Below are 61,968 nucleotides of genomic sequence, written 5' to 3'. Positions count from 1 at the left end.
AAATATAATGCAATCCAATACAGAAACACTGTATCGGACATTATAGGCTTCAGACAGGTAGTATTTATTCTATATCCATTGTACTGGATTGCATCAATTGCAATGTACAGGTGTTCCTTGTATTGTGTCCACCTACTGTTTGTTTGTATTTCGTTGTTTATCAGTGGTATTAGAGTAAGTTGATTCTGGTCTCAACAGAATCACAGCGTTCATCATCATCATCACCACTTATTTTGGTGATGAAGAGGGAGCTAAAGTTTTATCACAAAATCATATGATGAAAATCAAATGTAAGAGGTAGTAACATATGTTTATCATCTTTATAAACTGAATGACCACAGAGAATATAATTAAAAACAAATGTTCAGTGTAAATAACTTTTCTCAAAAGAGGAAGATGTATTTTGTGTTACATGTATTTGGCTTCTGACTAGATTTGCAATGGTGCTTTGATTTGTTGTGGAGAAATGTAAAGAATTCTAAACCATTAAAAATGTTAAGTGAAATTGTGTTTCTGTTCTTTTTTTCCCACATTTACATTTTTAAAATAGGAATTTGCTGAGAAAGTCCAAACAGATTTCTTATGTTCCCTGAAATATGATGATGAACGTAGTCTTGTATTACCAGACCTATCTCCACAAGGTCTGGCTGCACCACACATACATTCTGGGATAGTTCTTCAAACCAATCACAATCGTCTTGGGCAGCGCTAAACTCCGGACGCAGCGACGGTGGCTCTGCGTAATGGTCTGGAAGAAACTTGTTTAAAGAAGAATTCCGGCCAATTTTTACGTTAATCTTGATCACTATTAATATGCGAGTACAGTCAATAGAAAAAAAAACGAGCCGAATCGGTGCGGTCAACACGGAGTAGCTGTAGCTACGTCTACGAGCTTCCACTGAGCTAAAACGGCAGTTGTCGGGGCAAGTTTTAGAGTGCCATTGTGCCTCTTAACAGACACAAAATGCAATTAAAATGTCTGTGCAACAAGAACAGGGCCCTTACGTGACAACAAGATGCTGTGTGTTCAGCCAGGCTTCTGTGATAATCATCACGCAGCAGTTCCGTGTGTATTTGTAGCTAATCCATTTTGTGTGTGATCGATGTGTGTGTTGGTGAGTAGGAGGCTTGGCAGTGGCGATTTGTGTGGTAGTTCCCTTAGCCGGACTAGCAGGCCCGACCGGCATCCTTACTTCTCGGAGCAATCTGCACACTGTTTACCTTTTCCTGCTACAATGGGACTTCAGCGCGAGACTAGAGCTAGCCTTCTCTAATGCTATCACTGTGCAAGCCACAGACATCATTTGGCTCGTTTCCATGTAGTTACATAGTCTGATATGGTCATAACCACTACAGTGCTCAATTACCTATTTTTGAGGGGGAATAAACTTCAAGTTTTCGTCGCGAAGGCATGACCTGTCCTCTGGAGGACATAGCCAGAACAGCGGGCGCTCGGTGGATTGTTGTGGGGAGCGGGAGGTGAAGAAGGCAGGGAGGAAGCAGAAGCAAGGATGCCGATCGGGCCTGCTAGTCCGGCTAAGGGAACTACCACACCGATCGCCACTGCCAAGCCTCCTACTCAGGTCTTAATTTGAGCCGGAACACGCCGGAACATGTTCCGGCACCTCCGATGTTGGATCCGGAACCTTTTTTATTGGATCCGGTACCTCAAATTAATGACAAATTGACACTTCGCTAAGCCCCGTCCTCCTTAGTTACTGTTGCTACGCCTGTCAAGCTTTCGTGCCTGGCACGTCCATTACAGTATGTATTAGGGATGAGCGAGTACAGCATTATCAGTATCTGTATCTGTATCTGTATCTGTTAACCATATGAATTATCTGTATCTGTATCTGTACTCGGACTGGGCGGGGCCTAACCCGGAAGTGGACAGGATTTAACCCTGAAGTGGACAGGATTTAACCCGGAAGTGTTATGGTTTGGGACATTTCTGTTACCTGTTTGGACTTTTCTGTTGCCTGTATTTTCATTTCTGTATGTTCCCTGTGTTTGTATATTTATTCTGTATATTTCTCTTCCCTGTTGTGTTGATGTATCCTGTTTTGTGTATTTCGGTTTCCTGTTTTATTTTGATAGTCCTGTTTTCTGTCTTGTCTGGTCTAGTTTTACTTTCTGTTTTCCCGCCTTGGTTGATTGTCCTGCCCCGCCCTGATGTGTTTCACCTGCTGTATCACCTGTCCCTCATTTGTTCATTACCTCATGTATTTAACCTCTGTGTTCCCTTTGTCTCTTGTTAGATCATTTTGTGTCCGTTTTGAGTCCTTGCCCTGCTAGTCTGTGTCAGTTTGTATGTGTCTGCATCAGCTCCTGTTAGTTTCAGTGTTTCCTGTTTTTGTACTTCCTTGGTTTTTTGGATTCCTTTGGATTTTTCTGGACTTTGTATTTTTGCCTGTTTAGCCTCAGGTCTCCCTTGGTTTGTTTTTGTTCAATAAATCCCTGAGCTCCAACCTTCTGCCTGCCTGCCTGCCCTCTCCTTGCATTTGGGTCCACTATCTTCCCTGCAACGTAACAGGAAGTGGGTCGGGTTGAAATGGGCGGGGCTTTAACCGGTATGTTATTTTAAGCATGCAATTGATATGGGTTGATCAGAAATTGTTATATTTATTGCTGATTAGAAAACTATTTACATGACAGCATCAGCATTGAGCTTCAGATCAATGGTTTTGATCACGATAAACTATATACAGAACAAGTTTTGCAACAATGAATACAACACATGCGGTTGCAATTATGAAGTAAAATGTAATGAACAAGAGTTTTCATATTCAACATAACTTTCTTTTTTTAACTGAATTTTTTTATGATCAGTGATTTTTTTTTTTTTTTTTTTTGATTCTTTTTTATTTTTTTATTTTCACACCAGGTATGTGTGTGTGTGAGTGAGTAAGAGAGAGAGAGAGAGGGGGGCGGGGGGGGACTGTGTTCTATGGATCAAATAGTCCGACGCTGTTTAAAAAAAAAATCTCCGACAGGCAGAGACGCAACGCGAGTCGCATTCTACCAAGCACCACGTCTGAACAAACCCCATGTTTACCAGAACTCTACTGGTTAATAAGTAAGTACTACAAACCGAAGTAAAAAACAAACCTGAAGCTGAAGAAATCCTAAACGTTAACGGAAAAGACCCGCGAACCTGAGTGACTGAGAGAGAGAGAGAGAGAGAGAGAGAGAGAGAGAGAGAGAGAGAGAGAGAGAGAGAGAGAGATGTTCTCTTCTCAGTGTTCTGTGTGTGAGTGAACAGAGCAGTCAGCTACCCAATGAGGATTTTTATTCAATCCGAGCACAGATATTGATAATACTCGTACTCGGCAAAAGTGCTTTATCCGTACCGGATACTCGTTTCAGCCGAGTATCCGGCTCAACTCTAGTATGTATGCACCGGTGTCAGACATTCCCAAGGAGATAATTAGTAATTTTTGGCGAACAGGTGAAATATGTGAGAGAGCAAGACAAAAGGGACTGCAGTATGCATTCAAGGGATATATCCACGACATAATATGCAACCGATGAGAGAATAAATTCATCAAAATTGAAGTTAAAGCATGCAATAATGTGAGCCGCCTCATACACTGACCATTCAAATGGGAAACACACAAATTGAGGAACAGCTATGTTCATGCACAGCAGGGTAAGTGACATTTGAAAATAATCTAATAATTATAAATCAAACAGCTTATCCATAAATCTTGTGGAATAAACACAAGACATTAGCTTGAACACTTTGCAATGATAACATTCTCCTGCTTATATTTAACAAATGCTGAAATATATTTTAAAGTATGTCAGTGAGCCTCCGTCTTGCCTTTAATAATCTTAAGGATGGGTTAATAACAGATGTGTACCCACTCAATCGCTCGGCACTTCAAGTGACACATGCGCTTGTGCTGGTTGAAATTGCTGTTAGCCTTGTTTCACTCAGGGGAAAAATGTCAAAAAGACAACAAAGTTTGCTTAACTTTTTCAAATACGCTGGCCAGTCGGATCCCAAACAAGCAAAAATCGTTTCCGCCGATCAAGAATGTGGAGACATTACATTTTGTACCCATGCAGTGCATGTTCTGAAATTAAAATAAACATTGCCCTACATTTTTTTTTTGTTCCGTTACCTCCAACCCCCGTTTTGAGTCGCTGGATCTACCCCCCCCTGCGCTCCGGGACCTCCCACTTTACAAATTAAGCACTTCTCCTACTCACCAACACCAGATCGATCACACACAAAATGGATGAGCTACAAATACACACGGAACTGCTGCGTGATTTTCACAGAAGCCTGGCTGAAGACACGGCAGATAGCAGCTAGCAGGGCGAGCTAGCTACCGGCAGGATCAAGACAGAGTAGGTGAATTTAAACAATGTCTTAGTTGAAAACGCATCTTGTTGTCACGTAAGGGCCCTGTTCATGTTGCACAGACATTTTAATTGCATTTTGTGTCTGTTAAGAGGCACAAAGGCACTCTAAAACTTGCCCCGACAACTGCCGTTTTAGCTCAGTGGAAGCTCGTAGACGTAGCTGCAGCTACTCCGTGTTGACCGCACCGATTCGGCTCTTTTTTTTTCTTCTATCGACTGTACTCGCATATTAATAGCGATCAAGATTAACGTAAAAATTGGGCCGAAGTGGAACATTTGCACCCCGCAAATTAAAAACAGCGAACAAAGTAAAACATTGTTTACTATTACCAGTGTATCGCCGTGTGTACTCGGCGATACACTCCCCATGTACTGAAGGCTCAGTCCTTACCACAGCGGCAAGGGTTTGATTCCGACCCGTGGCACTTTCCTGCATGTGTAGTGGGAAAATTATATTTAGGCATGATTCTTTATATTCTTGTCTTATTTCTGTTTTACTTTGTCTCATAATGCTAAAAGTGAGTCTTCTCTTATTCTCACATGTTGAAAGTAAGAGCCACAGAGTCTGGGAACGTAATGTGTACGCTGAACAGCTAGGGACTACAAGGTCACCCTAAACTGTCTGTTATTTCTGCCTGAATAGTTGAGACTTCTCACATAGTTGAGATAAACGGGATGTCTAAACTTTGGGGTAGAAAGTGGTACAGAGGGGAAGAAGTGAGGTGGCTCCTGAATGTCTGACTATGTTTGATTGTAAGAAATGTGTGAGTCATGTTTAGAAAGAGGGGCATGCTCTTTTTTTATCTCACTGGAGATGCATATATACTGTGTGCTTTTTGTTATTCGTGGAAGAGACCTTTCACACCAGAGCTGCGTGCCTTTTGTGAACCGTGTGCTTCCTGCATTTGCAAATGTAAATAAATACTCAAAGACCAAACTTTGGTTTAATCCTCAAATCGTCCTTATTTGTTTCATCTGGTGTTTTTGAAACGCACTCCTGCTGCTAACAAGAAAAACTTCCACTACAAGAAAAACTTCCACTACACGTCATCCACCTTTCCTTCTCTAATTCTATGAGGCAGCCCCATCACTCTGACATCTCACACAAAATGCATGTGTATAGGTCCTGCATGTGTGTGTATTTCAGGCCTGTGATAGAGAAAAACCAAAGAAATACCAACAGAGTGAAACAAAATAGAATTTCCCCTTGAGGGATTAATAAAGTACTTCCTCTTTCTAACCCAGTTGTCATGGTTGTGGTTTTTCCTGTTTTATTTTGTCAAGTCATTCCCTGTGTGTCACTGTTTCCTTTTATGAACAAATAAAAAGGCTTGTTGACGCTCGAGAAACAGCAGCAACTTCATTAGGATTATTTCAGAATGTAAAGGTCTAGTTCTGTTTCCTCTGTCCAGTTTATAACTACAGTTAGTTTTGCTGCTTAAATATCCGACGATATCAGCTGCAGTGACATTTCTGCGCGCATGGAAACGTTTACAAGCAGCATCTCTAATCATTAAAGTAAGCTAAATCGTAATAGAAAACACTCATCATACAATCCAATAGACCTTTTTCACGGCAGACATGTTGACATGTCATAGTAGGAAAAGCACAGGTGTATTCAAAACCATTAATGATGGCTGCATTCCACTTAGGAGAGGTCCTGGTATTGTACATGCTGACTCACTGAAATAACTTACTGGGACACTTGATGGAACTGAGCCATCGTTAAGGTTATCAATTTCAGCTGTGCTTTTCCTACTACGACAAGTCAAAATGTCTGCTGTGAAAAAGGTCCATAGCCTACATCATTTTAAAAGCAACGGAGCCTGCAAGGACTGCCGAAGGGCCAGTTAAACGTCCATGTGGGTTTCTAAATCAGAGAAAATAATTCATTCAGGTGGTTGGAAGGTGGAAGGTGTTAAGCTTACAGGCAGATTCGGATAAAGAGCTGATCCACGCATTAATAATAGATATTGTGCGTTTGTGTTTGTGTGTGTATAATATAGGCCTAGCCTTTATATTTGTATAGTTCTTTTCATACAAACATTTGTAGTGTTTTACACTAAAATAGCCTTTAAAGGCTATAGCCATTGCGTATGTAGGCTATAGGCTATTATAAATATATAGGCCTGTGTGTGTGTGTGTGTGTGTGTGTGTGTGTGTGTGTGTGTGTGTGTGTGTGTGTGTGTTACAACAAATGTACAACCCCCGTACATTCTTATCACATTTTGCCACATTGTGAATTGAACTCAAAGTACATATATAGAAGTTGTCATGAACACGGTTCTGCTCCTTTGACAGAGATCATAAAATGCAGCGCATGACAAAATGATAGACAGCTGATGCAGTGGTGCTGCACGTCATATTTCATTGACGTGGCTTTTAATGACGGCTCCGAGGCAGAGATGTCTCGTGTTTGTTAAATGCCTCGATTCCTTGACTCCTCTCTCCTCAAATCTCCTGTGGGCGGGACTAAGACGCGAGGAGAGGAATCGAGGAATTGGGATGCACAAAGTGGGAATTGAGAAAGGACTCATGTTTCTCCTGTCATGTCTTGTTTTACTTCCTGCCTTGTGTGTTTTTCCCACCTTTGTGATTGTCTGTCCTGCCCTGATGTGTTCCACCTGTTCATCAGCCCTCTTGTCACCTGTCCCTCGTTACTACCCTCATTACCTTGTGCATTTAGTCTCTGTTTTCTTCGTCTGTTGTCCGATCGGTTTCATTACATGTGTCTTTTTCTGCTTCCCTCCCTGCGTAGTTTTGTTCCTAGGGTTTTTGGATATTCCTGCTTGCTTCAGGACACTTTTTGTTGTGGCCGTTTTAATTTAATAAACCTTGAAAACCTTACGCTGCCTCCTCGTCTTAACTCTGCATTTTTGAGTCCAAGCCTGCACAAATCCTGACACCAGATACAGTAAAACCTCACATACAGATGACCTACAGTACTTTAACTACACTATAATGATGTTGTGGAGGTGACAAGGATGGATGAGAAAAGTTTAAGAATTATTTTAAAAAAATAGCCTCATAAAAACCTATAAAGTTTTAGAATTATAACTCAGCTTTAGTTTTTTTGCTGACTGACTGTCACAGCCTGGTGGCAAATGTTTTAAGGCCCAGTACTGGTCCATGGCGGGAACCTCTGCCTTAATGGAGTGCTCACATCACTAGCACTCCTGTGAGAGTAAATGCTGAACAATAACTTGGTGTGAAATGGCTAAATAAAACATGAAGCATCTCATAAAATTGTGAAAATCTCTAACCCTGTTATTATTTCAGGTTTAAAATACATATCCCAAAATGCTACGGTTTGCTACCCTGGAAATCCTATAGACAGTATATAAGAGTGGACCAACAGATCCCGTTGCTCTGGACGGAGACCAGTGAAGGATATTAGAAGATCTTTCCCGGTGATGGCTGAGCGTTACTGAGCAGCCTCCAACTGAGAGAGACGACGTAGATGTGACGTGAGCAACCTGTCTGAAAGTTGAAGTCTTCTGGTAGCTGTGCCAAGAGAAATCTCAATCATTCCCAATCTAGCAGAGACGGAGAGCGTAGGTATATGTAAGGAGATAACATAGACACAGGCTAATTATTGATCACTAAAATGCTAGTTAACATTAGTAATTAAACTTAAACAGCTAATGGAAGTCCAAACTGTCTGCGAGCTTCTCCTGTACTGTACGGTAATTCCTCTACTATGAGACAGTAAGTCTCGTGGTTATGACACAATCGTTAGCCTATTTTTATAAAAACGTCTGCTACGGAGCCATAACGTGAGGTACAAGGTAATGGAGCCTTTTATACATTGTCGTGTTTCTTTAGAAATAAACAATGGACAAATAGAGTCTTTAAACTCTTCAGATGTAAAGTTATTCTCTGTCAAAGTGACGTCAAAATGAATGGCAGTCAATGGGATGCTAACGGGGGGTGAGTGCTTATTAGCAACAAAATGGCGCCATAGGAGGTTCGGGTTGTGAGGAGACGCTTACCCCCTTGGGAAATCCAGAGTTCTCGCGAGAGCACAATTCGAATTTGCTCAGCGAGTCACTCTAGAGTAATGATGCTCATTAACTATGCCCTTGTAGCCGAGCTGCACCAATCACATCGCTGTATCTGATATAGGTGGGCCAGAGGCGAACTAAACAGATGACGACAGTTTAATCTACCAGTTAGCTCCGCTGGTAGCTAAGAGTTTAATCTACCAGTTAGCTCCTCTGGTAGCTAAGAGTTTAATCAACCAGTTAGCTCCTCTGGTAGCTAAGAGTTTAATCTACCAGTTAGCTCCTCTGGTAGCTAAGAGTTTAATGTACCAGTTAGCTCCACTGGTAGCTAAGAGTTTAATCTACCAGTTAGCTCCGCTGGTAGCTAAGAGATTAATCTACCAGTTAGCTCCTCTGGTAGCTAAGAGTTTAATCTACCAGTTAGCTCCTCTGGTAGCTAAGAGATTAATCTACCAGTTAGCTCCTCTGGTAGCTAAGAGATTAATCTACCAGTTAGCTCCGCTGGTAGCTAAGAGATTAATCTACCAGTTAGCTCCGCTGGTAGCTAAGAGTTTAATCTACCAGTTAGCTCCTCTGGTAGCTAAGCGTATGGGGCTCTGGATACATCACCTCGTGTATCGTTGTGATTGGTCGTAGTGTTATCCAATTGCGTGCAGTGAGATTTTCAAATGCATGCTTGGTGCCGCCCCTCGAGTTGGGTCATTTACTTATTACATTACATTACTCAATGCCAGACCCTTAATCTTTGGGATTTAGGTCTGGATTTCCAGGCTAACGGTTTGCGTGACTCCTCACTGTAATATAATTCAAATATTTCTTCTTTACACATTAGCATATTGGCAAACACAGACTGACTGACCAAACCATTGCTGACACAGAGGGTAATGTCTGATTTAGTTTAAAGCTTTAGTGCGTAACTTTTTGATATTAATAAACGTCTGTTACATTCAAGCCATTGCCAAATGAGTTGCTACAAAGCTAAGACTATTAGCTCCACACAACTCTCTCTGGATTTCTCAGTATGACTATGGTCAGAAGATTGTGTCGTCCGGTGACTTTCCCGTGCAGAAACTCAAGTGAAGATAATTACCTCTTCTGAAGAGTCCATCATGTTTTTTTAATCCTCCGTGTCCACCTTGGCTACTAGCAGCTGTGTGGAGGAGGAGGAGGGGGGGGCGCGTGCGCGATCACGGAAGGCTTGTATCATGTGGACGCGGTGACAGTGTTGTTGTCATTACTTAGAATTCCTCATGGGGGAGACAGAAACTACACACTATAGCTTTAAATTGTGTGTATATATGCTGTGTTTGGATAGCTAAAGGATTCTGATATTATGGTCACTGTGTCTCTGACACAGGTCATTCTCCTTGAGAGAAAGAACCATCTCATCGTGATTGAGAGAGAGAATGTGGCCATGTTAATGGGCTGCAGATGATGAATGAAAGGGTTGAGGAAGCAGCCAGCGGCCTTGCATCACTATTATACCCGGAGGCTCCTGCTGGGCTTCTTAACTAGTCTAATAATCTAAGACCATATTCAGGAAACATTTTCAGGCTGAGAATAGATCTGAAATGGTGAGAGTAGGCTTGCTTATTTAATATGTCCATATTTCAGACCGAACCATCAATTTGAAAGGCCCTTTAAAAGATGAGTGTGAGTCTCGTTCCACGTGGACTGAGATGCAGTTGCCTTTCTTTTGTATCTATGATATATGAAGACCATTTGCAGTCATTGTTGATACAGACAATCAGCTGTTTCCTATATGTGTTGTGTTTACGTAATACATACAGTGTACATATATACAGTTCTAGTCCTGTTATTCAGGATGCCTGTTTTACGTTGCAAATTTTTGACACTGAAAGGCCACCGTAGGTGTGCGCTGTTTTGGTTTTGTTTCCGGAAATAAACGAGTGAGTTGATGCATTGAAAGTTGAGACTAGTCGTTATTTTAGCAACACAACATTGGCGACGAGGATGGCTGATGCCCCGGCTTTCTCTCTGCCACCTCCAGACTATTTTCTTCCCTTCCCTGGCGAACCTGTCGTTCCTTGGAATCAGTGGAAAACGTCTTTTGAACTGTACCTTTTAGCCATTGGATTGGATAATGCCGCTAGCGCGAGGAAGCGCGCTATCCTACTGCACTTGCTGGGAGCGGAGGGGAACAGGATCTTCAACACGCTCGATGGTACTCTGGACACTTACAATGCTGTCATTATGGCTTTGACTGGACATTTTGTGAAGTCACAGAACATCCTCTTTCGGCGGCTGGAGTTCAGACAAAGATGTCAGCGCCCTGGTGAGTCTGCTAGGCAGTTTGTAGCAGATTTAAAAGCCTTAGCACAGCGCTGTAATTTCGGCGTCATGAGGGATGAACTTATTCGAGACCAGCTCATTGAAAAAACGTCTAATCCCAGAGTTCAAGAGGAGTTGTTACTCAAAGATGCAACACTGTGACTTGATGATGCACTAACACTCGCCTTACAAGTGGAGGCGGCAACTCAATGTGCTGCTAAAATAGCAGAAAACAAGTCTCATACTGCCGTTATGGAACAGCCAGTGCAACAGCTATCAAGCTCAGACAACCTGGCCGACCCTGCTGCTATACAGGTTGCGCGCCCCCAGCACACACGCCAGCAGAGACGTTGTGGGAATTGTGGCTCCGCCCGTCATGCCACAAGGGCTCAGGACTGCCCTGCTAGGGGCCAAACATGCAGACGCTGTCAGAAACCTAACCACTTTGCTAAATGGTGCCGGTCTGCTCCGGCTGACTACCCTGAACAGTCACATGACCCGGCGGTGTCAGTGCGCACCATAGGCCCCCACCCAGGGACCTTCTCCAGGTGCCCCGTATACCTGGATGGCTGCTGTGTCCCTTCCCTCCTCGACACTGGGGCCAAGGTGTCACTGCTGAATGTTGACACCTGTAACCTACTCTTCCCAAACAGATAGCTGCAGCCCCCATCCACTGCTCTCTGTGGCTACGGCCGCAGCAAAATCGACGTTGTCGGTCTACTTTACCTCCCAGTTCGCTACACCTCTACAACTGTGGACCGCTTCCCATTCCACATTACGCTCCGCGGCGAGAACATCATGGGCCTTGACCTCTTTCTCAGCCTTGGCTTTACCCTACAGGACAACAACGGAACACAAATACTACAAGTGGGTTCCCCTTGGCAACAAAGCCGGCCTGAACTGTTCAATGGCCTTGGGTGCCTCACCTCATTCACACACAAACCGCTCCTGGACCACAGCATGCCTCCCGTGGTCCAGCCCCTTCGGCGTATTCCCCTGGCTCTGCGGGACAGCGTTACACAGGAGCTCCAGCGCCTCCAGGCTGATGGCATCATAGAACCCACTGATGCCTCTCCGTGGGTGTCCAACCTCGTCATCGCCAGGAGGAAGTCAGGTGGACTGAGAGTCTGTGTCGACCTTCGCCAGGTCAACAAGGCAGTGGTGCCTGACAAGTACCCTCTCCCGACGACAGAAGAACTCACGACCCACTTCTACGGCTCCCGGGTCTTTTCTAAGTTGGACTTACGTCAGGGCTACCTACAAATTCCTCTGCACCCGGAGAGTCGGAACCTGACAGCTTTTATCACCCATACTGGCCTGTACCGCTATACGAGGATGCCTTTTGAGCTCAGTTCAGCGCCAAGCTGTTTCCAGAAGATCATGTCCACAATCCTCGCCAGCTGCCCCAGTACCGTGGCCTATTTGGACGACATTGTGGTACACGGACCAGATGTTGACACGCATAACGCCCGCCTGGAACAGGTTTTTGACTCCCTCAGCCGCCACCATGTCACCTTGAACACTGAGAAGTGTACGTTCTCCGCACCGGCCATTGATTTTGTCGGGTTCCGTGTGTCCGCAGATGGCATCTCCCCTCTCCAGTCGAATGTGGCAGCCATCAGCGCAGTCCCCACCCCCACGACAGCCTCGCAGCTGGCTTCGTTCTTGGGGATGACAGCCTACTACATGCGTTTCCTACCTCAGTACTCCTCCGTCACGGCCCCGCTGAGGATGCTGCTCAGGCAGGATGTTTCCTGGATCTGGACTCCTGAATGCCAGGCAGGTTTTGACGAACTGAAGCGTCTCCTCACCACATCTCCGATCCTGGCACACTTCCAGCTGGACTGCCCCACATTCGTGACCTGTGATGCGTCTGCTGTGGCTTTGGGCGCCGTTCTGTCACAGCTCCATGACGGCGTGGAGAGGCCCGTAGCCTTCGCCTCCCGGGCGCTCAGCCCCACTGAGCAGAAATACTCAGTGGGTGAGAGGGAGGCCCTCGCCTGCATTTGGGCATGCGAGAGGTGGCATTTGTACCTGTATGGACGGTCTTTTACCCTACGGACACAGGCCCCTTCGCCTCTACAGATGGTCAGACCGCCTGCAGCAGTATGACTTTCAGCTACAATTCATGCCTGGCAAGACTAATGTTGTAGCAGATTTTCTATCCCGCCCTGCCGCCACCCAGTGCTCGGCTGTCTCTCCAGAGGATGAGGAGGAGGTAGTGCACCTGGTCCACTCACCACTGAAGGACACAGTCTCCCTCCATGATCTGGAGTCCGCCTCAGCAGGCGAGCCTGTCCTCAGCATGCTTTGTGACTACATCAGACATGGTTGGCCTGCCCGCGTCCCACCAGAACTGGAGCCATACTATCGAGTGAAGCACGAACTGTCATGCTGGGGTGAGGCCTGCATCGCCCGTGGCCTCTGTGCTGTCATCCCAGTGACCCTCAGAGGGTGTGTCTTGCAAATGGCACATCAGGGACACCTCGGCATTGTCAAAGCCAAACAAAGGTGCCGTGACGTCATGTGGTGGCCTGCCATGGACCATGACCTGGAGGGACTCGTCCGCTCCTGTGCAGCGTGCCTCACCAGTGGGAAGACTGGGCCCGCTTCAACTCCACTACAGCCAGTAGACTGGCCGTCTGCACCATGGGACCACTTGCAGCTTGATATCTGTGGTGAGCTGCACAATGTGCCACACCACCAGAGGTTCCTCGTGGTGGTCTACGACTTGCACTCCAAGTGGCCTGAGGTGGCTCCCATGGGTACAGTTACCTCTGCTGCTGTGGTCAACTTCCTCGACCAGCTGTTTTCCCGCTGGGGCTTGCCTCGTGCAATTACCACGGACAATGGTCCTCAGTTCCTGTCCTTGGAGTTCACCACCTTCCTCGCCAACAAGGGTGTTACCCATATCCGGACCTCCGTCTATCACCCCCAAGCCAACGGGGGGGTGGAACGATTCAACCAATCCCTGAAAAACGGACTGCGTGCTCACATGTCTGAGGGATACTCCCTGATGGCCGCACTGTCACAGACCCTCCTCCACTACAGAGCAACTGCCCACTCTACAACAGGGGTCTCCCCTGCCGCACTCATGCTGAAAAGGGAGCTTGTGCTTCCCCTGTCAAGACTCCGTCCACCAATGGCCACGGGCCCACGGCCATGCCCAGCAGCAGTCAATTCTCACGTCAAGAGACAACAGAGTTCCATGAAACGGAGGTTCGATGAGAAGCACAAGGCTAAGTGGCCTGCTATCAGAGTGTCAGACTGGGTCAGAACCCGCCGGCCCCACAGAGCTAACAAGCTGTCATCATTCTGGTCGGCTCCGTACCAGGTCAGTCGGCAGCTCGGCCCAGCTTCATTTCAGCTGACTGATGGTTCCCGTTGGCACGCCAGCTGCTTGTGCAGAGTGCCCTCCCCTCTTCACCAACCTCAACTGACAGGGGTGGAGCAGAGCAACCCAGCAACTGGACCAGTGGAGCAGAGCAACCCAGCAACTGGGCTGGCGGAGCAGAACAACCCAGCAACTGGGCTGGCCCCTCATGTGCCGGATCTCATTGCGGCACCTCTCGCCCAAGCTGTACCGACTGCTCAGTGCCCCGCTCTGGCTTCAGCCCCGCTGCCGGCCCCCCTTGTTCCTGAGCCCCGCCCTGTCAGGGTCCGTACGCGCCCTGGGCACTTCGAAGACTTTGTTGCTACGTTTCACGTTTGAACATTCGGAAGGGGGGGGGGGGGGAATGTTGTGTTCACGTAATACATACAGTATACATATACAGTTCTAGTCCTGTTATTCAGGATGCCTGTTTTACGTTGCACATTTTTGACACTGAAAGGCCACCGTAGATGTGCGCTGTTTTGTTTTTGTTTCCGGAAATAAACGAGTGAGTTGATGCATTGAAAGTTGAGACTAGTCGTTATTTTAGCAACACAACAATATGGACAGGTGAGTATTGTATTAAAGTAGACTTGACCTATCCTTTAACACTCAGGCCTTTGTGCAGCTTCACATGGAGACACACATATTGAAAAACATGTTGTTTGTTTGACCCCTTATGGAAAATGGGTCATCATGAAATCAGCCATTTTTTTTTAATACCATGATTGCCCCTGTAGTATAAGAGCTTTATGGACTTGCATGCCAACTGCCAAGTGGCTTCAACGCATACGCACACGCGCACACACACACACACACACACACACACACACACACACACACACACACACACACCTAATCATACATGGAATTGAATTGTGTGTGTATGTGTGTGTGTTGATGAGGGGCTGTGTGGGTTTATCCTCATAGCCCCTGCTGTCATTTTAATCTCCCCTTTGTGTTGCTTGCCTGACACACACACACACACACACACACACACACACACACACACACACACATTACTGTGTCAGTGTGCCACATGAGAGGATTAAAACCTCATGTCAGAGACAGTTTATGTGCCAACCATGCGACAATAACATGTATTATTAAGGCGTTATTATCTATTGCACTCAGTCAACAAGCCCCGGACTGTGTTTTGCTATGCTGGCGAATACATTTAATCACGATTTAGTGCAATCATGACGTTTATGGCTGGAGAAGTAGAAGCCATAGAATAACGTTACGCCTGCAGCTTGATTGACACCCCTGTCGTCCAATCAGTGCTATTTTTATTGCGACAATTCTGCTGTTGGACCCTGGCATTAGTTTTGTTGTAGTAGCCTACTGACAAATATGTCGGCCTCTGGGAATCTCCTGACCACCAATATTATGGATATATGAGAAGAGCACATCATTGTTTTGGGATTATATTCACCTGGTTTTCTTCTCTTTAACTTCCGCATTGATGGAGCGGCCTGCAGACATATGCTAGCTATTTTACAGAAGTTAAAAAACCAAGCAGCTTCCACCCCTAGCTAACATTTAGTTAAGCTAAGCTGCGTGTAGTAAAATAACGTCAGACATATCGGTGTCTGGCTAGCTAGCCAAACAGTTAACGTTAACGTTATCTGTATTAGCTTGACGCTGGGATAGCTAGCCACCACAGCAAGACTCGTAACGTTACATCCTGCTGGCACCGCTGAATGAGTCCTATGAATAATACTGAATGTTGCGTTAAGGAGTTGTCTCCGCTGATCATAACCCCATGAGGAAATAACACGACCAAGACTGGCACATCCCATTCACCGTTTTTGGACCCAGAACAATTGTAAACCCCCTCACAGGTGAGCTGAATTGTTTGCTGCTAGCCAGGGCTAACCAGTGGAGACCCGAGTAACGTTAGCTTAAGGCTAGCTAATGTTAATGTTATATGGAAAAGAAGCTCATACAGTAACGTTATACTGAGCCTTGACGTTACCAATCACACTAATGTTAACTTTACTTATCGCCTAAACCACGAGTCGTCTTTGTTTTGGTGTAGCTAACGTGAATGCTTGTGTGTAATAACGTTACATTTCCCCTGTATCCTGTTAACGTTAGATAATTTCCATTATCGTGCAGCTACTGTGACTCATTACCGCTAACGTTAGTTCCTTTCATCATTATTGACTTGCTAACGTTACAGTCAGCATGTTAATAATAGCTAGCTACCGTTAACGTAACGCCGGAATTTAAATTGTAGCCTCTTTTCTGCTCCTTATGTCAGATGTTTAACGTTATTATCGTCCTCACTACCAGTTATGCGTCCCCACCCCGGCTTCAATATTACACACTGGCTAATGTGGGCTGGATGCCACTGCACGATTATTGTTATATATGTTACGCACGCCGATTTACAGAGTGCATCCCATAATGATCAAGAAAAGGCTTTAAATAATGTGTTAAAAAACATGTAACGTTACACTTGTTAATCACAACCGCCTCTCTAAATTGTGAGATTTTCAATGTAGTTCGGCGTGACGTTCCGTGTTAATTGCATCGTGCCCACTGAGCTGTCAAACCCAACGCTGCTGGCCCGTATGACTGAATCAATTAGGGGCTGCTTGTCACCTGGCTCAACGCTGCACAAAGTCACTAAAATGGCAATCCATAATTGGAGACTCATGGTCAGGAAATTAGGTTGTTGGCATAATTTTACCGGTTTGGTGAATATACTCTACCGATGCTGTTACAGCACTGCCGTGACTGCAGCAGGCCATACACACCCAGGATGTATGTGTGCAAGTACTGGCAGTGCTGTATGCCCCTTTTAGATGTAAGAAGGTGCCATTGTGTCTGGGGATTTTCTAGCATTTACAGCATTGTAGGGTAGATATTCTGCCCAATAGATTACGGGTGCACAGTTTTGATCAGATCACATGGAAGGAACTCATGGTTAAATGAGTAAATGTCTTATATCTTCATGGAGCTTGAGTAAATGCAAATGATGCGGTTCAGAATTCCTTTGCAATACAGATTTGAGTGAATTAAGAGCACTTAAGGTAAACCATCTTTTTCTGTGTGTAGTCCCTGAATGTGATGGGCTTGGATTTATTAAATGGTTGGCTTTCATAAATGCAATCTTAGATTTTTACAGCATGTCAAAGCAGATGTATCCCTTATTGTACAGGAGTGTATGTTCAGTATTGAGCATCATGCCACTTGGAGGTACCAGGTCCATTTGACATATTACTAACCTTAATTTTGGCCTTGACATGTCACAGCGTGGTTGCTTGCCAAGTTCAGGCAAATATTGGGTAGTAAACAAGAAGCAATATCTTGTATTCCTGCTAGTTTGCATGGCAGGGTGCATGTGTTTCTATCTAAACATTGAGCTTGTGTTCATTAAGCCTATTCAAAGTGTAGATTTTCTTTGAAATCCCTATTTGAAATTTGTTGGGCTTGAAAAACCTTATTTATGGTGATGATAAAAAGTGGGTAGAACATGACCTCAGACACTGCCTTTAAAGGATGGCATGACCAAGATTTTTTGCTCAAATCTCAGCGTATCAGCAATTGTGTGGTACATACAGTTGGAAATATAGACAAAATAGGCCAACATTAAAAGGAGATGTTTGGATGTAGTACTGGGTAGTCTAAATCCATTACGTTCCACTTCCGGGATTGCTTTGGTGCAACCGGAAATTCCGCCGAATGTCCCTCTTTTCGGCCGGATGTCTTACATTCCGTTTTCTTTGTGTTGGAAACTCCGAATAATCAACAGTTGCAGAACAATCATGCCATGTAGTTAAGGGATTTATTTCTTTGGCTTTCTCACTGTGAGCTAGGATGATTTTAAGAATACACATACTTTATGATTCTCACTACCCCGTGTTAATCAGTCAGGGACGTTAATAATTAACCATTAACCTACGGTAGGATTTTTGACTGATTTAATACTGTCACTAAAACAGTTTAAAACAATATTATAAACAAGTAATTTAAATAAAGTTTGTTGCACGGTAAAGAAAAATATTCTGTTTCTTAAAGGGATATTTCACCGCTGGAAAGATGAATATGTATGTGCCTTCTAGAATGAGAAAAACCAGAAAATGTGTTTTTGGCTCATGTGGATGAAAGACAACTCCCAGAATGCACTTGCTTCGCTTCCCAACGACTCCACTCCCATGCCACGCCTACCGTTTACAGACATAATAGACAGTGAGACAGTCAACTAAAATGAGTTTTATTGTTATTTCAGCCATATACACGAAACGTTTCACCGTGGCTCAAGTGGTGTTACACATTTAAAATATATAAAAACGACATTATATAAAAACCACATACGAAACAGGCTACATTTAGTGCAAACACATTATAGGCTCCGTAAAGTTCAGCTAACGCATTGGTAGCATTAGCGCTTGGTGGGCTGTGGTATAAACACCGAGTATAAACACAGCCGTGAATTTGCGTGGAATGTAGAATGGTCGGCATTTAACAGTCACAAACTCCACCAGCAGTTAGCAGTAGTTGGATAAAAGCACCAGTCCGTGTTAACACAGCCCACCTCCACTAGTCTTACCCGACAGAGCAGCATGTGCTCGGAGGGCTAGCAGGCCTGGTAGCTGGATAGTCCGGTACACTGTTGTTCAGCCATGTTTCCACAACAACAAAAACACAGCAGTCTCTGAACTCGCGTTGGGAGATTCGTTGAAGTTGGATGTAGTCCAATTTGTTGTCTAATGAGCGGACAATTGCAAGCAGGATGAATGGGACAGGTGGCCGGCTAGCGTTAGCTTTCCACCTAGCTCACACTCCTGCCCTCAGTCCGCGTTTCACCGCTTTGGATGTCCCCTTCCCCGGCTAGTGGCATCGAGCGACACCACAGGCTGAGGTGCTGGTCTCTGTAGCAGGCTGAGGTGCTGGTCTCCGGAGCAGGCTGAGGTGCTGGTCTCAGTAGCAGGCTGAGGTGCTGGTCTCTGTAGCAGGCTGAGGTGCTGGTCTCCGGAGCAGGCTGAGGTGCTGGTCTTTGTAGCGGGCTGAGGTGCTGGTCTCTGTAGCGGGCTGAGGTGCTGGTCTCTGTAGCGGGCTGAGGTGCTGGTCTCTGTAGCGGGCTGAGGTGCTGGTCTCTGTAGCGGGCTGAGGTGCTGGTCTCTGTAGCGGGCTGAGGTGCTGGTCTCAGTAGCTGGCTGAGGTGCTGGTCTCAGTAGCTGGCTGAGGTGCTGGTCTCAGTAGCGGGCTGAGGTGCTGGTCTCAGTAGCGGGCTGAGGTGCTGGTCTCAGTAGCGGGCTGAGGTGCTGGTCTCAGTAGCTGGCTGAGGTGCTGGTCTCAGTAGCGGGCTGAGGTGCTGGTCTCCGTAGCGGGCTGAGGTGCTGGTCTCAGTAGCGGGCTGAGGTGCTGGTCTCAGTAGCAGGCTGAGGTACTGGTCTCAGTAGCGGGCTGAGGTGCTGGTCTCCGTAGCGGGCTGAGGTGCAGGTCTCCGTAGCGGGCTGAGGTGCAGGTCTCCGTAGCGGGCTGAGGTGCTGGTCTCCGTAGCGGGCTGAGGTGCTGGTCTCAGTAGCGGGCTGAGGTGCTGGTCTCAGTAGCGGGCTGAGGTGCTGGTCTCAGTAGCGGGCTGAGGTGCTGGTCTCTGTAGCAGGCTGAGGTGCTGGTCTCAGTAGCAGGCTGAGGTGCTGGTCTCAGTAGCAGGCGAAGCTCGCGTAGTGTGTGGAGTATTCCGTCTGTAATAAAGTTTCCTGCAGATTCTCCGATCTGTACCAATGTATCCCGGTGGAACACGTGCGGTAGTTTGAATGCACATAATTGTTGTAAAAGTTTGCTGCTGAAAAGAGAGAGCTGTAGCTTAGCTCCAAGATGGCTGACACTCGACTAGCTTTGGCTCGCTTCGGGTGAAGATGACTTTTGGGTTGAAAACATTCGGAACTAGCTGGCTGTAGTCCATAGACTCTGGGCAAAAAAGCGTTTTAAGCTTTTTTTTACTGGACGGCCAGCTACGTGATACATGCCACTATTAAATTTTTAATTAATTAAATCGGCCGTCCTACACGCAGAGCACTATTCCAGGCAGACACACAGCTGACAACCTCGCAGCTTAACTAGTTGATGCTCCAACATACATTCCGCCGCATCAGCAGACAGCTGCAGACTTGTACCGGTCTCGTAGACAGGAAGGTGGCTGCATGTACTGTTGTAATGTGGACAGCACATGTTGTCCACATTACAGCACACTCATGTTGGAGACTTTCTTTGATGCAGAGTAGTAGAAGTAGTAAAAGCTTAGTGTGTACACTAAATACTACTAAAGGCTCTGACATACTTTCTGTCGATGGTGGTTCTATCCATACCTTTTTATGGGTCCGTGTTGGTCTAGCCTTCCACCCATGTGCATTTCCTTAACCACAACCCACACTCTATTCCACTTGGTGGCAGTTGGGGGTCTTTGTATTCCTTTAAAGACGAATGATATAAATGTGAGTAACCTTTCTTCCAAACAAGAATCAATTTTGATATCTTCTTTTTTCTTCCACTCCTTCTTGGTAAACCACCTAGAGGACCGCAGCGTGAAACAAGTGGAGCATGCGCAGTAGGCCTGCTTTCTATGTGTACATTCGGCGAGGTCACTTTTTTGTGCTGTACGCGGACATGGGCAGATGACGACATTTACGTCGTGTACACGTGCTGTGTTTCGGTTAACTGCTGAGGTAATGAACAGATGAGTGTAGTTTGTTGGAATCCTGTCAGAATGACCAGATATATATTGCACACTACTAGGGCTGAACGATTAATTGTTTTCAAATCGAAATTGCGATTTGAATGCGACTCGTTAAGAGTCCTGATACTGACATATTTTTCATCTTGTTACACTATGCTCCGGCAATGTCAGACTTAAATATTATGTTTCACACTGGCACAGGAAACAAGAAAAGGCTCATTGATGTGAGTGAAATGTCTCGTAGCTACTCTCAGCAGCATTTGACAGCGCTAATGGAACTTCACGCCTTCAGTGGTTGTGATACCACTAGTGCATTCAAGGGGTTAGGCAAAGTCAGGCGATTGAAAATCCTCTCCAGGATGCCAACATTTGGAGAAAATCTTGCCAGGCTGGGAGACACATGGGATGTACCGAGGGATCTCGTTGATCACCTCAATGAGTTCACCTGTGCTCTGTTTAGTAGACCACGAGTACCAAGTGTTGTTGAGTTGCGTTTCTTGCGAATGAGTGAGCTGTGCTCCAAAGATGACAAGCATCTCGCCCACTCAAGCAATGTGGACCTGGCTACACTTCCCCCATATGGGAGGAGTTTGGAGCAACACATCAGGAAGGTTAACTACCAGGTTGGAATATAGAAGGTGGCCCATATTGCCAACCCTGACATCACTGATGCTTGCAACGGACACGGTTGGACACTGGTTGACCAAAAGATTGAGCCTCTGTGGTATGAGGGATGTGTTCTCCCAAGGCAATTGGCAGGTATTATTGAATCTGTGAGTGGCACGGATGAGGAAGATGAATCAGATGATGATAGCGTAACAGATGAACAGTACTTACCTGATGAAGACAAATCTGAGTCAGACCAGGATTGAAAAACAGTTTGAGTGTCATGTTACACCTGACATATGTATGAAAGATGCATGTATTTTATTGATTGGTAAAACCTATTACTAACTATTAACTATTCTATACAGATGAGTGTAGTTTGTTGGAGTGTGTGTGTATATATACACACACACACACACACACACACACACACACACACACACACACACACACACACGCACACACACATACTAGGGCTGAACGATTAATTGTTTTCAAATCGAAATCACGATTTGAATGTGATTACCTAATCGCGAAGACCGTGATTAATCAAATGTGCAATATTTAGTTGAATGTTTGGTTTAACATTTTTCAATCCTTTTTTTATTATTTATTGTTCTTTCATAAGATAAATGCTGGAATAATGTTACATATGACAGATTCAATGTTCCATGCTTATTAAAAGAAAAACCCTTATTGTTGATTAATATCTATGTTCTCATCCTTGTATAAGAATATAGAGCAGTTTTGATGTCATTTTATAATGCTCCATGACATGTTTTGTCTTACACAGTGAATATTGAACTTTAGCTAAACTTAAAATAATAATAATCGCAAATCGAATTGTAATCACAAAATCTGGCAGAAAAATTGCAATTAGATTTTTTTTTTTGCCAAATCGTTACTACTGACTCAAACAACTTATTTGGTAGGGCTGCCCCCGGAACGTCTAATATTGGAGTCGTATCAGTTGGTGATCAGTGAACTGACATTTGAGCAGTGTTTTTTTTTTTTGTCCGTCAGTGTTCAGTTACTTCTGGGGACATTTTGGTCATCATGGTCAGAATGTAATAGTGCGTTCCATTTGAACTCGGAACTGGGAATTTCCGAGGTCAAAGTTGGAAAAACGCCCCCCTGATCTCGGATTTCCGAGCTCGGAACTCGGGCAACCACCAAGTACCCCGAGCTAAAAAATAATTCAATAAAAAAGAGAAATAAAGAGAGAGATTTGCGCTACCCAGCAGCCGCACTTAACTGCACCCTGCAGACAGGTGTCTGGCGGTGCCGAGAGAATTATTAACTTAAGAGAATATTTAACTTTATATACGTTCTAACGCTGGGTTTTTACAAGCAGTTTTGCCTGTAATAAAAGCTTCAATGTCAAAATAATGCCTTTTTTCTATTACATGGTACCTACTAGGGGTGGGGGAAAAAATCTATACAGCATAGTATCGCAATATTTTCCGTGGCAATACTGTATCGATACACAGACGCAAAGTATCGAGTTTTTTTTAATTATATATGTGTTGGTCAGTTTGTCTGCTTGACAATCCCATTTTGCAGCAATCCAATTGAAGTGAGATGAACAAACAGAGAAATGGATCTTTTTAGATAAAACAGATGTTGACAAAGTTTCCTTTTGGGGGACATCATTTGAAATTGGGAAAAATTAGAAGTTGGAAAAAAAAGTGAATGAATTGCAATATGTTGCAGAATATTGCAATATGTTTAAAATCGCAATAATATCGTATCGTGACATAAGTATCGTGATGATATTGTATCGTAAGGCCTCTGGTGATTCCCACCCCTAGTACGTGCTCGACTCGCCTCAACTCTACTGTCCTTTTTAGGTTTTCCATTCTGATAAAAAGTCCCTGGTACCTGCTAACAGATACTTTATTTACTATCACCTCCGTCCAGGTTCCAAGCGAGCTGACGCGATACCAAAAGGTGACGTGAAAACCTGCAGACTACTGATTGGTCGGAGAGAATTGTCACTAATCACTGCGTCATCATTGCTATAGCGACAGACGGGGGTGTCCTGAACAAACCTGACGTTTTTAAAATAGTTTAGCCAGCGGTGTTTGTTTTTTTGCTGCCTCCAGCTTCTTTTGAAACTAAAATGTTCATGCCGAGATTAAAAAACAACAACACACCTGTCGCGCTAGGTCACGCTCAGTTTCCTGCGGCGTCGCTATGACGACCACCCACGCTCGCCTCATGCATGAGGCGGTACTAAATCTGCAATGGAAAATGGAGGACGGGGCACTGCGGTTGAGTTGAGCCGAGTAGAGTAGAGCTGGTACTAGCAGTGGGTAAGCGCCATAAGAGCTTTTGGGGAAAAACAGTAAAACTGCCAAGTATTTATTTAACATTAAAAGTGACAGGACTCTTCCTTAGGTCTCCAGCAATAAACCTGCAAAGTGTGAAGTGAATTGGTTCAACGGTTCACGATATGCAATCAAACACACCACTCTCCAATTATAGTAGTGGGGTTACATTGCTGTGTATTTCTGGTTTAACCCTAACCCTCACTCTGACATCTCTCCATTAGTGCATGTAGAGGTCCTGAGCATGTGTGTGTAATGCAGACCTGTGTGTAATGTGTATAATATATAACAGAGTGAAAACATTGTAATTTCCCTTGCGGGATTAATAATGTATAAATTATTATTATTATTATTATTATTATTATTATTATTATTATTATTATTATTATTATTATGCTGCCTGCAGAATGCAACTTTTCAAGCATCAGGAGGGTTTTTAGGCTTTTCCCCCCCTCCCCATTCTCTTGCGAATGATATATTGTCTTTAAAAAAAGAATAATAATAAAGAAACACTTGTGTATTACACTGAACACTTTCCCAGAAGACAACAGGTCACAACACAACAGGCTATAAAAATTAGTGTCTTTAAAAATATAAAATCGCACGGACAAAGAAAATTGAAAAAATTCAAAAAGTACCTGTAAAAAAAAAAATGTTTTACAGACAAGAGTATTTGATGTTAACCCAGCCCTGGTTCCTCTCATTGCTACTGTAGGTGCAGCATCCTGACCAACCATCAGACTGGATTCACTTCTTTTGTGACCCAGGACCTGTTGAAGTTTATATTCAGTACTACCTCCTCATCCATATACACAAAGCCATCCAAATCAACAATCGAGGAGGCTCCAGCACTGGATCCTGTTTTAGGGGTGGAGAAGATACTTTAAACCTGGAAAAAAATCCAAATGGCCATAGGAATTTCTATCTTCCACAGATAAAAGCCACAGTTTGCTGTATCCTCCAAGGGATTGTTGTGGAAGCATGTTATCCAAGCCTCAGTGCTCTCTGCTGGGCAAGGAAGCAGAGGGAAGGCCCTAGAAGTCCCTGGAGAAGACGGCAAAATAGAAAACGGCCTGTAGCTGGAAGGCTTACACTTACATAACTAACAGGCACAGCCATCCACTAACACAGTTGAACAAGGAAACCAGTGGGGAAACTGGGTTGTTCTATATGTTGCTATTGCTGGCTGATATATGAGATAATACCATTCACACATAACCCCTAGCGCTCCAAAGCAACACTGTAATTTTAGCTCTTTCTCAAAAATTTAATTTACATGGATACTAATGGATGTTCGACTGGATTTTCCCACAAATGTTTTGGAAAGAATCACACCACCACTTCTTGCATTTTGTCTTCCAATCACATCCCTGGTGCAGCTGGCAGGTGAGGTGGTTTGAATCAGCCACCGGCGGGGTTTAGGGATGCCCCGACACAGGAAAACCAGGATCCTCCACTGGCCCGTTTACAGACTGCTGTTTCTAATACGAGTTCTGGACTGAAGGCAAATTGTCTCCTTCTCTAGAAGAGTGTAAGGGGTTGTTACTTTTTTATTTACAAGACTTTTTCTTACACTGCGTCAACTGCCCAGACTGCTGGTCTCTGGGTGCTAAAAACTTTACATTTTAGTGGTAATCTCCATACATTCTGCTAGCACATTTAGCTACAAACAAGCCCATTTCCCATTGTAAGTCTCGACCTGCGTTTTTTTCCAAGCTGAGAAAAGTCATCGTTGTTTCAAGCTTTCCTCTCCATTTCTTGCTGTTTCTTTTGGTCCATCTTGTATGTCCATCTCCTACCAAAACAGGCCTTCCTCTGCCAACTGTTATACCTCACTAAACTCCCATTCTTTGACCAATCAAATCAGACTGGATGAGGTCACATCAGGCGCGAGGCTCATCAGTTTAGCTGAGGTTTTCTGTCTGTCAGATTCCGATTTGATTGGACTTTCACAACACCAAATCACTAACAAACTACATTTTTGTGTTTAAATTCAAAGGTCCAGCTAGTTTTATAAATCTCAATAACAGCCATGTTTTTTGTATTGAACTATTATGATATTTTTCTCCAAGCCCTTATTCACTTTGCAATACAACAAGCAAACGGCCTCTTTTTAGACTGATTTTACTCAGTCAGTTTCTATTGGCTTGTATACGTAATTGACTGGCATGTTGCGTGGAACAGAGACAAGCTAGTGTCTGCAGCTCTGAAAGAGATAGCTGTCCGGACACCTCCTCCTCCTCTGTTCATCCTGCCTTGCCACCTGTTTTCTGAAAAACAAGGCTTTCACAGCTGAGGTTCTTTTAATCTCACACACAAACACACAGGAGATCAGGCTCGACCTTTAACCTAAGAAAGCAATCGCTCCTCCTTCCATCTTAGTGTGATGAAGCAGAGGAGTGTTTTCCTCTTTTCCACGTGAAAGAGGAAAACACTCCTCAATTATCCCTCCATCTCTTGTATCTGTTCTTTCCATTTTTGCTTTTTTGCCAATCCATCATTTCTAACCACAAATTACAAATCCAGCCAGTACACCACACCTAGAGAAACGTTTAACTCTGAACAGTAAATTCCTCGGCATAGCAGTCGCTGGACACACACGCCACTACACATTGGAAGCAATGCCAGGTAACAGCAGTAAGAGTGGAGGGCGGGGTCCATCCTCGTCACCCCTCCCCCACGTCGTGGTCCCGCCCAGCAGACCCCTGAGACCCTCCCGCTACGTCCCAGTGTCGGCAGCCACTTTCTTCCTCGTCGGCTCCACCACGCTCTTCTTCTGCTTTACGTAAGTGGCAACAGTGCATTGTCTTACACACATACAGGCCTGATTATAAGCTGCAATGAACTATTTCATAACATATTTCATAACAAACCTAAAATCACTGATAATAGAGAGGGCCTTGTTCTTTGTACATGGACAACTGAGTTTGCGTGATCGGATTGGTGATGATTTGACACCGGAGCCGTTTTCACTGTTACGCGTCCTTAACCTCCTGAGGCCGACGATCTCGTATAGGACAGCAAACTACATGTTTTGTCATATTTAATATATCCAGATCAATGCAGTGTGGAAGTTTTGTTTAGAAGCAGAAAGAAGCAATTTCATTTAGGTCTTCCGTGTGTTTGTAGGCCTTCCTGAAGCTTTTTAATCCAGCCTGGAACTACAGTGTCTAGTATCATAAATCCATAATCTGAAATTCGTAAATCACATTATGTAATGTTCACTGTCTCCCCATCGCTTCGAGTTAGTGTTCTGTTTGTTTAGCAGGAAAGATAACAGTTGAGCCTTTTCAAAGAGGGCTCCTGTGTGTTTTTACACCTTCCAGAAGCTTTGTAATCCAGCCAGGAAATACAGTTTCTTTTCGGAGGCTTTGCACAATAATTCCAGAATGATATATCCACAACTGAATGGTTATTTATTCATCTTTTTGTATGAAGACATATCGTTTTACTGTTAGCCCAGACCATCTTGACTCCCAGAATGCAGTGGGGTGAGTTTGTCGACCGATCAGAGGCTGTCTTCCTGAATGTGTAAGAGATCGTCGAGCTACAAATGCCCTGCTCTGTGATGTCTATGTGGATGCGACCCAGCGCCATTGCGGATGTGCATTCTCATATTCTGTCAGATCTATAGCCTTGTATTATACAGTATATGGTAACACCTGAAATGTGTTATGTCGAAGCTACGTACACTAAACGTGTAACGAACAAGCCGAAATAATGATATAACAGCATAAATGTAATGAATTAGAAATGTGTGTGTGTGTGTGGGCAGCAGTCGATTCTGCTTTAGATTAGTGAGGCGAAAATAGGCCAACATCTGTCACTCTGACAAAAGCCCACGATTTAGTCTCACGCTGTCTGTTGGTGTTAGAATCCTTGCAGGCACTCTCCCACTTCTCTTATTTTTACACTGGTGAATTAATACAACACTACACCAAACAGTTGTCTGAAAAATGAGGGAATAACACAAAAGAATAAAAAAAAAACCTCCGTAATAGACCATGTGTAGACCATAAAGCATTAGTATGGTTGTAATTCATTTTGATATGTTGTTTTTTGTAAATTTTTATTTGGAATTTAAAAAAAGCATAATTATGAGCTTGTTTTATTTTGGTATGCATATAGTCAAATACAAAAAAAACAAACTAACAACACCTAAATACCAGCACAGTGTCAGCTATTTCCAGCTTTATTTATTCCAAAAAAAAATTTGTATCATCCGTCAATAACCCTATTTTGGTCAAACAGCAGCTAGCAGTGTTCATCAAAAGCAAAGCATCGGAGCATTTAGTGTTGGGACTATTTTCATGGAAGTTGCCAGTTAGGAGCACCTATGTAGTGGCTAACTTGCTAGCTAACAAAATGCAACATGCTAACTAAATTGTTTTATTTTGGAAGGGGGGGGGGGGAGGATGTATTTAAGATCACAGATTTAGTATTTAAGATTGGGTTGCATGGGTCCAGTAACAGTCAAAATCTTGAGTCTTTTTTGGGTTAGGGGTATGAGGTAGCTAATGTTAATGAAATTAATTAGGGTTGGTTATATTTAAAGGTCCCATGACATGGTGCTCTTTGGATGCTTTTATATAGACCTTAGTGGTCCCCTAATACTGTATCCGAAGTCTCTTTTATATAGACCTTAGTGGTCCCCTAATACTGTATCTGAAGTCTCTTTTATATAGACCTTAGTGGTCCCCTAATACTGTATCTGAAGTCTCTTTATATAGACCTTAGTGGTCCCCTAATACTGTATCTGAAGTCTCTTTCCTGAAATTCAGCCTTGGTGCAGAATTCCAGCCACTAGAGCCAGTCCCACAATGAGCTTTCCTTAGGATGTGCCATTTCAGTGTCTGTAGCTATTGAGGAGAAGAGGGGGGGAGGCAAGCTGGAGGGTGGGGGTGTGGTCTTGACCAACTGCCACTTTGCTTGTTTTCAAGCCATGATGTCTCTTTCTCATGGGTGGGCCAAATTCTCTGGGCGGGCAAAGCAGAGAAAGGGGAGGTAAAATTGCTCCTTATGATGTTATAAGGAGCAAGATTCCAGATTGGCCCATCTGAGCTTTCATTTTCTCAAAGGCAGAGCAGGATACCCAGGGCTCTGTTTACACCTATCACCATTTCTAGCCACTGGGGGACCATAGGCAGGCTGGGGGAACTCATATTAATGTTAAAAAAAACCTCATAAAGTGAAATTTTCATGCCATGGGACCTTTTAACTATTGCTTTCTTTTTTTGTATAGGTATGTAGCTGTAAACTATAAAAGAGTCACAATATCTGAAGATGTGTCTTTGGAGGGGGAAGAAGTATAGGATAGTTATGTTATATTATTTGTCTTACTGTCAACAAATTCTGTAAAAGTACCAAAATCATCAATGTATTGTACTACAACTGTTATGCCTGTATCTGTGCCAGAGAGCTCCATTGTTGTTTAAAACACATCAATAAGCCACACTGTTGCACTGGGTGACATATTCCTTTATCAACATGAACACACACTGAGTTAACTTTGACTCAGTCCCACATACACCATCCTGCTGCCACAAATACTCATTAGAGCACCACATGTGGATTAATCTGCCGCTGAAAATAGTCCCTGAGAAATGCACTATTTCCTCCTGTTTGTTTGCTAAAAACTACAGTGACCAGCTGTTTTAGGAAATTTCAGGTATGTTTTAGGTGTGAGCGAATTTCATAGGTGTGTCTTGGGTAGGTAACAATGGGCATGGGGCCGAATGCCACAGACAGTAGGGCAGTCATAATATTGAGAGACGGACTACGCATTGCATTGGTTTGGTCTTTTAATGGGATGTATTGACAAAAAGAAAAATAGAGGAAACCACCAGCCTTATCCTTTTTAAAGTGATTGATCCATGATTCAGCTCACTTTAAATCATCCTACACTTTTGCAGGTTTGATCTTACAGAAATGTTGTTGTGATAACACGTCACTCCAGGCTTAGGTGAAATCAAACCAACTCCCAGTAATCCACATATGGAGAACAACGCCCAAGACCTCTCTCTCTGTTCTGGATCCAACGGATGAAATAAATATCAGTCTAAAAGGTCACCAAACGAATAATGATAATATGATGAGTCTGTAAAAGTACCAACAAGTTGCCCTGCAGCTTGTCTTCCAAGGACACAGCCTCAATTGTATTACAACTGAACCATATAGTGTGACAGAATCTTTCTCTTGTTTTTACTCTTGAGTGTTGGGCACTGTCCTCTCCATGTTTCAGGTGTCCATGGCTTTCAGAGCGTTTCTCAGTAGCTGTACCCATCTACAATGGAGTCATCTTCCTGTTTGTTTTGGCTAACTTCTGTATGGCCACATTCATGGACCCCGGCATCTTCCCTAGAGGTAGGCGCACGGATGTTTGAATCTACTGTGTGTGTGATGTTGTATGTGTGTCACCAAAAAGGCCACTAAATACTGTCTGCAGTATGTTCATTGTTGTTGAAAAATGTCAAGTTTGCCTTTTGGCTTCATTTTCAAAGTGTAAACATTTCTGGCTTATCCACACTCAAAGGCAGTTTCCTGTTATAGCCTCAGACCTCTTTTTTTTTTTTTTTTTTTTTTTAGTTGAGGCAGAAGTTAACAATTCTCAATTTAATTTGGTTTGATTTTAAATATGATCAGAGCTTAGAGCAGTCATATTAACTGATATACAACAATGGCTAATTAACTGACTGATTATAAAATGACTTGACCTGTAGTTGATCTAGGATAGGATAAAGTAGGGTGTACAAGTAGAATCTGTATCATCAGATTTTGTGCTAATCAGTGCTTTTCTGTAGGAATATTGAGCATGCAAACTGTTTCTCGCTGATATTTATATTTGAAAACTTGACCGGCGAGCTGGCTATCTAGCCCAGGCTAGCGGAGTCGGCAGGAGGTTAGCAGAGTCGGCAGGAGGTACCAATATTTGTAAAATGGACAATTATGCATACATTTTGTGAAGCTGACAAAGTGGCGACTGGAGAGGTCTGCGCCTTCTAGAAATATGTGCGTGTCTTCCGTTTCTGTCCCTGCAGCTGAGGAGGACGAGGACAAGGAGGACGATTTCCGAGCTCCCCTCTACAAGACTGTGGAGATCAGAGGGATCCAGGTCAGGATGAAGTGGTGTTCAACCTGCCGCTTCTACAGGCCGCCGCGGTGCTCCCACTGCTCCGTCTGTGACAACTGTGTCGAGGTGTGCTCACACTCACCCACTTTTTACATAAAATAATGTACACCGTCTCTAAATAAATGATGTTTAAAAAGTACCTAATACCTCATGCACATTTAGCCTGACATAGGTCTACCTTAACATTCGTAAAGCCAATCCAGTTTAGATATGTTTAAGAAAACTGCATCAACAGCATGTCTCCTGAAACACAGCTTTCCTTTAATGGTTTCTGGTCGAGAGAAGAGTGTCAGTGTTTATGGCCCAAATACGACCAGTAGCAGCACTTTAAGGGCCTTTTCTCACCTTAAAGTCTGAACCAAGGTCCAGACCAAGGTTCATGTTTTTGGTACATTGTATACATTTGATCAGGTTAGTTTTGGTTTCACACTGCAGTAATGTAAGCCCACTAAAGAACTATACATGACATAACTATGTCCTGTTGTCATCACATACGTGAGCCGCTTCTCCCTTTAATTGATTGGTTTGTAGACGGGCTACCCCGTCCTCTCGTATCCTATCTCTGGTGTCTGAGTTTATTCAGCTGACTGCTGCTCTCCCCTACTGCCACGGCTCTTTTTCTTTTGTTGCGTTGTTGAGAGGCATGAAACGGGAACTTTACTTCGGGTTTGAGGAGCTGCAGCATTTATTCAGAGACTGAAACCTGCACTGTACATTTACTACCACTTAACAAGTAAACTGCTGATGTATTCTCTGAGCTGTCTGCTCTGAGCACATCCACCGTCACACACACTCTCTCATGTACACACTAAGCACTGAGCTGTTCCTTAAAGGAGCTTCCCCGGTCTTATAACACAACGATAGCCAGCCCGAACTTCCTATATTTGGTCCGAAAGTCTGAACTATCCAAAAAATGCTTTGACACTAGAAACCAACTGGACCTTGGTTCAGTTTGATCCGGACCGAGACTTCCTTTTTTTGATAGGACCAAATTTCAGCTGTTTGCTCCAGACAGTGGTCCGTGGGAGGTTTCAAACCTGTAATTTTGGTTCGGATCAAACTAAAACGTCCGAAAGTCTGGACCAAACGAGGTAGGTATGAAAGGTCCCTAAGACCCAGACACACCAAACCGGCATCGAAGAATGATTGGGAACGAAGGCTGACTGTTGTTCGCCTCACGTCGCCTGTGTAATAGCCAAAAAGTAGCACTTGAACACACCGCAATGACTACAGCCGATGGCAGACTATCATGTAGGTAACTCTCTATGCCAGCAGGTGGCGGTAATCTGTATTCGTCATTCAAAAAGGGAAGCCGGATATGCAAATTGTTGCTATAATACATGAAATAAGGCAGCGTTTGCTTCATTACAGATGGCTATGTCGTGAAAATATTCAGCCATCCGCTAGTTTGCTGGTTACAGCGGGCTGGTGGTCAGCCAGCAGCAGTATGGCGTCTACGGTCCCCTACAGTTAGGTTAATTGTTGACTCATTTATTTAAAAAAATCTCTAAGAAAAAGGAAAGCACCTGAGCATACTGCTAACTCTCGCAGATGCTACAGTAACAGAAATAACTGAACGTCGTACTTGAGATGAACCTGTGGAGACCTGTCTGTAGCTCATGTAGTGTAGAACATTTTAATGTTTACCACATATGTAGCTCCTGCTAAAGTCAAACATCAAAACAAGTTTTTTTTTATTGTTTTGTTTTGTTCCCTATCAGTTGTCTTTGTTATCATGCCACTTCACATGGTGTGTATGTAAATGTAAATTGCAGCTTCTGTACCAGGAAGTATGGAATGTTCTTTTTTGATAACTGTATGCATGTTGAACAGGGCAGACAAATACCATTACTTTATTTCTTATCCCAGTGTTTTTAACCCTCATAATGTAGGACTTCGACCACCACTGTCCTTGGGTGAACAACTGCATCGGCAGGAGGAACTACCGCTACTTCTTCCTCTTCCTTCTGTCTCTGACAGCTCACATCATGGCCGTGTTTGGTTTTGGCCTACTCTTTATCCTCTACCATCGGCAAAACATCGACCGCTTGCACGCCATCGTCACGTATCCTTTAAGGATCTTTGTATTTTTGTCCTACATATGATTGCAATTCTGTTTAGTTACAGTAGTGTGTCCGCTTCATGAACCATTAGTTGTATCTGTTGACCCCACTAGGTGACACTCTTGGTTGTTAGAAAAAGGCGTAAGGAATGGGAATACGGGTGTGGGTTTTTTTAACCCTTTTTTGAAAGAGAGCGCCATCTATTTGGCTCATAAAATAAAGAGAATGCTTCACAAAGCTGTATTTGGAGATCACTATTGTGTCCTCCTCAGCAATGACTAAAGTTCCTCCTTGGCTTCATTTCCATGATCAATTCTAATTATTTTGATGACTCATGTTTCTTAACACCACCACCACCAGGCCAAGCAGTCCATTTATGCACAAGATATATAATACTGCCATGAAATGTATTCTCTGTGGGCCTTCTTCAATGAGTTTTAATCTGGTCTTTTAAGATATTCCTTGACCCTCTGTGCTCTCAGGCTAGGTGTAATGTGTGTTGCAGGCCTGTTCTTTATCCCTGTTGCTGGCCTCACTGGTTTCCACATAGTGCTTGTGGCCAGAGGCAGGACTACCAATGAACAGGTGGGAAACTCTTGTTTTACTGTGTATGCGCCAGTGTCAAGTCAAATAATTGAGTCACAGAAATCCTGTAGTTGATATTTGAAAAAGTATAGTAGGACATCTTACAAACAGTAGGGTATTTAGGTGGAAAAAATTGTGGACTACTTTGGAAAGATGCAAAACCAGAAAATACACTGTTTTTCAATCTGGCATAATGTACTATTTCACAGCAGCCTCTCGAACCAACTGCTATTAAAATACCATTTAAAAACTATTGATTTATTAATTTAAAGGTTACTAAGTGCCAGGAAAACCACAATTTTTTGGCCCCAAATAGCCCTTCCTCTCTACCTACAAATATTAGAAAGATGTAATTATCAGTGACATTATTTAGAACACATTTACAGTAAGAGTTCATGCCTTAAATCACACTGTATTCATTTTAAAGTGGTGACATGTTTAAAAACGGCTATTTTTTTTTATCAATAGTCTTTCTCATCTTTTGAATGCTTTTGTTGGTGTTACTTTTTTATTTATTTCTCCAGGTAACAGGGAAGTTCCGAGGAGGTGTTAACCCTTTCACCAATGGCTGTTGGAAGAATGTCTCTCATGTCCTCTGCAGCTCACAGGCACCCAGGTGCATTTTTTGTACTTCTTTTGTAACTACTACTCTCTCTGGTTGACATAAGAATTACATAGCATTGCAAAGGCATGTCTCCACCCAGTGTATACTGATCAACATGGCTCAGGATACAGTATATTGCTAAACAAAATAACAGACATAAAACATCCAAATGTTAATTCCAGGTCTGGACATGGCCTAAGATGTGGACACTCACTGTCTCTGTGCTCTTTGCAGGTATTTGGGCAGAAAGAAGTGTGTGCAGAGTGTGTGTGTGCAGCCTCCCTTTCTGCGGCCACAGCTGACAGAGGCCCAGCTGGCAGCAAAGATCCTGGACAACGGTATACAGGGAGACCTGCACCGGGTAAGAACAGCAGGATGGGTGCTCATAGTGCCTTAAACACTGGGGAGTAAGCTCTGCTTTGGCTGAATGACTTACCACAGGCAGTATGTATCTGCTATGAAATAGGACTGTTGAGGTTGACAAATAATTTAGTTTGGCCTGGGCTCAAAACACTGGACTCTAAAAAGGATTGATTTATATGGGAAACAGTGTAATAATAGTTTTGTTATTTTGGTACCATTTCATTGCTAACATCAGCTGTCAGGTTCCCAAACATATGCAAGCTAATGTTAGTAAAGTATCAGTGCTATCGTTATTCTGTATATTGTACGAGATTAATAGTGTGAGGCAATGTTTACAGCGTAGGAGAGAAGCAACGGAGGTTTGTGTTTTTAATATATTTCTGTGAGCAGTATGAACAATGTCAATGAAACCAAAAGTAGCTCTTAGTATCTCCATCGTTTCCACGCAGCTGTTCTAGCTGTAGCTAGTCTGTGTTACAACTGCACATGACGTGAGTTGTCTGCCAGGGAAATCACAACACATATGATTACGTTTATGTTACAAGGTAGACAATCCTTTTTCATCTTTGACGCGAGGAAAAGTATCTTAGACGTCGTTCTAGCATTATGCACAATCATGCTATAGTTAGCCAAGCCAACAGTCACAAGTAATCTTCTCCCCCTCCCTCTTTGGAGGAAAGTTGTAAACATAATACAACTTTTTTTTTCTGCCACATGGCATCGTTTTGTCATTGATTACATGCCATTTTGCAACACAGTAATACAACAGAGACCTTATTTATTGATATTGATTAATTTCAATATCGATCGATCCAACACCAAAGATTCTTTTGTACCTTAAAATAATGTTTCCAAAATCGTTTCAGTGGTTCATTAACTCGTTCCAATGAGACATAAGAATAATGGTAATGGTAACAGTAATGGACAATTCCGCTTCCAACCTGTAGGGGGACCGAAGAGGAAAAGTGCTTTGGTGCCTACTGTAAAGGTGCTGTTGACAAGTAGCTAATGCTAATGCTTGGTCTATAACGTTGGCTAATTCTTGGTCGGTAACATGAGATTACGACATCGTTCAACACGCTCAGTTATTTTTAGTATGATTGTTTTGACCACGGTTAACAACTCTGGGCTAACCCACGAATTCATCAGTAATGTTAACTGTACAGATAGACGACTAATCTAATGGTAATTTAGCCAGCTAGCACACCCGTGTCTGTCTGCCTCACTCTCCCAGCGCTGCAAGGCTTCAGTCGGGATGAGAGCTGACAACACTACTAACTCATTTGGTGTTTTGATGATGGTGGTGGAGAGCACTTCTCACATAATTTCCATGTGACATTCCACGACTATTTCAGGCATCAGAATGTGATTCTTTGACTTTTTATCTCTCTTCTCTCAAGTCCAAGTCCAGTCTAGAGATGATGGAGAGCCAGTCATGCGATGCTGAGCCTCCTCCTCCTCCTAAACCAGAGCTCCGCTACCCTGGAATCACCAGAGGAAACACAGAGGGTAATGCTTTCTAACTTCCTGCTACAGCTCTGACTTTCACCAGGACTTTTTTCTCAACTTCAAACATTAATATGATTCTGTGTTGATTTCACAATAATTTTTTTTATATTCTTTGTCTTCCTACCCTCCTGCAGAGTGCAGTCTACTGAACAAAGCCCCTCCCACCCCCACAATGTACAAATACAGGCCCACCTACAGTCCCGGCAAGAACCACACAGCGCTCACACACGCCTACGCCAACCAGGTATATGCACACATAAACACACAGAGACAAGAGACAGCCAAATTACAAATTTGCCTTAAGTCACTTTACAAGAAACAGAAAACGGAAAGTTTTTGTCTAGAGCAGGGGTTAGGGTTAACCCTCAAAGTGGGGGTAGTGAGATGATCAATGACCAATTTATTTTTGTCCTAACACAACCCCTGAGGTGAAATTAGGAGGCAGTTGCAGGTCAATTTACAGCCCCACAATGTAAACAATGTGTTCATGTGTCCGATATTTCTAGCCTTGCTCACATCAATAGGTTTCACGCCTACTCAGGCACCTTGTTCACCAAGTTTATTGTGCTCTGTAAAATACAACGTTTATGGTTGTTAGGCTAATCTTCAGTGTTAGACTATCAAAGTGCTGTATCATTAGTGCATGTGCACGCCAACGCTTGTGCTTCAACCACCTCTGGGGATAGTGGGGGTCTCTGGCGTCGGTATTTTAGGGCCGCGGGCTAAAATCTTTGAGAACCTATGATCTAGAGTTACTATTACTTTACTGTTACTATTTCAAAGAGGGCCAATGACAAGCATCTCTTTTATCAGTTTTATCCTTCATAGCCATCTTACTGTACCTGTAGTTTAAAAAAAATCTTAGGCCTGGTGGGGTGCAACTTAGGCCCGGTGGGCCACCAGGTTTACAAAACACTGGGGGAAACCCTGAGTGGAAATGATTTCATAACTGCGTATATTTTGGCCAAGAGGTGGGATGTACTGGGAGAAAAGCAGAGGGCTGACAACAGAGCCATGAGGTACTCCACATTTCACATCAGAAAATATTGATGTAGTATTATTAAAGAGAACACACTGTGTTCTTTCATATAGGTAAGATTGTAACCATGTGAAAGCAAGGCCAGAGATGCCAAATTGATTTTGTCCATCTAGCAGGAAACCGTGATCTATGGTGTCAAAAGCTGCACTGAGATCCAGGAGTAGAAGCACTGAGGTGGAATCTGAATAAGAAGAACTTGTTTCTTAATAATACAGTATTGTTACTGATTAAGCAAAAGAAATATGCTGCATGAAGTATCAAAAAGTGCCAAGACATAGAGGATTAATGGCCTTATTTAGGTTAATATTAATATCAATAATTAAAATCTCATCAGAATGCGTAATAAGGTCTGAAGTAAATTCTCCAAATTCTTCTCAAGATTGTGAATCTTGAGAAACCTGAGTTGTTTTTTTTTGCCTGTTTAAAGGAATTTATTTCTTGGCACTGTCGCACCAAATACTATTATTAATATTAATTATAATTATTCATTTAATTTTAACATTTTCACATAAACCAATCATATGCTGCCATGCTGAACAATGTCATCTTTTATGAGTACGGCTTCGGTAGATATGATATTAAGAAAACCAGATTTGGGGGCCATGTTGGGGTTGCAGTTTGAATTAGTAGGCCTATCTGTAGAGCTGTAAATGAGGTATTCGACAGTATATTTTTAGTAGAAAATATTGGTGGACTAAGCCTTTTGATTTCCTTAGATGTTTATGCTGCCACGCTGTTATGTCTGTCCATCCCTCCGTAGGTTGTCCGTACCTTTTTTGTGAACGCGATATCACCCCTGAAAAGAAATGTCTTCAAATTTGCACAAACGTCCACTGGGACTCAAGGATGAACTGATAAGCTAAAATCAGCTTTACACTCATATTTAAAAAGTGCATGGTGTGTATGTATGTATGTGTTTTTTCCATTTGTCCCTTCCTCTGCTTCTTTTATCTCTTTGATTTCAATCTAATGCATCTCCATTTTTGTTTGTGTTTTTCCTTTTGATTTCCTGTCGATCATCTGGGTTTGGTTTCTCAGTGGCTTTCTGTTGATCAGTATCCGTAAGTGATTGTTCTGAAAGCATTATTTCTCCTTACCTATACTCTGTTTGCTCTGGACATGGATAAAATACTGTTTAAATACATGTAAAATGGTTAATGACTAAATTCATCTGTCTTGGCATTACTGTTTGGACAGAGTGAGTAAAAGAGGAGTATGAGGCTGACGAAGACAAAGTCAGGTTTTGTGTTTAAATCAAAGGATTGTACCTGAATACATTTGGATTGATAAATTGGTTCCTCTCAGTATTTGTACCCATGTCCACATCCTCCCTACTGTCAGTCCACCACTCTGTAAAAATATTGTTTTGATTCATTCATTTCTCCCTGATTAGAAATATGTCTCCTGTAGATTCTCTTCAGAGTTTGTCAAAAGAAATAGTTCCCCTTTAGCTAAAAAGTCATTTTGATGTTTCATGCTCTTGTCACCTGAGTCAGTTTTGTATGGAGACTTTCTCTCTTTTCCTGTATTGTGTGCTTTTGGAGCTTTAAGGACATATTGTATATGAAGTTTTAATCCCAGTACATTACTGCCTATAGAAGTAACAACAAAATTAATTCTGTTCATTATTTCCGGTAAATTCAATTCATTAAAGTGCTCATATTATGCTTTTTGGCTTTTTTCCTTTCCTTTATTGGGTTATATATCTTTTGTGCACGTTATAGGTTTACAAAGTGAAAAAGGCCAAAGTCCACCCCAAAGGGACTTACCATCTCCAACAGAAAACACTGTTCACAAACTGCTCCAAACAGCTCTATTGTAGTCCAGCCTTTACTTCAGAGACAAACGTGGTCACTTTGGAACACACGTTATAATGCTCACCTAGCTGCTAGCATGGCACGCCCTCATACTCTGCTTCTGACTGGCTAGTAGTCCTTACCTAGGTACTGTCAGGACACGCCCTCATACTCTGCTTCTGACTGGCTAGTAGTCCTTACCTAGCTACTGAGCATGTGCGACTCCCAACAAAGATGGAACAGAAGTGAGATGTCTCACTCTGTAGCTAAAACAGAGAGCTCAACACACAGGGTGAAAAGAGGAGCTGCAGCAATGTGCAGTACAACAAAAATATGGTGTTTTCTGAAAATTAAACCATGTGAACCTATTCTGATATAACCTCTAAATAAAATTATGAACCTGAAAATGAGCATAATATGAGCACAGCACAATATTACTGTATGTCTTAATTGTAATGATTTGTGTGACCTCGGTACTCCCCTGCAAGTAGTCAAGGGAGAGAAACACGTTTTGTTTGTTGTACAGATGGTTAGTGCTAATATGATTGACGATGCATACATACATTGTCTTTTTCAATTCATACACTACTGCCATTTACAGTGTTGTTCTGTTGCATTTTTAGTGACTTTTAAACCCTCAATCCATTGTACTGAAACATGTGATATGACAATCTGAACATATTGATTATCTAACATGGAGAAGACAAATGTGACTTTATTATTTATGAAGAGAAGCTTTCGGTCACTTGACCTTCATCAAGGCAAATGTTTGACCAAAGGGAATCTTTAAAATGATCGATTTTATTAATTGACAATGACAACAAATAGAGAACACTCTACAGCAGCTGTGCTCCCATGTCGTCGGCATCACGTTTCATACATAGTGGCAATGCCGAGGACAGTAAATGGAGTGCAGGCGGCATGTACTTTAATTCACCACTGTACTGTATTTGAATTCAGCCACTACACGCCATAAGAAATATGTGTTTATCAGTATTGTTTACAATGCTGCTGTTATTTGTGGTATTTGGTAAGTGCCACACAGAGCCATTGCTTCAAGTTAACATGCATGCTGAATTGAAATGGAGTGGAAACCACGCCCAACTGGCACAAACTCACACTGTGCCGGTCAGGCTTTGAGCGCACCCAACATAAAAAGCTCCACAGATGAAACGTGTGACAAAAACACAGGGTAAATGGCTACAGAAAGTAATCTCCTGATTGCTCAGATGAAGGTCCAGTGACAGAAAGTTTGGCCCTACTGTTAGGTACTTGCATTGGACCTAAGTGTGCAGAGCTTTCATTTGTCAATGGCCTTCCTTCATCTTAGTATTGTGTGGTGATATTCTCTCAAAGTAAAAAGAAAAAAAGAAAAGGGCTGTATTAAGCTTTAGATCTACTCTATATCAGTATTGACCTGTAAAGAGACAAGTTTCTGTCTAGAAAGAAATGTGGGCAATAGCAGAAGTGGAGGTGTTGTGTCAGGATGTCAACACTAGAGGGAGTTTGAGTGCAGCAGGAATTTCTGGTTAAACTCCAGTGTAGCTCGCTGCTCTCATTTGCTCAGCTTCTTGTTGTTTCTTTTCCCTCCTGCTGCCCCTCTCTATTTCACCTTCCCTCCTCTCTCCTCCTGCCTCCTCCAGTTAAGTCGAGGGGAGAGTGTTGGCAGTGCCAGGGACTCCTCCTCCTCCACCTCCTCCCTCCTTCAGGCCAGCCAGCAGCCTGGTTTCCGCTCCCAGCCCAGCCTGGACCGAAGGGACACTTCATCTGACAGAGTGGGAGGGGGAGGAGGTGGGGAGAGAATGGAGGCCAGAAGAGAGGTGGGGGGAGGGGGCATCCATGGCTACTCCCTCGGCGGGCGCTCGTACCCCTCCTTCTCCGACCATACGGTCCTATCAGGAGTGGCGTCCCGGTCTTCCAGCTCCACGCACACCTCAGCAGGAGGCGTTCACGTTTCCGAAGCGACCACCACCTCGGCCAGCTTCAAGAGCTTAGCCAATCAGACACCCCCGCACCACCACCCGTCCCGCAACGGGAGCCTATCGTATGACAGTTTACTGGCAGGTGGTGACGATTTCGACAAAGTGGTGGCAGCGGGTCCAGCAGCCCCTGAGGTCTCCTCTGGGAGACCCTGCACGCCAGCAGCAGGCGGCTACAGCTCCCCTTTCCTGTCGTCCCAGCCGAGAGACGCCGAGATGCACTCCCAGTCCTCCCAGTCGCCCCACCACTACCCCCGCTCCTCCTCCCACCACCACCACCACCACTCCTTCCTCCATCGATCCTCCTCCTCTACGTCCTCCTCCCCACCGCCTCCTCCGGAGAGGGAGTGCCTGCTGGGCGAGCCCCACCCCGCTGCTCACCCCCCGCCTGCCAATCAGGCCTCGGCTCCCCCGTCCTCCTCCGCCCCGCCTCCCCCACACCATCACCACCACCACGCCCATCATCACCACCACCACGGCCATCATCACCACCACCACTCCTCCTCCTCCTCCTCTACCTCACGCCCCCCCCGCTTCGCTGCCCCTCATGCACCACCCCACCACGCTTATCCCTACCGCACCCGCTCCACCGACACCCCTCTGGGATCCTCCTCTACTTCCACGACCCACCCTCCCCGCTCCCCGCACCCCCCGCCTCTGGGCAAGTCGCTCTCTTACTCGAGCGCCGCCGCTGCTGAAATGCAGTACCGGCTGGTCCGAAAGGCTTCTGCGTCAGCCGGAGCGAACGCGGCAGGGGTAGGAGGAGGAGGAGGAGGAGGAGGAGGAGGAGGAGGAGGAGGAGGAGGAGGAGGAATACAAGCGCCGAAGTGAGTATGAATTACACCTTTTGTCAGGACGATTGGTTTGCTGTTAACCCTGAAAAAAGCCACCTGCCCGCCTGAAAACCTTACTACCTGATTGACTGCTCCTCCTGCTCCTCCTATTCCCTTCCCTCCTCCTCCTGCTGCCAGATTTCCTGTGAGTTCTTCCTTCTTTTCCCTCTGCTCGTCTTTCATTTGTCTGTGAGCTTTCTCACTGTTACATGTGTAATGCTGTTGTGGTCTGCCTGCTTGTTCTTGTCCTCTGCATTATTCTATTTATTATTAGCCTTTAGCAGACACATCTTTATCCATACCCACTGCATATAGCACACTATCAGCAGTGGGCCCATCTAAAAGGTACACTGTTCAATGTGATGCAGTGGGGGAGTTTATCATACTCAGCAGGCAATTTTAGTGTTAGAATATAAGTAACAATTTATGAATAAAAGGAGACCTATTATATTGCATTTTCAGGTTCATACTTGTATTTTGTGTTTGTACTAGAACATGTTTACATGCTTTAATGTTCAGAAAACAATTTTTCTCATACTGCCCATGGCTGCTGCACCTGTCTGTCTGAGACGCTCCTCCTGAAAAAGCCCAGTCTGTTCTGATTGGTCAGCGTTTCCGTATATCTGGAGTCTCCACATCTGTGCTCTGCTGTCGCTGTCTGTGTGTTCTAGCAGGAATGTGATCCAAACAACATCAGCAGCTGAGATTACAGCTTTCCCCGACTTAGCATGTCGCTAGCTACATGTGGCAGGGTATGTTACGTAAACACTGCAGCGTGGCTGCTTGGAGCAGATGACGATATGTAGAAAACCGGCTCGGTATGACGTCATACTAAGCCAAGAGTAGAAAACACTGTTGAAACCGGAGCGTTCAGACCAAGTTCAATGTAAACATCCAACTTTGTAACATTATAGATATGACAGAAAATACAGGAAAGCATAATAGGTCTCCTTAAGATGTACAGAAACATCATTCAGGGTGTGCAAAAGTAGCAGTAGCAGCAGTAGTACTAATAGTTAAACTGCAAAGTGAAAACATGCAAGATGTGAAATGACAACATCCACATTTTTACCATCTTATTAAACATATGTAACATATAAATAATAGGGAAACTTTTCCACTGTGACAATGTTCTTTGTTATGATTGAGCCCAAATGCATGGACCGTTGAGTGTTTCCTCTCAGTAATGACCAACAGTAGCAGATCCAACATGTATCGGGTTAGTTCATCGAGGCACAGTCAAACTTTTGCATGACGACCGTTAGACCGTTCCATCTTCTGACATGTTGGCGTGTTTCGTTGCTTTTCCATCCTGCTCACTCTACTCGCACGACTGCATGGGTTTACTGTCACTGCCGTGGTTCTCATTGTGTTTCTTCATTGTGACTTTGATGACTAAATAAAATGTGTAGAGTTTGAATGTTGCATGTATCTATCGCCAACCATTAAAGGAAAACGTGTTTCTGATCATTTCTCCAGCATAGCCAAAATTCCTAATCAACTGTTATAACAATGAACTGTGTCTAATATGAATGTTCCAACTTTCATGCTAAGATACAAGTGTTTTCACCAACAGGCTTTATCATTACATGAGCACCATCTGCAGTAATAGCAGGTGTGGCCCTTGAAGTAAGATTGTAGAGTACATACCGACCCATGTAGACTGAGGTTTGGGCTGTAGACCAGCGAAGTAAGTAAGGCGGGCGCCCGGATAGCTCAGTTGGTAGAGCAGGCGCCCATATATACTCCTCGACGCAGCGGGCCCGGGTTCGACTCTGACCTGTGGCCCTTTGCTGCATGTCATTCCCCCCCTCTCTCTCCCCTTTCATTTCTTCAGCTGTCCTGTTAATAAAGGCCTAAAAATGCCCCAAAAATAATCTTAAAAAATGAACGCTGGTGCATTTGCCCATTTAGTTAGATTGTTTTGGCCGAGTGTGAAAGCTGTAACAGAACTGTTGAAAGTAGATAAGCACGGTAGATGGTAGATTTGCGGTTTCAGCATGTTTTCAGAAGCTGAACTTGTGAATCCATCTGCTAACACCCTGATCAATATAGTACACATCCCACAGTAATGCACACTACTGGTTCATTCATTTTGTCATCAGGAATCATTAATTATATTCTCTTGGCAAAAAGTGAAATATTATGATTCATTAATAACTATAATAAACCTTATCATACTGTCATCCTTTGGATGGTATTAAATTGCATTCTATGTGGTGTTAAAGGAACACGCCGACTTATTGGGACTTTGTCTTCTCCACCCTAACCCCCAGAGTTAGACAGCCTTGTTATTTGTACACGCTGTGACTCTACAAATCACAACATGTAAATAGGAACATGTTGGTGTTATTTTGTCACTTATTGGGAGCAGTAGGCTAGATGGAGCCGGTTACCTCCAGGATCTGTGCTAAGCTAGGCTAGATGGAGCCTCCAGGATCTGTGCTAAGCTAGGCTAGATGGAGCCGGTTACCTCCAGGATCTGTGCTAAGCTAGGCTAGCGGTGGGTGCGTCAGACAGAGTTAGGACACTCACAGAGATGAGAAGGGTATGTATGGACTTATCTAACTCTGGGGGATACAGTGAATAAGACAAAGTCCCAATAAGTCGGCATGTTCCTTTTTAAAAAGCTTTTAAATCGTCATTATTCATGTCATGCAATCTAATGTTCATAACCAGTTTATTTCTGTCAGCTCTTTGTGAAAACAGAGAATATTGATATAAGCATTTAAGTGTGTGAGAGCTAGTTGTTTCCCTCGTCTCCCAGAGACCAAATGAACTAACTCCACTTAAGGAGATATCAGACCTGTAATAATGTCTCATGTGCTGCCAGCTGTTTGGAAGTGAAGGGGTTCAGTTCTAATTGTTGTGTCATAGATCTCTGTGGACTTCCTGTCCTAAACCGTCACACTGATCATCTTTGTGTTTCTTTTTTCTAAAATCAGGGATGAGCTGATCCAGATGAAACCTCTGAGTCGGACCAACGGCGGCCAGCTCTTCTCCTCCTCATCCTGCTCCGCCCCTTCCTCCCCCTCTCACCCAGTCAGCATGTCCGCCCGGCCTGGAGCTGCTTTTCCCAGCGCAGCGTTGATGCCGAGTCCCCCCCACAAGCCTACGGGTGGCGGGGTGAAGAAGGTGACGGGCGTCGGGGGAACCACCTACGAGATTTCTGTCTGAGTGCCGGCCAGCCTTCCGCTCGAGGACCAATGAGACAAAAAAGGAGATGCTGCTGCCTCCTTCTGCCTTTTTGAGGGACAGACTTGGGTTTTTCATAAGCAACTGTTAGACCGGGACATCTGAGGATGGGTTGAACTCCTCTCTGGCTGATTGACGGTGGAGCTAAACTGTGCTGGACTGCCCTGCCTCTGGGCATCCACCTCAATAACTCTGCTGGTAAAATGAGAGTAAGACCTGGACTGATGTAAGCCAGGACTGGGCTGTAAAAGACTATTTTTGGGGGATCTCACTGGACCAAACCGGAATTATGTTTTGGCACCTTTTTTTGTGGGTTTATCGTCAGCAGGTAGCACGAGGCACTAGCATGGTCAGGTCTGGGTGTTAACATTATACAAGTATAGCAGCGCAGGGCATTCCACTGCCAGGGCTGGGGCCGCCAACGAGCTCTGGAGCTCTGAGGTTTGATGACTCGAAGTTTACCAAGTTAACAATCAGCACTTTTGGACTGAAGCTGCATTAAGGTCAAAAGTAGTGCTGTTTAATATTTTAACATTTATCCACTAACATTTCAAACATCATTAAACACAAAACCCCATGATGATGATGATGATGATAACAATCTTTGGAACCTGATCAAAATCAAAGTAGAATCCATCCAAAGTGAAGGGCTTCCCATAGACGACCAGTTTAGTGTAAACTAAATGTGTGATATCAGGTGAAGTCATAGCTAGTTCTTCAGACAATGCATTACAGTTGTCGGATACGGCCTTCTTTAAATAACAGCATCTACCAAACGGAGTGATTTCATTGGCCCGTGAACACAAGTGGTGTTGTGTGTGCATGCATGGAGTCCGTGATGCAGCCCAGACCCGGTCCACCGCGGACTCTCCTCGAGGCCGCTGTCCCGTTCACAGCCTTCCACTCAGTCACGGAAATGCACAACGGGACCCGGCAGGAGGTCCGTAATCTAGCAAGTGAGAGCTGTTATGGACTTGTGACAATCTACCGCGTCACAGATGAACGTTCCTTTCCTCTCAGTGGCGCTGCGTGAATTGGCTTGCCTTTTGACGGAGGGATGAAAAATGTGACAAAAACTAAATCCTGATTCCGTTTCTCTGATTCATTTGATTTATTTCTAGATGTGAATATGGTTCCATGTTTGTACAGGGTGATGTGATTTTAAATGTGGGTTTCTTTTTTTTTAAGTGGCGTTCATACCAGACTGCAGCATGCACTACTATTACTACTAGCCACTATAGGCCATCTTGTTTGGCTGTGGACCAAAGTGGTCTGTTCGAACAAACAAGTGAGGAACTAAAGTGAACAAGGAAATCATGTTTTGGCCTTTTTGTTTTCAACGGGCTCTTTAAGACAAGGCCGTCATTCCTCGAGCAATTGCCTTGAAAATTAAAGTTTTTTTTATGTCACCTATTTAATTTGAAATTGTTTTATATGAATTTATATGGAAATATAGCTATTGATAAACCAAGAGTTTTTAATATTGTCTCAAAAGAGGGGTTGAGTTTTAGTCCTATTAAAAAGATGAAAGCAGCCAGCTGATTGGTTTTTGGTTCAGAAGCTCAGACCAGACGCCTTATTTATAAGATGGTCAGTAAGGATTTCAGTTAGTTCTCTATAAAACACGTGGAAATGACCTCTGTATTATGGCTTCTGTTAAAAAATAAATAAAAAAAATGGATTCAATAATGACGCAAGTGGCCCCAATCTCTTACTACTCAAACTGGACAGTCCTGGTCTCCAAATGAATTTTAATTTAGCTTTATGGGAAATGAATTTAAGATGAAGTTAAAACATAAATGAGGCTCCCAGTCTGAGAAAATGTTATATTGTTTAAAAGAGAAGTTGTGATGATGTAAAGCAGTGCACAAGTCTTCCTTCTCCCTGCTAAACATTACCAGTCTATTGTTTGCTAAAGACTTCACATCCCAAACACCTTCTGCCACCAACAGCTCCAGCACTTTGTTGCACCAGTTAAAGGTGCAGTAGGTAAGACTTATAAAACTAACTTTCTCTCATATTTGCTGAAACTGACCCTATGTTCCAGTAGAACTACATGAAGCAGGTAATAAAAAAAAAATCCAGCTCCTCTGGTCACCTACAGCCTGGAGAGAGATTTAGAAAAATCCACCGCTCCCTGTTCAGATGACCAATCAGGGCCAGGGGGGGTGTCTAACTGCGTGTCAATCACTGCTCATGCACACGCATTCATTCTCCCTTGTGGGGGGAGGGGCTTAGGAGACCATTTTGGACTTTAGCAGAAAGGGGGGAGGGACTGAGAAGTTGTTGATGTTCAAATTTTTTGGCTAAGCCCTGGATCTTCATAATCCTACCTACAGCACCTTTAAACTTGGATTCAGTTGTACAGGAAGTCTACACTAAATCTAATTACACCTTGCTTCATTACCCCTTTTAGAGCCATCACGTGTACATATAGTTAGTTCTCTGAACCATTTCAACTGAAATCCAGTATCTGGCCCTGGAACTAGCTAACTGGTGCAACAGGTTGAAGGACAACAGTTTAACAGTTGTTGGTGAGTGACGTAGTGCGATGTAAGGCCTAAGTATGGCTTTTAGAATCTGTTTTGTCTGGAGTGTCACGTATTACGTTTTCATCTTTGGCCATGTTGTCTTAATCCAGTCTGGGACACAAATGGGAACAACACCGGACCACATCCAACCACTTATGGTAAAATACATGAAGCACACTTGATGTACCATGAGAGTTAAACAAAGAGTATCCTGTGTCTGATCTATGACATCACAAAAAGGGAGAAGTGCTGTGATTTGGGGACACTTGCTTGTTTTAGCAGAATGGATGGTGGAGGTAAAGACTGATCTGCCTGTGTGTTTGATAAGGACAGGGCTGGGAAACATGACATGACAAATATGTGTACTGTACAGCCGTGTGTGTGGATGGATATGGTGCGGGGCTGGAGGGTTGATAATAAACTTCAAACAAAGAGGTGGAATATAGTCGCTCTTTTCACTTTAAAGGGATTTAGAGAAATTTGACTCGACAGACTTGTATCTCTGTAGGTACGCTATCCGATGAAAGTGATTTGGCACCCTCTTTGTAGTGCTGTTAAAGGGCCTTTCTTCACCCAGGTCACACAATAAATTAGCCCTGGTGGAATGCAGCTGAACAGTTTCAGTTGTATGTGCACAGATTTTGGCCTCTGAAACTTGTGGCACCAGCCAAAACACTTTAGTTTGTACAACACTCCCAGTGAGAATGGGTGCAGGTTCAACCCATTCACTTTGCTGTCTTTGGCTCAGATTCATGCCTTGCTGTCTTCCACAGTGCATTCTTTGATACGACTGCTGGACGCTACCAAAGTAAAAGGAACATTCCAAACTCTTTGAAGCTGCATTAATCAATATGTTTATGTTAGGGTGGATCAAATTAATATCATCTGAGTGATGACTTGTGATGAACCCACTGAGAATCATTAGCAGACTGCAGTTCAACTGGGGTTGGGGTTAGGACTCTACTAGTCTCACATTGCCAGACCTATCTTAACAGCGCTGTGGAGTAAGGTCTGGCTACACCACAGATGCATTCTGGGATAGGAGGGGGAAAAAATGCTCTAGGTTGTTTGCATTTCTTTAACCAATCACAATCGTCTCCGAAAGGAACTTGTTTTAGTGGAACATTTGCACCCTGCAAAAGAAAAAGCCACTTAAAATATTAGTGTATCTCCGTGTGTACTTCGTCTACAGCAATCACACCAATCGCTCCCAAAATGTCCCAGTTAGAGAGGAAATGCCGTAAACATATTCTTTGTAAATCTTTACAATCATTATTCTATTCCCCGAAAGAACCAAACAGGCCTGCCTTGTTGCACATCCAAAATCTTCAAAAGTTGCCATTTTCAGTGTGTAGCTTGCTAGCTCGCTAGGCTGTTGGTTTCTCATAGTGAAGGGATTTGGGAGACGTCAGAGTTAAATTCCAAGTGTCATAGCAAAGGGTCTAAATACTTGTGTGTCAATGTGATATTGCAGTTTTTCTGTCATTATGGGGTATTGAGTGACTGATGAGAGGAATTGAAATTTAACGATTTTAGCACAAGGGTGTGCATAACAGTGTCTAAATACTTTCTGAATGCACTGTAACCACCAGACTATAATATTAATGGACAACGCATCCAGTTCGGCAAAGTGCCTTAAAGCTGTATTCTATCTGAATTCAAGCAGGGGGAGACACGTGCGGTTGCAAAATTTGGTGGGTTTCTGTAGAAGCCTATGAGAAAGTGACCCACTTCTCACTTGATTTATTACCTCAGTGAACATTTTCATAATGAGTTTATGGTCTCAATCGCTAGTTTTAAGTCTTCTGCAACACAGAACGATGTTCATTTAGTGAATTATGGTCTCGTTTATTTTAAAATCGGTGATAAAGCGGGGGGTGTTTTAGGGCGTGGCTATGATGTGATTGCCAGTGAAAGGGTGTAACGTCACGTAGAGTGTAAGCAGCTCCTCCCTCTCTCCTCCCTCGCGTCTAAAATCATCACATCCCAACCAGGATGGCTGCGCCTGTAACGGCAAACTCAACGACTCATAGCAGATCTCCACAAACCAATGGGTGACGTCACACATGCTCTGTCCATTAATATTATCCAGTCTATGGTAACTACACTCTTAGAGCAGAGGCCAGTTATTGCTGCCATTTCATTGGATTGCATTATACAATATTTGTAAGTGTTTAGTAGTCAAAGTGACCTTCTATCTTGCATTACATTGTACCAGAGTTTCTTTGGTCATTTAGTGTAATGTGGAAATAACAGTAAAGGTTTCAGAGGAACGATGAAGAGTCATATATCTGAAGAATGAAGGCTGCGTTGAAATGCTTCACGTGCACATTGTTTTATTGCATGAATAACAAAACAGGCCCGACTTCTGAGGTCTTCTCAGCAGACGTCTCCATCCAAGTACAGGAGCCGATATACATAAGCCGTGGAATGCAGCTCATATGAAATGCAACATAACTAAAAGGTCAAAAGGTCAAATCAATTTCACAAGAAGAGTACAATACAAAACAGTTTTAGTAATAAAGTGATTAAGAATAAACTCAAAAAGCTCATTTTTACAGTGTATGTGTGGGAAAAACAGCTCAAAATCATTATTAGGAAAGTTAGCAAGAAAGCAGGAAAATTAAATGAAATGCCTCAAAAACTTGTTATTTTGGTCCAAAGAAACCACTAAAACACAATAGTGGATGTATGAATGTGATGTGGTGCCATGCTCTCTAACATGCTCTCACTTCATCACCGTGCTGATCACAGGTTTGTAGAATATAAGATGTGTGCAGTATTCAGCCAAACAAGGTGCAGTGCATGAGTGCATGGTTTGACATCATCTGATAACATGACTTCAGAATCTGAATGGAAAAAAGCAGAGTCAGTTCTGGATCCACACATGCACAATCACACGTACCAGTATCGTGCTACCGTCTAATGATGGAACTGTGTCGCTGCCAGCATTCACACATCCAATATACCTGTGGTGCGTTCAGGTGACCCAGCTTCTCAACCCCAGCCTCGGGACCCACTTTGGGAATCACCCAATATGAAGACGGGGTCGTGGATCATTTCTGACTGATATATCGATATTTGTTAGATTTCATTTGCAATACAAAAAAAATTGTACTAAATGCTAACATCAGCATGCTAACATGCTAATGTTTAGCAGGTATAATGTCTACCATGGTTACCATCATAGTTTAGTGTGTAGCGTGCTAACATTAGCTGATTAGCAGTAAAACACTAAGTACAGCAGAGGCTGAACTGAATGTCATCAGTTCTGCAGGTATTTGGTCATAAACCAAAGTATCGGACTCATTTTGATTTTGACCTGAGGATGGCCCTCGATGAAAAGTCAGTAGGATCCATCCTCTGAAGACAATGAATGTCTGTACAACATTATATGGCAATCCATCTAATAGTTGCCCAGATGTTTCAGTCAGACTGACCAAAGCCCCAGCGTGAGCATGGCTCCTCACTCAGACCCTTTTCATGTCAACTGTTTTAGGATTGCTTTGTAGGAACGCGCCTGGGTCTAAAGTTACAGTAGACGCTGCCATTAGTGAACGCAGCAACGGGAGATCAAATCATTTATAATATCTATATCTAAAACTGAGAAAATAAGGATCAAGACTCATTGTAACCCAGGATTTGTCACCCCTGACTCATTTTAACTATTGTGCCAAATATTTGGCAGATTGGCTGTCGTTGAACATGCAGTCTGAGGTCATGACATCCGATTAATACTGTCAACAATCTGTAGTGAGTATGTTTAATATTATTGGAGTAGTATTTGAACTAATACTGTAGTCTTGACCAAGACGGTAGACAGGCCCACTTCTTACTTTCCATACTTAAAGGAATTGCTGACTTTTCTGTTTCTGTCTATGTTGAGGACGTGGTGTTTTTTTTCCTCAAATAAACGGTCAATGTTACAGAAGCAACCGGGGGTTGAGAAGCTATTAAACAGTGAGTGCCAGTGGATGCTAAGGCTTGAGCACTGCTTGCTTCTAAAAACATAACAATACTGGTTACCTTGTTGGCAACATAGAAATAGTGAAAAATAAAAGTGCAACCCATTTGGTAGAAAACCTGAAAGGGTTTTCAAACAAGAAAATGCCTCCCAAGTCAGCCATGGCATGAATGACTGTTGATCTCTCTGAGAGGCACATACACTGCATACAAAACAAACAACAAACAAAAAGTGAGTTGGGATCCATAAAAATACATTAATATGAAATGAATGGAATGACGGAGTGTAGTTTGGTCTGTGAGGGAAGAATAGGGAAGCTGTACTATGAACTATTAGTCAACTTGAGTAGCACCACCCGACTCCTGCAGATGTGTTGATGTTAAACAAGTGCTCCCATATTGCAGCTCTCACTACAAACCAAAAACACCAGTTTAACGACTTTTTGTGTACCACTGAGTTATAACTTAGTTTACATAAATATACACTTATTCTGATTTTTAAAAAAAAATCTACATTTATCTAATTCAATTAGCTGCATAAAAAGAATCTAGAACAAAGTAGCATCACATTCACTGATCCCTTACTGTTAATTATTAAGAACTCCTAAATTAGCAGTCACTCAGACTTCACAGCTTTAACCATCAGAAATGTGTGGTGTAGACTTTATAACCCAGTGCACATGGCAGGTCTGCACAGCACATTTCCAGGCCTTACAGCATTATACTGGGCCAGGTTTGAGCATTACAACCCCCCCAAAAAAGCTCCTTTACTGAGTCCCAGTTTGCTCCTCTGCTAAAGTACACACTTGTTCTCTTTGCTCTTTCATAGAGGGAAAACAGACTGAGTAGATGCACCTGTGTTGAATTACTGGGTTTAACTGGGGTTAGGGTTAATGGTGCTGAAGGGAGGCAGAAGTACTGTGGTGATTTGAAAATCTCGTGATGATCCGCAGCGACGCCAGCCCTGTTCTGATTCACTTTGAAGATGAGAGAGCAGGCGGAGCAGGAGGAGTAGGAGGAAGAGGAGGAGGAGGAGCTGACCTGGACCCGCACATTTCATCCAGGGTTGGAAGCTGAGTGATACGAACCGTCTTATTTGTCCTTCTTGGATTCAGACTCCACCACCTCTTGCTGCTCAGGCTCATCCTCCTCGGGGACCGGCGGGAACTGGGATTCGCTGACCTTGTCTTCTTTGGTCTTGTTGAGCTTCTTGGATTTCTGGTAGAGTTCGTTCAGGTTGAACTCTCGGATGATGTTCTCCTGGGAGGGGAGAGACAGAGGCTGTTACTGACACCAGTTTACAGTTTAAATGCTGAAACATCTACACTGTTTAGGAGTTTGGCACAGAGTACTATTCTTGGGGGCAGCTTTCTGAAAAAACAAGATATTGAGGTATTTCACTAGAAAGGGTTCCAACACTGAGATGTACAACAATCTGCAGCTACAGACAGAGAGTAGTCTAGCTGCACTTTGCTAGACACTATGGCCACTGCCAGAGTCAGAGTGGTCTCGCACTGCCAGACCTTCCTCCACAGCGCTGCAGAGGAAGGTCTGGCTAGTCCACACAGCATTCCGAGATGGGAGAAAAACGTGCTCTTGTTTATTGGCATTTCTATAAACCAATCACAATCGTCTTGGGTGGTGCTAAGCACCCAGACAGAGCCATGGTGCCGCTGCAAAATAGTCTCAGGAAGGAACTTGTTTTGGTACATTTTGTACGTTTAAAAGTAGTTTTAGTCGTGCAACAGAAAACTCTAGTATAGGATAGTCTAGCTAGCTGTCTGGATTTACCCTGCAGAGATCTGAGGAGCAGTTAACCATAGTCCTCACAAATCCACCAGAGTTTAAAATTACCACACAAAGAGTGGTCTAACCTCAGTGAAGCTCCAGGATACGGCTCTACCCTTCTTGTCCACCTGGGGGCGCCGCATCACCTCCTTCCCTCCCTGAAACAACACCAAGGATGGAAGCTGCTTGGACAGCGGAGATGTAGACACCTTGTACCTACAGGATTAAATCCATATGAAATGTTCACGTCTGGTCTGTCCTCTCTGACGACATACAGGCCCATCAATCTATGACACCAACTTCTTAAAGACAAAAGAGAATTAAAAAAAAAACACTGAGACATTCTTCTTACTTTTTGGAAACTTCTCCATAACGTCCAATGTCCACTTTGCCAAACTTGAGACCAGAACAGTTATACCTGAAACACAAGAAGCAAAAAGTAACCCAAGTTACTCATTAATGTCACTGACTGTACTTGTACTTTTACTGAGTGAGCGGATGAAGTCTTACTTGAGAGAAAGATCAGCATAGACCGAAGCAAAGGACTGGCACTCTGGAGACCAGTTGGCGAAAAATTCAACAATCCACGTCACACGACTGTCTTTGTCCAGCTCATCCTGGACACACACACACACAATTTTGATTTATGATTAAAAAGAAATTGCACAGATCCTTGCTCTTGGTAATGCACAAACGTGCTACTACAAATTCATTTGTACTCACATCAATGGTTTTGTCACTGAAGTATTTGATGTACTCTGGTCCCATGTAAAGAGGAGGCTTGCAGATCATCAGAAACACTGAAAGAACCAACACGAGATGACATTATATTTGTAAATTCACTGATTAATTAATTGACAGAACATCAACTCCCCAAACACCATACACAGCCACGACCTTATCTTAACAGCGTGAACCCACACAAAACTGGTGAACTCTGGTAAATGTGCTATTTTGCCATTTATTTGTAGAAAAAAATATTTTCACGCTGGCACCTGATGATAATATTTAAAATAACACATGCTCCTCACTGTTAGGCTTTGGAATCGCTGGCAGACATTTTGAGAAGCCCTGTTTTGAATTTTAAATTAAAAACATATTTTACTAGCCTGGTTGACACCAGACCCTTCTCAGTTGTAACTGAGAGTGGGTCATTTCCAAAAGGGCGTCACCAACGGACGCCGCTCAAATGCCTCTGGGCGCAATTGGATAGTCCTTCAACCAATCAGACCAACGATCCGGATGACGTAGCAGCGACAGCGGCATCAACGGGTTGCTGTGCTTCGGTGGGCGTCATGTTGAATGTAAACAAAAAGCTGCTCGCTGTCGATGTGCTATCGTCACCGTGTAAAGCCCGCCTCAACGGTTGTGATTGGTGCCTCGATTTGAAAAATTGGAAATGGGCTTGAATGGGCTCTTGGCCAGACGGACTTGCTGAGCAAATCTCAAATTTGCCGGAAGTTCGTCAGGATTTTCCCAGGCTAATAGTTTACCAAATCTACTCAATGGCGCTTGTTCTGCCCTTCTTTGAGGAATACTGCTCTAGTGAGTTTTTGTGGCAGCAGGATGGTGTATGTGGGACTGGGTCAAAATAAACTCTAGTGTGTGTTCATGGTGATGAAGGAGCATATCAACCAGTGCAACAGAATGGCTCATTGAGGTGTTTTAAACAACAGTGGAACTCTTTGGTACAGAGGAAGAAGATATATCAGGCTTTGATCCACACACTACTTGTCTGTAGATACATTCACTGCTGGTTTGGGTCTGCACATGGGATTTGTTGACAATAAGAACAACGTACGTCACCAGACATGCAACATCAGAACCTGCTTATTGACATTTGATTCATAAGACAGGAACCAGCTGGTGTGTGTGTGTGTGTGTGTGTGTGTGTGTGTGTGTGTGTGTGTGTGTGTGTGTGTGTGTGTGTGTGTGTGTGTGTGTGTGTGTGTGTGTGTGTGTGTATGTGTAGGGTTGACTGACCTATGCAGAGTGTCAGGTAGAGCAGTCCCATCCTGATGTCCAGTCTGAAGAACAGGATGACATTGGCCACTTTGCTAAACAGGATGATGTTGCCCAAATGCTGCTCCACCGTTACTGATATGAACAGATACAGAGACATGTTCCATGCTTTTGTCCAAAATCCATACAAATTTTGCATTTAAAATCATGAGCAGTGCCGTTTCTAAAGCCGCTTTCACACATTCACTGCAATTCAATTCAATTTTATTTATAGTATCAAATCATAACAAGAGTTATCTCGAGACATTTTACAGATAGAGTAGGTCTAGACCACACTCTATAATTTACAAAGACCCAACAATTCCAGTAATTCCCCCAAAGAGCAAGCATTTAGTGCGACAGTGGCGAGGAAAAACTCCCTTTTAGGAAGAAACCTCGGCAGACCCAGGCTCTTGGTAGGTGGTGTCTGACGGTGCCGGTTGGGGCCTATCACATTTTCATTACTCGCAACAATCCCAGCAGTCCCACGTGCAGCCACTGACCAAGCGGGAGTGAGAACGGGTCAAATTAATTTCCTTATTTCTGTTATGAAGACGAGACGTGTGTGACTTGAACATCTCACATTTACCAACAAAACGTACAGCGAAAGACCGTGCAAAACATTTCAGACCGTCCTGCCAACCTGTATTCATTTTAACATCAATGTACGCTGTAACGATTTTTCACTCTAAAGTCGCTGAAAGCTGCTGCCGTTTCAATCCTGTCGGCTCTCTGCAGCAGGCGGGGCTGATCCGTTCCCCCCGCGACTGATGCACGCACACACACACAAACACACATGGTGGATGCAGGAAAAAACGCAGATGAGACCTACACAATGACTTAAATTGAGGACAGCTACGCTCGTTATTGTAAGTGCAATGATAAGTTAAAGTCCAATAAGTACTTTATCAAACCATATGAATGTGAGTCCCAGGCCAGGATAGGAAATTAACTAACAATGTAAAGATCAACAAGCCACTGACAGTGACAGATATGTTCATATTTGATTATTATTTTTTGTCTTAAATCCACCAGCCTTTTTCATATTTATTTTATATATATTATTCATTTGCAGCATCCTGAGCCTTTTTGGTAAGGTTCCTAATCTCAGCCCAGAGTAATTAATTAATAGTAATAATTATTGTTCTCCCCAAAACAAGTTTCCTTTTTATTTTTAAACAACTATACAAAAATATTTCAACTTTTTTTGCAACTTTCACTGTCTTCTGCAAATTCATTGCAACAATCAATTGCAACTTTTATCACAATTTTTTTCAAAAGCTCCCGCGAAATCAGGCATTTTGGGACGCAACAATCTCAAGAAAAGACTGCGAAATCCTGGAGGGACTGCCCTTGTGTGTTTTTTTATGTGTTATGATGCGCATTCACCAGTGTTTTTTTGTTGTTGTGGTGCGCGTAGGCTACTCCTGATTTTGTCAGTCATCTCATCTCTTATATGCAGTGGCGTAACGAGCCAACACCGGGCCCCTATGCAGGATTATCAAGGCGGGCCCCCCTACTACAGCACATGATGACGGCGCAATGTCCACGAGTAGGCTACTATCAATACAGGATAGGATCATAGAGACACAGCAATTTAGTTAACTTCAGGCCCTGGGCACAGGCTTCGGACAGTGAGCTAGGTGGCCTCTGTGCCTGCGTCTGTTTCCAGTGGGATGTCTGCAGCTGTGGTGTCTTTCACCGATCCTTGGCTGGATCCTGGAGAGCCGGTGCCATTCAACCTAGTGACTCTTTTCCTATGTGCCAATCTGACGGCCACATTCTGCTTTATGATAAATCATGCACACTTTGAAGAAGCTGATGGGATCACATTTCACTGGAAATGTACTTTGTACAATTTGATTGTGACAAATAAAACGGATTGATTGATGAAGACTGCGACGAAAGAAACTGCGTCTAACTGGAGAGACGATGTGATTTGGGAACTTCTTTGGGACAAATTTAAGGAATTGCAAGAGACTCGTTTGTTTAGGACCAAATTATGAGCTACTCTGTGACATAGTGTAATCCACGCTGTACCCTGCGCCAGCCCTCGTCTCCATCAAACGGAGTGATTCCAGTGAGAACGCACCTGACACAAACAACCTTCTGTTGTGTGCTACATGTGTGAAAGGGAAACTCCGGACTACGTTAGGAACTAATTCCTCAGACATAGTCCGGAGTTCATATGTGAAAACGGCTTAAGATTCAACCAGTGTGGGCGCCCGGATAGCTCAGCTGGTAGAGCAGGCGTCCATTTATAGAGGTTCACTCCTCGACGCAGCGGGCCCGGGTTCTACTCTGACTTGTGGCCCTTTGCTGCATGTCATTCCCCCCCTCTCTCTCTCGCCTTTCATGTCTTCAGCTGTCCTGTCGAATAAAGGCCTAAAAATGCCCAAAAAAATTATCTAAAAAAAAAATGATTCAACCAGTGTGGGTTTTGGGGGATGATGTTGGTCACAGTGGAGGATGACATGAAAGACAGTAAAAGAATCATGTTTGGCCCAGTGCATTAGTTTACTCTTAACTTGTAAATACAGTGGTGCTCATAAGTTTATGAACCCATGCTAAAGTTGACTAAAAAGAGAAATAAAAAAAATAATCTTTAGGAAATTGATCTTAATGCCTTAATTCAAAAAATTAGGAAAAATCTAATCTTTAAGGACACCAATTTTCTTTGTGAATGAATAATGTATCATGAATAAATAAATGTTCTTCCTTAAAATCAAGTCAGTACATCCCTATGTTAAATCCCCATAGAGGCAGGCATATTTTTATTTTTAAAGGCCAGTTATTTCATGGATCCAGGATACTATGCATCCTGGCCTTTGGAATTAAAATAGCCCCACATCATCACATACCCTTCACCATACCTAGAGACTGACATGGTGTACTTTCCATAAAATCATCTCTCAATGCAAATCAAACCAGCTATTAGGCTAACTGAAATAAAACCAGCTAGCATGGGTTCATAAACTTATGAGCACCACTGTAAGTAAAAAGTTTCGCACTCTGGCTCCATATGTTGGCGCCATTGTTGATTTGAAGAAGGCCTGAGGGCCGAAGCGTCATCGGAAAATAAATGGAGATATGCATAATTATGGATTTATTTTATTTTCAAGTCTACCTCCAGTGATCAGCACCTCAAAACAACCCTTGGTGAGTGTTAACTTTCTATATTACTCCCACTTGTATCATACGCTTGCTGTAACTCATCCCTGCATCAGATTTTAATGTGACATATCATATTGCTGCTCAGGAAAACATTAATTCAGAACAAAATAGAAAATAAGACAATTACTCACTTGCTCGTCTGTTCTTCATCATGACGATGGCACTGAGGAACATGAGGATCTCGACCTCCCTCTGAGAACACAAACATGGTCAGCTCATTGACTTGTTGTCAACCAGTCTTGTTTTCAGACATTTTGCTGGTCGATTTAACGCTCAATGGTGTTTTTTGCATCTAACGGCGCCTTCCAGGCAGCTAACCCTAACCCTAACCCTAAACATAACCATTGCTGCGCTGCCTGGGGGGAGACGTTGGGGGCAAAAAACACAAAAGACCCGATTTAACCTAGATTCATGTCTTGGATGTCGGAGAAATTCGACTTTTAACAGTTTAGTAAGGATCCACTGTGAAATTCAACATTCAATACACGTTTGAATTATGTTTTAATAAGAAAAAACTTGGTTCTACTCTCCTGCATTGATTCTCCTTGTCCTGTATCTTACTGACATTACAGAAGAAGGTCAATAATTTAGCTATCTTAACCGTTCTTATTATACATCCATGAGCTAAACCAATACCGAATGGAGTAACAAGTAACGTAACTAGTTATTCCTGTATTTTTGTATACACTACCGGTCAAAAGTTTGGGGTCACTTAGAAATTTCCATTCCACTCCATTCCAGACAGAATACCAGCTGAGATCAGTTGCATTGTTTTTATAATCAGGGCAGCAGTTTTCAGATTACATTATGAGCTTACATAATTGTAAAAGGGTTCTCGACTGTTGTAGAAAGAAGTGGCTGATCTTTAACGCAATATCTACATTGCCCATTATCATCAACCATTCATCCAATGTTAAAGGCACATTCTGTTTACTAATCTGATATCATTTTAAAAGGCTAACTGAAAAAACATTGGAGAACTTTTGCAATTATGGAAGCACAAAATGTAATCTGAAAACTGCTGCCCTGGTTATAAAAACAATGCAACTGATCTCAGCTGGTATTCTGTCTATAATGGAGTGGAATGGAAATTTCCCCAAAGTGACCCCAAACTTTCAACCGGTAGTGTAACCTTCATTCATTGTGAGTTATGAATTACCGTTACGTTTTGTGACTTAAGTAACGTTAGCTAGCTATGTTTGCCAGTAAGCAAAACAGTATGAATTTCCATCGTAACGTTAGTTCGGCCTGTCATTATTATAGCCAAGAACAGCTAACGTTAATGTCACCTACCAGCTAGCTAGCTAGCTAGCTATAACGCTAGCCCTTGCTGTCAGCCTGTCCAACGATCCACAACTGTGTCCACTGACCAGCTAGCTAGTCGATACCGATTATTAAAAAAGGAATTTGTGACTCTAGCATTTTCTACGGACCCAGTCGAAGTCGCAGGAGTTGCCGTCCTCTCGCTGTGTAGCCAGATGGTCGCAGATGCCAGGGGTCTTGCGGATAGCTAGAAAGGCAATAGACATGAAGAGAGAGGCTATATAGTAGGGCTTCAGCAGCCACTTGTACACCTGCGGCAGGTGGTACAGGAAAGCGAATAATGGCGTTAGCAGAGCCATTTTCTATTTAACTGTCGCACTACAACTAAAACTGGTAATGGACCCCGAAAAGACCGAGGCAGCCAGTGATGAAACAGTTAGCTGAATGGCTCGACACTAGCAGTCTTGGCGTAACGTTACCAGTAACAGTAGCCGGAAACACAACTTCCGGCTTAGATATTAAAAATAAAACCATTTATTATTATATGCCATACACCGTGTGACATTTAAAATAATTTTATTTTATGATAAAGTTTAATTTAGATAAATATAACATTGCGATTTATATTTAATACATTATTTAGTTATTTTATTAACACCCACATGCGCGTTTTCTCACCCAGCTTAACATAAATTCGCTTTTAATATGTAGGTGAAATACGTAACTTCCTGTATAACTGTAGTTACTTTTTGGTAACTTGTTTTGGTTTTGCAGTTTGAAGTCGGCGAAATTCTACAAAAATCCTGATTTAAAGGGGCGGAAAGGTGAGGACTGTGGAGGTCAATCAGGACGAATGTGTTATAGCATGCGCTGATTGGTCAGGACAGAGAACAGGTCACTGATGATTGGTTCACTGTGATTTAATGTAACAGACAGTCCTGCAATGAACTGATAGATTCAAATATGATAATTTTAGAAGAGGTAGTTAGCAGTGCTGTTGAACTGTAATGCATTATACTGACAGGTGTTTCTAATTTTCTGTACACCCCATTTATATCAACGAGGGTAGCTAAAGAAGAGAAAAACCTCTCTGTATATATCACCTCTCTATAGTATATATATACTGACATACAGTTTCATATAAAGGAAAATTGAGCAATAAGTCAGTAGTCTTTGAAGGATTTATCAAAATGTTTTTAATGAATTAACTTCTTCAATTTGGAGAAATGTCTATTGAGCAATACATACGTATGTTTGTAAGCAGCTGTGTAAAATGTGTCATTTAAAACTATGAACAGAAAGAAACCAGGGTGAATGGGATGGATTGAATAAATGGAACATAGGCTACACAGACCCTCCATCCTCCAACCAGGCAGGGCAGGACACCAAACTATGGAGGACTTGCATTGGCTCCTGCTTTTATCCGTTACACGGAGTGAACTTCCTAAGCTGTTAGTTCAGCTTCAGTCTGCACCCATAAGGAAAGTATGGAAGCCCATTTCTGAGACTTTATCCTCCTGAGAAAAACAACAGCACAAACAGCTTTTGTGTACAGACATGATGTCCTGCTGATAGAGGCATCAGATCAGCCAGGAAAACCAAAATTAAACTGTAAGAAGAAAGACGACAGAAAATAGAAGTACACTGTAAGAAATGATTATGTGGTCATGTAGATTTGAATTAATGTATTAGGTAAAATATATTCAATATGATTGTGTTTTTGATTTTGAGGCAAATATTTAATTAAATTTCAAATAAAAATGTTTGGAATAAAATCCAACCATTGTAGTTAAATAAAACATAAGCATTATATTTATCTAATCCTAAATAGAGAAAATATTGAGTTAATTTAAATCAATTTAATCAGGCTAATTTTAATTGAAAAGCACTTCCTGTCAACCTAGCTAGCTAGCAGTTATAATGTTACCCAGCATGCCGTTCGGCTGTGTAAATTTGTAGGCTAAATGTAAAATTATTAGTGTTAGAAATTGTTAAAGTCACAAATAGCTGTGTGCTATGGTGTTGTATCCTATTAAAGAGAGTTAGTTGTGGGTTAATTGTCGTTGTAAATTTACAACCATGAGTGAGAAGGGTACGAAGTTAACAAGGCTCCCGTTCTGAAGTCACTCGCAGATCAATTTGGCTGTAGTGTTCTCTGCAGTGTTGCACTGGTATTACGGTATGTGAAAAATTCATATCATATGGGAAATTAATATCCGTATACCGGTATACTGCCCAGCACTACGACAATGAGTCGAAAGCACAAAAGTGAATTGCTAATAAAATTCTTATTTGAATATTTGTTAACTTCTGTACTTTCTGGGCCATAGACTAGTTATTCCTAAGAAAGAATATTTAGATTTAATTCATTTCATTGATTAAATTCAAATCGAGGTGCAGATTAATGTAGATGATTATTACTCAATTATATATCATTGATATGTAGAATTAAATTAATTTTTATTAGTACTATTTACACATTAGGG

At 43.1% G+C, this 61,968-nt stretch overlaps 2 protein-coding genes across 5 annotated transcripts; one reads left to right on the top strand and one right to left on the bottom strand.

Moving 5' to 3' along the window:
• Nucleotides 1-15,258: 15,258 nt before the first annotated feature.
• On the top strand, nucleotides 15,259-46,381 carry zdhhc5a (zinc finger DHHC-type palmitoyltransferase 5a). 3 transcript variants are annotated; one of them, XM_031314121.2, is made up of 13 exons: nucleotides 15,259-15,884; nucleotides 24,383-26,452; nucleotides 29,909-30,030; nucleotides 30,705-30,862; nucleotides 32,689-32,861; nucleotides 33,342-33,444; nucleotides 33,969-34,060; nucleotides 34,283-34,409; nucleotides 35,812-35,920; nucleotides 36,055-36,164; nucleotides 40,399-41,561; nucleotides 41,706-41,712; nucleotides 44,513-46,381. In XM_031314121.2, exons 2-13 carry the CDS (start codon nucleotides 26,289-26,291, stop codon nucleotides 44,516-44,518), a joined length of 2,334 nt encoding a protein of 777 aa, XP_031169981.1. In that variant the 5' UTR covers nucleotides 15,259-15,884; nucleotides 24,383-26,288; the 3' UTR covers nucleotides 44,519-46,381. The 3 variants fall into 3 exon arrangements, with proteins under 3 accessions (XP_031169981.1, XP_031169978.1, XP_031169979.1); XM_031314118.2 differs by lacking the exon at nucleotides 41,706-41,712 and having other exon boundaries at nucleotides 15,260-15,884; XM_031314119.2 differs by lacking the exons at nucleotides 15,259-15,884; nucleotides 41,706-41,712 and adding an exon at nucleotides 20,626-20,720 and having other exon boundaries at nucleotides 44,513-44,744.
• A 3,231-nt stretch (nucleotides 46,382-49,612) lies between these two features.
• tmx2b (thioredoxin-related transmembrane protein 2b) lies at nucleotides 49,613-61,394 on the bottom strand. Of its 2 annotated transcripts, XM_036000519.1 has the most exons (9): nucleotides 61,383-61,394; nucleotides 59,653-59,937; nucleotides 58,351-58,411; nucleotides 55,028-55,141; nucleotides 53,768-53,844; nucleotides 53,555-53,661; nucleotides 53,397-53,462; nucleotides 53,131-53,260; nucleotides 49,613-52,516 (listed from the first exon to the last, which is right to left on the bottom strand). In XM_036000519.1, exons 2-9 carry the CDS (start codon nucleotides 59,839-59,841, stop codon nucleotides 52,349-52,351), a joined length of 912 nt encoding a protein of 303 aa, XP_035856412.1. In that variant the 5' UTR covers nucleotides 59,842-59,937; nucleotides 61,383-61,394; the 3' UTR covers nucleotides 49,613-52,348. The 2 variants fall into 2 exon arrangements, with proteins under 2 accessions (XP_035856412.1, XP_031170167.1); XM_031314307.2 differs by lacking the exon at nucleotides 61,383-61,394 and having other exon boundaries at nucleotides 59,653-59,976.
• Nucleotides 61,395-61,968: the final 574 nt, after the last annotated feature.

This window comes from Sander lucioperca, chromosome 4 (assembly GCF_008315115.2).
Source record: "Sander lucioperca isolate FBNREF2018 chromosome 4, SLUC_FBN_1.2, whole genome shotgun sequence".
In the NCBI taxonomy this organism is placed as follows: Eukaryota; Metazoa; Chordata; class Actinopteri; order Perciformes; family Percidae; genus Sander; species Sander lucioperca.
This window is presented reverse-complemented; position numbering and strand designations above follow the sequence as displayed.

Excerpts from the sequence above, each read along its gene's own strand:
- zdhhc5a (XM_031314118.2), top strand. The coding sequence starts at position 26,289 with ATGCCAGGTAACAGCAGTAAGAGTGGAGGGCGGGGTCCATCCTCGTCA. Across the intron at positions 26,453-29,908 it reads ACGCTCTTCTTCTGCTTTAC|GTGTCCATGGCTTTCAGAGC; the intron begins GTAAGTGGCAAC and ends TCCATGTTTCAG. Across the intron at positions 32,862-33,341 it reads CGCTTGCACGCCATCGTCAC|GCTAGGTGTAATGTGTGTTG; the intron begins GTATCCTTTAAG and ends CTGTGCTCTCAG.
- tmx2b (XM_036000519.1), bottom strand. The coding sequence starts at position 59,841 with ATGGCTCTGCTAACGCCATTATTCGCTTTCCTGTACCACCTGCCGCAG. Across the intron at positions 55,142-58,350 it reads GATGAAGAACAGACGAGCAA|TAACGGTGGAGCAGCATTTG; the intron begins GTGAGTAATTGT and ends TGTTCATATCAG. Across the intron at positions 53,463-53,554 it reads TATGCTGATCTTTCTCTCAA|GTATAACTGTTCTGGTCTCA; the intron begins GTAAGACTTCAT and ends CTTGTGTTTCAG.